This window comes from Myripristis murdjan, chromosome 10 (genome assembly GCF_902150065.1).
Source record: "Myripristis murdjan chromosome 10, fMyrMur1.1, whole genome shotgun sequence".
NCBI lineage: Eukaryota > Metazoa > Chordata > Actinopteri > Holocentriformes > Holocentridae > Myripristis > Myripristis murdjan.
The window spans coordinates 33,695,057-33,767,145 of NC_043989.1; the positions used below are offsets into that span (position 1 = coordinate 33,695,057).

A 72,089-nucleotide genomic window follows, 5' to 3' on the forward strand; every position below is an offset into this window, starting at 1 on the left:
AGATGACATCATAATTGCAAGTACAAAAGTCCATAAACTTACTTGGTATTAAGTTTCAGGAGAGCTGCAGCAAAGCTTACTTTGTTGTACCTCACAGGTTAGATAAAGTGATGTGACTAACCTGCAAGCAGGTGAATCCAGTGCACAAAGAGATTAACATAAACACATAAAGCAATTATGATAACAATCACAAAATGTACAAGTTCAAGGACAAGGAGCACACAACTTGAAGAGGCTCCACTGCCCAACAGTCAGTTTCCACTAATCTGTTTTAGCCTCATTAACTGCAAATAGTGTTTATCTGACATTATTTGCTGCAAACCATTTCCAAAGCAGAAACTGTAGACCCACATCTCTGTCATGAAAACATCTACAAATGGACAAATAGGATTTTTTTTCTCCTCCAGAAAACACAACATACATTTCTCACATGATTTACAACCGACATGATTTTTAGTCTAAAATAGGATATTATAGTCAAGATTTGTTTTTGAATTATTTTTTGTTGCATTTTTTTTCTCATAGAGTCGCCCTCAATCCAACGTTTGGTTCCTAAATCAGCCTTACTAAGACACATCATGGTCACACAGGTACGTAAATGCACTTCCAGACTGAAAGCCTGTATGTTTGTTAGTTGTGAGTGTCTAATCTCCTCTACATACCTAAAGTATGTTTTAAGTTGAAGTGTGTTTGAAGGGTGTGCAAGTTCATATGCTTGGCCTGTGTGTGTGTGTGTGTGTGTGTGTGTGTGTGTGTGTGTGTGTGTGTGTGTGTGTGCGTGCGTGCATTTGTGCGACCTTCTCATCTAGCCCATGAGTAAGTCCATAGCTGTATAATTGATTGTTGAAGCAGTCAGCTCGGCCCTGTCTGAGGAAATATTATAGACCCTTACAAAGCTGCCTACAGCTGATTACAAAGCTATTATCCCTATGTGTGTGTATGTGTGTGTATGTTTGTTTGTGTGTGTGTGTGTGTGTGTGTGTGTGTTTGTAGACAAAGGGCGGTCATAGTCTTACAATGAAGATTACACAGTGTTTGCCCTGTAGAAGAAGCACATTTGCACTGCACCAATTCTCCGTCCTCTTTCTTGATTTCTGTATTATTTCCCCACAGAAAAAGTAATTACAGTTTTAGATTGACTGACAATGTTTCTGAAGGTAACAAAACATAGAATGTATAATAAATGCCAGGATGTTTTAGAAAACAGCTGACTTGCTGTCTTCTCTTGTTTCTGTTGTATGAATGTTACAGTAAAGTGTACCAGTGAGTGTGCACGTGCCTGCATGTTTAAGTACTTTTGCTGCCAACAGTTTGTTTTTATAACATCCAAACAGCACTGTCAAATTAATTATGACACCTTAGCATAATTACTATGCAACCAAAAATAAATAAATAAATAAATAAATATTACATAGCAGAGACAACTCGTAGCCTCTATCTCACATCAGTGGTATAGAGCCAGTCTTTCTCCAAATTAAGAACAAATTTCCCATCAGCCCTGTTGCTTCCTGTCCTACCTGAAGTCATTTTGACCTACAAAAGATACTTATGTGAAGAGATGTTTTGTGTTTTGTCTAGTATTAAATGCATGTGAAAGCTGTTTAAGCACAAGCTCAAGCATCACTGATCTGACATTTAAACATATAATGTTAATAATTCTAGACATTGTTTTCTTGTCATTTCATTTTTTCTAATTTTCTGTATTTTTAAAAAGGATTTTATTTTTTATGTATTGCTAATTTACTCTTGGTTTACTTATATTTTTTTTTGTTTGTTTGTTTGTTTGTTTGTTTTTTTTGTGGTTGTTGTTTTTATTTAAAGGTGGTGTAAGTTTTTGCTAATTTGCTTATTGCCTTTTTCCTCATTGTTTTCTGGGGAGCCCTCTGCAGTTTGTAGTTTTTTTTTTTTAAGCTCGGTATTGGACCCCAAACGTTTGATTTTATATATAAATTCTATCTGTGACATGTGAATGATTTAGCGGTTTGTTCTCTTTGCAGATGATACTAATATTTTTTTTTTCTTCTGGGGACTATTAAAAATAATTACTGACACTATAATAAGAGAAACTGTCAAATTTAAGAGGTGGTTCAATGTAAATAAATCATCATTAAATCTGTGCAAAATTAAATTAATGTTTTTTGTAAACTTAAAAAAGAATGATCAAATCATGTCAATAGGTGGAGTTCATATTGAAAGAGCATTTAAAGGGACGTTTTGGATGTTATAATGGCCTCTGAAGAGACACACAGCAACACACACTTCTAGTGGGTCATAACTGATGATTGAGAGGGATTATTTTGTATGAAACTACAGATTGTTTTATAGGAAAATTCTACTACCACTAATAATAATAATAATAAATACATAAATAATCAGTATTATAATATTCTAATAATTATATAATAATTTATACATATGATAATTATATAGTTAAAATATTTTCCAAGAGCAATTACCATAGAATTTACACAATAAAAAAAGTTACAAAAAACAAGAAAATCACAACTCTACACATCAAATATCTTTGTTAGTTTTTAAATCCTCTAGCCCATATATGTCAAACTCAAATCAGATCATGTTTCCTGTAAAGTTCATACTTGTGTATGAATCATTATTTTTACACAGGACATATTCTGATTGTAAGAATAACCACTTTGGATCAAAAGCATAGGCATCCATAATTATAGGCCCTGTTTGGTCTTCCAATTCATTTGGGATTTTTACATTTTTTATAATTGAGCGTGACAGCCCTGCTGTAGCCGCTCTCCCTCTCATTCTCTGTGGAAGAGTAGAGTCAACAGAAACGCTCACATTAACCAGTCTATGAATGATAAGAGCTAATTAAACAGAGAATGGAGGCAGATGAGCGAGATTAAGTCTGTTGATGTGTGTGTATGTGTTTGCCTGCGTGTGCACATGCATTTGTGTGCGCCCATGCATGCATGTGTATTCACATGTTTGTAGCAGTGTATGTGCAGCTGTTTATGTGTGCGCACATTTGTATTGACATAGCACTTAGCCTGAGGGTTGAGGTGTTTGACCTGTGTTTGACCCAGTTAAATCCCCTCCCTCCTCATCCTTGCCTTTCCACACTCCTCTTCTTCCTCCTCCTCTTTCTCTTCCTTCTCTGCCCTCCATCCTTTCTTCCTTTCCTCCTCCCTTCCAGTCATCACAGGTTGCAGCAGGGATGTAGTGTAGACCTAACTTGGAGGCATGGAGGGCCAAGAGGCTGCAGGTTTTAATTCCAACCAAACACTCCACCACGTGATTTCACTGATTAGCTCACCTTCAAACAGAGAGGAGGGACTAATCAGTAAAATCAGCTGGTGCAGTTTTTGGTTGGAATGAAAATGTGCAGCCTCTTGGCCCTCCATGGCACATGGTTTGACACCCTGCTTAAGAAGAGTCCAATTTCGCCTGTTCTCACTGAAAACTGAAAGAGGTGGATTACTCCAGGCAGCTGACAGACAAGCTGAATAACCTTTCACACTGATTAGCCAAAAGGGATTGTGGTGGTGGGTATGGCCTGTCACAAAAAGGTGCAGAACTCCCTAAATCTACCACACCCATAACTATTTAATGTTTGAATTTATTCAACAAAAACACAATTATCTTCATTTAAAAGCTTGAAAATGAAAGCCCCAATATAAGATTTATATTTTTGCAAAACAGCGCCCCTTCAGTACAAGTCCCTCTTCCACCACTGTTGTAAACTCCAGAACATGTGCATTTGTTTTCAAGCTGGAGGACTAGAAACCAACGAAGAAGATGCCAGAAGCCAAATGACATGTATATATATATACCAAGTATAACAGGATTTTACACAAATACGATAATACATATTTTTATTTATTGTTACATCGGAGATGAACACCAACATAAAAAAAACGAATAACACAAAAAAAATGACAGAAAGTCTTAGTTTTGTTGAAATACAGCTTGCGTTTTCAGCCCATATTGTTTCCTAAGACTCTAAATGTGAAATACCGTTGTGTGCAATGGAGTAAAATGTTGGCAACATGAAGTGGATGGTGTAATTTATTACAAGCTAGTTGAGACAGGATTACAAGTTTGCAGTGTTTTAAGGCTTACTTGGCATGAGACTGACAATGACTGACCGACAAATTTTTTTGCCATGAGATGAATTTATCTATATCAGAATCAGCATCAGAATCAGCTTTTTTTGTCAAGTATGTATGCAAATACAAGAGTTTGACATACAAGCATAGTAAACAAACATATTACCGCTATGTACAGAGAACAAAAAGGAAACAAACTAACCACAAAAAAACAAAACCAAATAAAACTACCAACTAAGGGAAAAAGTGAAGTGGCAGACAATAGTGCAATGGAGCAGAGTGCAAAGATGCTGGAATGTATATTGGATATGGATATATACATGGATATATACATGGGGTGGATATAGAGTAAAAAGAAAATACATACCTGCTGGCCTGAGGCAGAAATGAGGTTAGATGGCTCCAAAAACTACAAAAAGCAAGATGACAACAATAAGTTGACAGCTCATGTCACAGTCTTTAATATCTAACATGGGTAGGGATGTCCACTCTGCTCACTACAGGGAAGGCCAGGACAGCGGAGGCAGTTTGCATCCTGTATTAGTTTGTTCTGTCAGAGAGGATGATTCATGCATTGCTGACAGTGTATGAGGTTTGGATTTTCACAACAACGGTTCTTTTAGGGATGAGCGAGCACACCACTATCTGTATCTGTATCAGTATCTGTTCAACCATCTACATTATCTGTATCCATACTCGGTAGTGGGTAGGACTTGGGTGGGTAGGAAGATGGTGGGGTTTGACCAGAAATGGGTGGGGCTTATCCGGTAGGTTATTTTAAGCCTGAAATTGGTACGGGTTGATCAGAAGTTGCTATATTTATTGTTCATTAGAAAACTATTTACAGAACAGCCTCAGAATTGAGCTTCAGATCAATGTTTTTGATCACAATAGTAAAAAAGTTTTTTTATAAACACCGAACATGAATATTCTTAAGTGCATCAATGAATACAACACATGCATTAGGCAATTATGACGTACAAAGTAAAATGCAATGAACAAGAGTATTCATACTGAATATAACTTTCCTTTTAATTTTTTAATTTTCTAATTTTTTATGATGAAACAGTGTGATTTTTCGTTTTATTATTTTTTTACTACCTAATATTCTTGTCAGGGAGAGTTTTGTTTTTTGTTTTTTTTTCCACAGAAAGTTAAAAATAATGTTGATTATGGTGTGTGTGTGTGTGTGTGTGTGAGTGAGTGAGTGAGTGAGAGAGAGAGAGAGAGAGAGAGAGAGAGAGAGAGAGAGAGAGAGAGTGTATATGTGTATATTATATATAAAGCTTAATTTGTAATATTTATACTCCTACTATATTTATTTTTATGAACTACAGTGAGAAAGTGTCAGACTCTCAGTGCTCAAATAAAATCAAAATAATAATGTCCTTTGTGTGTTCAGCTAATGTATGTGTGTAAGTGGTGTGTGTGTGTTAAGACTGTGACTCTGCAGCGCGTCCGGTACGAGCAAAGTTTTCCAACTGACTTTATATCAGAAACCAGCCGGTTGAAAAAAAAAAAAAAAAAAACCCTGAGCAGTGTGTCGGCAGTCAGGGACGTGATGCCAGTCGCATTCAGCCCTAACCCCTGATCCTAACTCTGCTCAAAACAACCTGATCTCACAGAAATCCGTGAAATGAGCACGACCTCTTAACAACGCATTGCGTGCTCCTGGCACATAACCTGTTATAATTACGTGTGGCCACCACAGAAACAGCGTCCACTGAAAGTCAATTAGGATCCGTGTCGTATGGCCACCACGCAAACGCTGTCCACTGAAAGTCAATTTCACGTGGGTGGTAGTTCATAGATCCCGGAAGTGCAAATTTAATCAAAATAAAATAATAAAATAAAAAATAAAAAATCGCCAGTTTTCTAGACTAGGCCTACCATATTGACCCGCATAAAAGACGACCCTGATTTTAAGATGACCCCTCTTTTTCAAGACCATTTTTTGGAAAATAGGCTAGCCTACTTTTTATATGGACAAAATCTTGTTTGGATAAAAAAGCCACCGGCCTGCATCAGGCGGGTCGGCCGCGGCACCGGCTGGTACCGCGCCCACCCGGTCAGGTCTGCGGGATCTGACAGGTGAGCGGTCAGTGCCGCGGTCGGCCCGCCTGGTGCCATGGCCGGTAGGAGTAGTATCTAACATGGAAGGGCGCAAGCCAGTAATTTCGCCTAGGGCGGCACATAGGCAGAACCGCCACTGTATAGTTTATAATGTCATCATTTTCATATTTTTCTAGTCCACAAAAATCACATTTTAAGCCATTTTGAAATCAATGAACGAAATTTTATTTTAATCTGAAAAACACCGGCGTTACCAAGGCAACGCGCTTCATGCTATCTGGTGACTCCCGGCTTCTCGGCTTCAAAGACGTCACGCCGTGGGTGGTGGTTCATAGATCCCGGAAGTGCAAATTTAATCGGTATTCTGAAAAAAAGGTCTGATTATTAGCCATAACGTTGTAACCACCCAAGGCAGACTTACCACGAGCTATGAGGATGTGTAACGATGGCATGTGTCCACAAGTCCCGTATAATATCAACTTTATTTTAAGAAAACGCGTTTTATTTGCGATATCATATCACGGAGAAGCACTACATTACCCATAATCCTAGTGTTTATCAGCGACGTGTCTGAATTGACAGCTTTCATCAATAAAGTCAATAAAATCTAATAAAGTGCATGAAAGTTGATAATGTGCTGATATGTTACGCCATTGAACACAACCCTTTCAGTCAGCGAAACAGAGCGGGTGGACAAACCGTGGAAACACGTCAAAAATAGCACTAATGATTTATATAGTCTATAGGCCTATATATATTTTTTTTTTTTCATAACACATCTTTACTCGTGGTATAAACATAGGCTACATGTTAAGGTTATGCTTTTGCTGTTGAAAAACTACCGTATGTATGGTTTTTAAACCTAAATTCACAATGTTTATCCTAACCCGGAAGAGGGGTACCAGAACTACAATTCGTGCAGAGTTGCAACACACAGAGCTGTACTGCGCCATAGCTTTTGTAGTTCTAACATGTTATGTCTATTATATGAAGTGGTGATCACTAATTTTGCAATCTTAATCAAAGTTTTTGGGTGTGGGAAGAACGCCTGAATGGTCAGATTTTAATTTTTTTTTTCTTAAGATAGTGAAATCATGTTTTTTCCATGTTTTGACACTAGTCGGTGGCGCCCCCTATTGGTTTGCCATCGGACATGATAGTAGAGGTCAAGAGCTTTCCAAAAATGTTGACCCCATGTCTGTGCCATTTTTTGTTGCTGCACTGTAAGCCTTTAAATGCAGGCCGGTGGCTTTTTTATCCAACAAGATTTTGTCCATATAAAAAGTAGGCTAGCCTATTTTCCAAAAAATGGTCTTGAAAAAGAGGGGTCATCTTAAAATCAGGGTCGTCTTTTATGCGGGTCAATATGGTAGGCCTAGTCTAGAAAACTGGCGATTTTTTATTTTTTATTTTATTATTTTATTTTGATTAAATTTGCACTTCCGGGATCTATGAACTACCACCCACATGAAATTGACTTTCAGTGGACAGCGTTTGCGTGGTGGCCATACGACACGGATCCTAATTGACTTTCAGTGGACGCTGTTTCTGTGGTGGCCACACATAATTATAACAGGTTATGTGCCAGGAGCACGCAATGCGTTGTTAAGAGGTCGTGCTCATTTCACGGATTTCTGTGAGATCAGGTTGGCTCAAAAGCAGTGCGTCTGTTACCAGCCAAGTTCAGCAGAAACTCTACTGAACAGACCGAGGGAAGAGCGAGCTGAAAAACACCTGACCGCTACTGAAGAGAGACGCCACGTTGTCATGTCATAGAAGTTATGTTTTGTTTTGTTAAGTTTTATGTCATGTCTTGTCTCGTAACTTCCTGTTTTATTTTGAAATCCCAATCCCCTCTTGTGTCAGGTCACTTGCCCTTCCCCTTGTGTGTTTCCCTATAGTCTGATTGTCTGCCACGCCCTGATTGTTTCCACCTGTTCCCCATTACCTTGTGTGTGTATATATAGTCCATGTTTCCCTTTGTCCTGTGCCAGTTCGTCCTGTTTGTCATGTGTTTTGGACCTCAGTTCTTCCTTGCTCCATGTTCCATGTCAAGTCTCGCCACGTCAGGTTTTGTATTTTCTTTGTTACTTTGCCTTGTTTTGCTATTATCAAGTTTTATGTTTATTTGATACTTTGTCTTGCCTTCGTTTGTAGTTATTCCTTGTTAAGAGTTTTCTGTTGCTACTTTAGTTCTTGGTTTTCATAGTGAATTTAAGTTGTTACTTTTGTTATTAAATTACTTTAATTGAACTCTTGTTGAGTCGTGCATTTGGGTTCAGTCCTCGCAGTACTAGTTTCTGACACACGTGAGCTGTCTCACCTGAGTGAGGCTGTCACTGTGTGTGTGTGTGTGTGTGTGTGTGTGTGTGTGTGTGTGTGTGTGTAGGGGAAGGGGCGCTGTGTGTGACTGGCCTATCACACAACGTGGACACAGTCAGCTACCCAATGAGGAGTTTCATTCATCACGAGCACAGATATTGAGCACGTTTACATGCTCAATATCTGGTCATATTCCGGTTGGAAAATATTCCGAATAAGACCCCTGTCATATGCCTGTTCTAACGGGAATATTGTGCCATGTAAACACCTTAATCAGAAAATGCCCAGTAATGGAATATTCAGTTACGTCTGCACATGCTCAATTCACAAGGAATCCTGGGGTGTCTTTGTTGCTATGGTTACTGCAAGCGAGAGACCTGAATCGGAATATGGTGTGCATGTAAACGTAGTCATTGACTTATTACTCGGATAATACTTGTACTCGTCAAAAGTGCTCTATCCGTACTGGATACTCATTTCAGCCAAGTATCCGGCTCAACCCCAGGTTCTTTCTATGGTTTTCTTGCTTTATAGGGCTCTACTCTCTGCTCACATTCAGCCAAAAACTGATAGGATGGAGCTTCACAGTGCAGATGGACAATGACCCAAAACATACTGTGAAAGTAACCCAAGAGTTACTGAAAGCAAAGAAGTGGAATATTCTTCACTGGCCAAGTCAGTCCCCAGACCTCAACCCAACTGAGCTGCTTTTCACCTGCTGAGACCAAACTGAAGGCAGAAAGACCCACAAACAAGCAGCAACTGAAGGAGCTGCAGTAAAGGCTTGGCAGAGCATCTCAAGGGATTAAAGTCAAAATTTAGTGACATCCATGGGTTCCAGACAAACATGATGACCATGGATCATAGACTGGAAAGGATTTTCCTCCAAATATTGAATATAATCCTTGTAGTTACTTATTATGTGAGTTATATATAGTTTGTCCTATTACTTTTGAGCCTCTGAAAATGGGGTGACAGTGTATAAAACTGGCTGTAATTCCTAAAAGGTTAATGCCATATTTTTGTTCAACCCCTTAAATTAAAGCTGAAAGTCTGTACTTCAGTCACGTCTTGATTACTCCATTTCAAATCCACTGTGGTGGTGTACAAGGGCAAAATTATGAATATTGTGTCACTGTCCTAATACTTCTAGACCTAACTGTACTGTAACTGTTTATTTTTATGTGCAATTTTTTTTAACTAATAAAACCAAACATTTTTACATCTCTTGAATTATTAACCATATTCAAAAATCACAACCAATTTGAGGGGACAACAGGGTTTATGTTTATGCTTATTGGATGTCATTGTTGAGTATATGTCCTGTATAAAAATGATTCATACACAGTAGGAAGTTTACATGAGACACTCCTCCCCAGAAATATCTTTCTATAAAATAAACCAAGGATCTGTCAAACTAAACTGAGTGGAAAATGACAGGAAGAGTCCACTGTCATCACTTTATTTGGTCTTGCATATTGTATCTACAAACCTTCCCTGAATCCTCCCAAATGACAAACAGTTTGATCAGATGGAATCAAAAATAACCTCATAACTGATATTTAGCTGAATAGTAATCTACAGTCATGTTTTTATTCTTTCATGCACATTACTGACACATAAATCCACCTTGACAAGACTTATATTTGCATGTGGAATTTGATGAAAATATGCAGAAGCGTTTCAAACGTCAAACGTCAGAGTATAGGCGGGTTGACTAGTGAATGTGTAAGAGTCTCCTAAGGTTCTGATGTTTGACTGCTGCCCCGTCAGCCTTGGATGTGGCCTTGTGCAGCTCTGGGATGGAGCTGGACTCCTTGGTCTCACTGCAGCTCCTGGACTTGGTGTTGCAGCAGCGTCTCCACCTCGGAGAGGACGTGCACAAAAGGGCCAGTCCGGGGTTTCTAGCTCCAGCCGGACAAAGCAGGACATTTAGTGGAGAGCAGCAACGGGACGCTCAATCTGCAAGCTGGAAAAACGTGGAGGCCCATTTCTGCAGAACTCTGTCTGATGCATGTGGAACCACAAACACTGGAGGCATCACAACAAGGTTTTATCTTGGAAAGTAAAAATATGCTCAGACATTATGTTTTCTGTGTGGCAGTCAAAGTTTCATTAGCATCACACACACAACTCCAAACAGTAACATTAGCATGCTTAGCTTAGCTAACCTGAGCCAGAGACAGCGTGCTGCTAACACCTGCTGGGCCATGCTAGCAGCAGGGCTGCAGCTCGCCGTCTGTCCTGCAGCCTTTGACTTCGAGAAGCTCTCACCAACAGTTAAAAGCCAGTGTTTTCTTGGGCTCTGCTTGGGCTTTCAATTATGTGATATGGAAAGATCTTTAGAACTGCATATAAGATCTTTCCATATCACATAATTGATCAAATTAAACCTTTGTCAGTTCTTAAAGCGACGCGATGTAACATGTTTGCCTTACAATAACAGCCTTTACATCATATTGATGTGAATAAGCACAGTGGTGAAAGCCTGTTCCTGCACTGTGGAAGTGTGGTGGAGCGGGCCGGAGACAGGCCCAGCGCTTTGCGGCCTGACGGCACCACGGCACCAGCAGGAACTGAGTCCAGCTCACCAGCTACTCTCAGGCCCAAGAAACCCAAAGAAAACACTGAAATGTTGGACTGGCTTTTAACTGTTGGTGAGAGCTTCTCCAAGTCAAAGGCTGCAGACACACGGTGGTTGGCAGTGTGATCTCTAGTTAGAGAGGCAGTGCCTCGATCTCCAGCTTTTTGCCAGCAGCACGTCTTCACTTCAGAAAACTACCAAAAAGCTCTTGGTCACACACATGTGAGTTTGCACTGTGAGCTAGCCCCTCTAACTACATCTTTACCTTGATTTACAAAAACTGAGCTCTATGACTTCAATGTGCCTTTCACAAGCATTTAAACAAAAAAGACAAAATTAAAAAAAAAAAAAAATGCAATTGGGACAGTGGGTGTATTAATTAGTAATTGGAACCCAACAATTTGTTAGGATTATTTTCAGGTTCCCACAACTCATGTTTTCTACATTCAATAATGGCAATAAAAATAAGATATTTTAGTTTATCATCCTTTTAAAATGTTCTTGTTGCAGATCTTCTCATATTGAATCATTATCAGTGTTCAAAGCAACCTTACTACTATGATAACTATGATTAAAAATAATCACAGTAACACATGTCCAAGCCAGTCCAACTCAATTGTGATCACACTGATGCTATTTTGAATAACAGCATGATATCAGCCTCTCATATGACTCTAATGCTAGTCCACAGTGACAGAGATGGTGGTGTATCATGGTTGGATGTACATGAGTGAAACGACACATATGCTGATTGTAAATAATAGATCTTTGTTAAATGGAGAAACAGAATGAGACTTTATTGGAGTGGAAGATCGGTCTGTATGAATGAGTAGAGCTGAACTGTAGTTCTGAACAAAGACTTTGTGTGTGCGTGTGTGTGTGTGTGTGCGTGTGTGTGTGTGTGTGTGTGTGTGTGTTTGAGGGTCATCGTTCACATCATCACACACCAGCTCTTCCTTTCTTGCCATTGCAACCAAGTGAAAGGCTTAGGAGGCTCCTCCTCCCCTCTCTGTTCTCTCCTATCTATATGTCTTGGTGAAAGGCCAGTGTTAACACAAAGGCCCAGTGTGGTAGGTAGTTACAGAGCTCTATTGTCAAGCAGCCTCTCTCTATCTGCTCCATCTTAATAAGAGCAGTCATCATTTAGAGTCTAAGTCGCTCTCAGCCCCCTCGCTTTAATTATGACGTATCGATTGTCTCGTTAAGTCTAGTTTGGCTTAATGAAATCTATTGTTGCCTCTAATTCTGTCTTCCATTGTCCCGCCCTGCAGCACTCTGTGATGTGGACCTGGGCTCTCTTTGTGCTGTCTAATCTGAGTCTGTATGTGTGTGTGTGTGTGTGTGTGTGTGTGTGTGTGTGTGTGTTCCATGTCTCTGTTTGCGTCTTGCTTTATCTGTGTTTGTGTCTGCTTCCCCAGGTGTGTGTTTCTGTGTCTCTTTTTCAGTGTCTTTGGTTCAATGCCTTAAACCTGTGTGTGCATTTCTTTGTATGTGTGTGTGTGTGTGTATCAGTGTTTCTTAAGTCTCTGTGTGTGTCTTTGCGTCGATGGGTCCCCGTTCTAAAAGGCACTGCTGTCACCGTTTATCTGCAGCTTCCTGATTCCCTTCCATCGACTCTCAGCCAATCAATTCACTAAATGATGCAATTATATGCCCACCCTCTTTCCCCCCACATTTAAAGTTGAGAGGTTTATTTTGGATCAATCCAGACCACTTTGTGTGCAAATTACACAATTGCATTGCCTTCAGATTCCTTAGGCAGTCCAATTGGATCGAGCCCTGGATGTGAATGCCTAATGAGAGACCCTGTCCTTCAAAAAGGCTCTGTTGAACAGGGGAGAGACAATTAGAGGTGGGGGATGAGGCGTGGAGAGAGCAAAAATAGCCATTCGTGTTTTTGTGGAGGCTACATTCCTACAACATTGGATTGTGTGGAAGTTCCAGTCATATAAAACTATTGTTTTTTATTAACGCTGCAACATCATCTAGGGATCACTCTTGATAGTGCATGGCAGATAGCAAGACTGTGCAGCAGCAAAGACATTTTTGGAAGGCAGACAGGTGTTTGCCTTACTGTGACAGTTTGGGATTTTCATTGTGAACTTGCACCTCAGTGGAGACAGAGGGTCAGTGACAATCAAGAAGTGCAATTTGGGTGTTAAGGATTTGCATGTATGCCTCCCACCTGTTCAGACCAGGAGCACACAGGATGCTGGCCTTTTCACCTCCACCAACACATTTGGAGGAGGGTTATGTTTTCACCCCATGCTGTCTGTTGGTTTGTCTGTTGGTTTGTCAGCAGAATATGTCAAAAGTTATAAATGGATTTGCACAAAACTTTGTGGAAAGGTTAGCCACAAGCCAACAAAGAGCTGATGAACTGTTGATGCTGATTGGTCAATGGGGATGAGGTGGTGGCTGTTGCTGATCACAAAAAGGCATCTAACTTCTGAATGGATTCATGTAACATGGCAAAACTGTGGAGAGCCTGGTTATAAGGCAAGACGTCAGGTTTTGGAAAGCAACACTTGTAAAGTGATGTTAAACCTTCTTTGGTAGATTAAAGTGGTTCTTTTTCAGAATGTTAGCTGGGGGGAAGTCCAGCTCAACAGCAGGAGGCTAACAGTTAGCATCTGGAGCATCCAGCCAGTTTCCAGCACTCAGTAACAAACAAAACGCTCTTTTAAATAGAAATTGGCTTTAGCATTCTGGCTCCATTAGTTAAGTTAAGTTAAGTTAAGATGGATGTTGGATGTTGCTAGATACAATGTTGATTACACTGAGGCTTAAAGCTTTCTGATGAGGTCTTCTCCTGAATCAGATCTCTAAGGGCCAAGTGTAAACCAAAGCTCTGCTCCCCACAAAGTTTCCATCTACTACCATGAGACTGGACTGAATTCTTAATAACTTTTGTCCTTTATTGAATGAAATGGATGACATATGACTGTAGATAACAGTAAAGAATTAGATTTTTTTCATCACAGACTTTTTTTTTTGGCTTGTATGTCAGTATTTATTTGAACACTGCATCAACACTGATCCAAAGTTAAGTTCTGTGCAATAGTACCAGTCGGCTGTGACTCCAGCAGCGTGGATCTTCCCTGCCAGGAATTCTGCTGGCCAGCGTACAGGCACTGGACAGTGAGCTGGTAGAAGCAGTGGTTTCCAGTGGGACTTGGCTGAGTCTTGGAATACCAGCAGGCATCATTTGGCAACCCTGGGCAACAGATTTCCCCACGGTTAGGAGTATATTTAAGATCCCACCCACCCAGATAATGATATCTTTCCCCCTGCTTGATCAGGAAGAAGGCACTGGATACACCAACACTGCTCTATACTTTCTTTCTTTCTCTCTTTTTCTTTTTTCTTTTTTTTTTTTTTGCTCCCAATGTTGACTGTGCAGCACTGCCCTCCAAACTGTGGATAAGGTGAGGGTTAAGAAGTGCTGCCTGTAAGGCAACTTTTGGGGCAAAAAGTACCACAAGCCACCGCTCTCTGTTTCAAAGGAGACATGACTCAAATGGAATGAAGCAGTACAGACAGGGATCAGGCTTAAACCTAACCAAATCCTGTATTGGAGCCACATTTTTAGAGAAAAGAATTAGTCTATGCTTCATGTACAACTGATTTGTCCAATCCGGTTTTATTTAGATTAAAAAAGTCAGGGGGCACTTGCCCACTCAGTTTGAAGGGGCATGACGCCGCTGATGGGCACCTCAGCAGTCGCTGTTTCACTTTCTCCAGCCAGTCCAGGGATTCAAGCCTGGAACCTCTGAGACTGACAGCTTAGCCATGGTGCCTGGGCTTACAAGGAGTCATTCAGCCAAATCCCCATCTGACCCCAGTCCACGATTCTCTCCCACTGTCTCTCTGCTCCTCTCTCTCTCTGTCCTCTCTGCTGGGCTGGTTCACATTCTAATACCAGTCATCTAGAAAACACTGTGATCCTCAGTCATGACTAGTCTTGTATGTGTGTGTGTGTGTGTGTGTGTGTGTGTGTCTGTGTGTGTGTGTGTGTGTGTGAGAGAGAGAGAGAGCGAGAGAGAGAGAGAGAGCGAGAGAGAGAGTCTCCCAATCTATTCCCTAGCCTCCCTGACCAGTCAAACATAGCCTGCAGCGTTGGCTGACTGGAGGCATGATGGATGGAGGTTGGGTTAGATCTGGTTCATGTACAGCACCAGTGTGAAGCTGAAGGCCTGAGATTAGAGCATCACACGTTTGTATCCCCAGAACACCCAGGCAAACCTGACGGTGACCTCTTCATGACAGAACAGCAGTGAGACGCCCTCTGAGGAAGGACCCAGACCCCAGCAGCACAGAGCCTGGAGCCACAGCTCCCACTGGGCAGCAGCATGTCCACACTGTGGCACACCATGACACATCCTTCAGCAGCTGGGGCTCATTTGCATTTGTCTCTATGTGCATTCTGCTGCTCCACGACCAGCTTTGGTTTTGGTGCAGGTTGTGTCCGATTTTGCCAGGAAGTGGTGTTAAAGGGATGGTTCATCCATTAAAAACAAACAAACAAAAAAAGTTGTTTTTTCACACACACACACACACACACACACACACACACACACACACAGTGTTGGACAGTAGTGGTGCTACTGGACTCCCCCCTAGCTTACATTCTTAAAAATAACTAAAATTGTTAAATTAACAAAGTCTGAGTTTGTTGTTAGCTGGGGGGAAGTCCAGCTCAGTGGCAGGAGGCTAAAGGCGTGTTCACACCGGACGCGATGAACACGATTTAATCGCGCGTAACGCCCGAAACGCGTCGCGTGACCATGGAATCATTTATTTCCTCAATCGCGTCTATCGCGCGATGGATGCGTTGATGCGAACCCGCCCTCCTCTCTCCCTCTTTCCTCTCCCTGATGTTGGTGTCCCGCAGACTTTTCCATCTGTGGCGACACACATCCACTGACAAGACGCACACACGTAGCGAGACAGATATGCCGGGTTAACGTTACCGCTAGCATGGTTAATAGTAAATTACATCCAATAGCTGCAGCCCGGTAGCCGGCACAGGGCAGCCCGGTAGCCGGCACAGGGCAGCCCGGTAGCCGGCACACGGCAGCCCGGTAGCCGGCACAGGGCAGCCCGGTAGCCGGCACACGGCAGCCCGGTAGCCGGCACACGGCAGCCCGGTAGCCGGCACACGACAGCCTGGCAACCGGCACACGACAGCCCGGAAGCCCGGCAGCTGGCACACGGCAACAATAATATTGTCCTCCATTTTTCGATTTCCTTTGGCAGCGCTTGACATAGGTGACGTAGGGAGAATATCAACACTGATTGGCTATCGTGTCAAAGCATCACGCAATGTCGCATCAAAAGTTGAAATTTTTCAACTTGCGCGATGAGGCGTTGGACGCGATAAAGCGCCCAACGCGACGCGATAAAGCGCCCAACGCGACGCGATAAAGCGCCCAACGCGACGCAATGACGCTTCACGCCATCGCGCCAAACGCGCCGCCCAGCCCGAAATCACGTGTGATCGCATCTTTGCATTGACTTTTAATGTAAACTTGACGCGCAAATTTGCGTTATCGCGTCCCGTGTGAACACACCTTAACAGTTAGCATTTGGAGCATCCAGCCAGTATCCAGCACTCAGTAACAATGAGAGCAAGATAGAACCACTACTGTGCTACACAACAGAGAGACCGCATATCATTCATTTTAGAGAGCAACATTTAATTAGTGCAGTTTGGAAAAGAAATTTATTATGTCTCACTCATCTGAAGATAAAGTATATGTTATGACACGGTAAATCAATTCTGCCAGTGACACAATTTACACCAGCTGAAGTCATTAAAAGGCATGAATAAGAACCGCCCCCCCCACCCCCCCACCCCCCCCACCGGTTAACATTCTTATAAAATAACCACTTTAATCTATCAGGGATGGTTTAACATCGCTTTACAAGTGTCACTCTCTGAAGCGTAACTTCACATATGATAACTGAGTGCACACAGACAACTGCTTTGCTCAAATTACTGTGTCAAACTGTACTTTTCCAGTTATCAACATGCAGAAAGATCTGGTAACTTCTGCACTGGCTGTATCACTCCGCACCAAAGGAGCCGCCTCAGAGACGGAGGCAGACTCATTGGGTTTGTTATTGGTATTGTTTTGTTCACAAATGATTCATTGAAAAGAACAAACCTTCTGGCTGAACAAACTGAACTCAGTCACTTCCTGAAAAGATTCGTTCATCTCTTAATCAGTTGCATGTGAATGTGCAGCTGCATCTGTACTCATTAGATTTCAGATCAATTTAAAATGAGCCAGGTTACGTTTGACAATTGACTTTATAACAGTGATGGAATTCTGATGTGAATAAAGTTTGAAGTCTCTGAAAGTTCATTTTCATATCGTAGTGGAACGAGTGGAAACCAATGGCTGGATAAAAGGGAGGAAAAATGATGTGAGCTCAAAAATCCGACTGCTGGCTTGGGTGAAAATTAGCAGGAACATAAAGTTTATACATTTTGTAGATATAAAGCTAAACATACAGCATCACTGGAATGGTCTTTCAACCCCCTTTGTAGCCACGCTGCATCTCATGTGGGGAATTTACCAGTGAAGTTCTGGCCTAAAACAGCCAAACCAGCAGCAAACATACAATGGAAGCCACCAATCCCTGCCTTTAAACAAGGTTAATGAATTTTTCCTTTGATGTTTGTCATATAATTAAGGCATGTCTTTTTCAGGAGGTTCAATTTTGGACTCTGTCATTTCAACCCCTCTCTCTGTCTCTATCCTAAGAAATGCAACAAATTCTCTATAAAGCACAAATGCCCTGTTAAAAAAAAAGAATGAAGCAAGGGAGGAAGAGAAGGGGAGTAAAGGAAGGTTACCTCATGGAGAGGAAGAGAGAGGTGACAGGTGGATGAATATGTCAACAAGAAAAGAGAGAGGGAGGGATATAGTGAGCGAGGAGAGAGGATAAAGAGGAGGAGGGGGATAAAAGAGGAGAGAGGGGGTGATACATGCAGAGCAAAAAGCCGGCACTATGTTGAGAGAGGAGGAGGAGGAGGAGGAGGAGGAGGAGGAGGCCCAGTAAATCAGCCAGCCTCTTGTCAACACCTCCCACCAGCTCCCCCCTAGGGGCTTCTGAAGTCAGTGAGCTGAGAATAACAAATGGCCGTCATTGGCCAGGCAAAAAGCTGTGATTATAATTATCACATCCCACACTGACCTTGCATAAACCTTAATCCTTCTCCAATGGAGCATTTAAATAGGCTGCCAACAGCGACAGAGATGAGGAGGGAGGGAGGGAGGTGATATGGGAAGGCAGCAGAAGGAGGAACGAGGGGAAGCGAGGAAAGGGGGCAAGGTAAATGTAAAGAGGAGGAGGAGGGAAGGGACGGGCAAAGGGAGGGAGAAAGCAGAGGTGAGAATGAAGTGAGTCGTGGAAGAAGGAGAGGAACGAAGCGGGAGATGGTAAAAATGAAGGATGAGGAGAAGGCAGAGGGAGGTGATGCAGGGAGTCGCCGGCAAGTGTAGTGACTGCAGTGGTTCAGCAGCTCACCTGGAGGTTCAGTGGTTCAACACAGGGAGCACGAGGAGTAATGTGGAGGTGAGAGGGGAGTCAGTGAGCGGAGAGGGAGGAGGTGCTGTAGGACAAGAACACCTTTTTTCAACCCAAACACGTCTGCTTCTTGAACCAGTCCTGTTCGGATTCTTAGACTCAAGGTGCTAGCTCACAAAGTGGCCCACATGTGCACCAGTTTGACCTGGAACATTTGTGGCGCCGGGTTTCTGGCCACTGGCTCCAGAGGTGCTGTGTCTGACTTCAGTCCCAGTGTGCTGGTTTGCAGCTCTATGACACTGCACACCATCCACGAGTTTGTAACACTCCTCCATGTAACCCCGTCCAACACTAGTTTTTACGATAGGTCCTTTTGGAGTCTCTGTACCCCTTCACTTTTTTAAACTCAGTCTTATTTTCAAGATACACTTTATTTTTCCTAGAACTCCCTTCAAGTTTTTTTCAAAATTAGGCTACTCTATTCTTTGAATCTGCAGTTTTAAACCAAAAAAGAAAAAAAAAAAAAAAACTTTTTTATGTAAGGAGGAAGGATAAAAATTTCCACATCAAAAATGATCAAAATCCACCTTGTCAAACGAAAACAGAAGTACCAAAAAGATCTCAGTGATAGTCTTGGACAATGCTGTCATTTAAACCCCTCTGACAGGGGAATACTGGGAAACTATGGCAAACGCTTGTTTTAGCAGAAAAATGTCATGATGCCTTACAGGTATTGGTATCAAATTACATTAAAAACACAAAGAAATAAATTGCTGCTGGCCAAAGAAAACTCTCCAAGATGACAACTATACCTTTTTTAATTTATTATAACTAGTTTTGTAAAGATTGCATAACTCAAAGGGCTGAAGAATTTTCTGAAGACATAGTAGGACATGTAAATACTCAAATTAAGTTAAAACATGAAAATCACCTAAATTGGAGATACATCATTTTTTGTTGGACAGCGATAAAATGTAATTTCAGGCACACGAGAAGAAATTGCAATAATTATTTTTTTTTTTCCCACTGCAAAGCTTGCTGCATGATTATCATGCAAACAGCCATTTAAAGAAGGTGAGGAGATAAGATGGTGGTCAGGTGAGGAAAAAAGAATGCAGCACCTCTGCATTTATGTTGTTTGTTCCCACTGGGAGTGTACATGGTTTGGCCTCCAGTTCCACTGACAACAGCTTCCACAAATGCTTTAATTAATAACGGGTTGAGGAGGAAATATCCAACATGGCTGTTTTAGGTGAGATTAACGCTTTGAAACCCAAGAAAATTCAATTAAAAAAAAAAAAAAAGTATTATATATTTAAAAATGAATGACAACCAAATTACCATCAACTTACCACAAACTTACCCTGAAATTTGAAACAAAACCAAAAACAAAAAAACTAGCAAGAAAATTACCATGAACTTGCCACAAAATTGCAGAGAAGCATTTTTGAACAAAAGCAGGGGTAGAAGGAGTGGGAAAAGAGGACCAGAATATAAAAATTACCACAAAAAATGAACAAAATGGCAAGAAAATGGCGGGATGAATGCCAGAAAATTAGCCAAAAAAATCAATTACAAGAAAAGGAAATACAAAATTATTATAATTATATATGTAAAATTACATTACAATAAAATTACCAAAAAGTTTCTAAATATAAAGAAATAAGGTTAATTTGTTAAAGAGTTGAATAAGATCTTTCAGGAAAAAAAAGTACTTGTAATAACTGGAGAAAGGAACAAATGTGTACAAATGAAGCCTGACAGAGAGCAAAAGCTGCGGCTCGGTGTCACGGCGGGGGGCTGAAGGTGACTCACGTCACTTCCAGCAAACACACACTTCCTCTCTGGCACAAGGCAGCATTTTGTGTTCGCTTTCAAAACAGGCCCTTTATGGGCCGAAAAGAAAAGAATAAACTGATGAATTAAAGGTGAAAGAGCAATAATGTCTACATTCACACTGTTTTTATTCTGTCTCTCTCTCTCTCTCTCTCTCTCCCCCATCTCTCTCTCTGAGCGGCTGTGTGGCGGCGAGCCTCAGGGGGGTCAAAGGTCAAGTGGTTTGACCCTGAGGTCAATTGAGTGATGATGCCCCTACCTCTACACCATTTTACACACACACACACACACACACACACACACACACACACAAACACACACGCACACACACGTACACATCACCTTAATAGGATATGAAGAGCAGAAAATGTGTTAAAAATACTGCCATGGCATAATTGTTCTCCTGCTTCTCCAAGTTGTGTGTGAGTGAGTGAGTGTGTGTGTGTGTGTGTGTGTGTGTGTGTGTGTGTAAGAGCCCTCTATCAGTCGGCGACAGCTGTTCTCCCTTTTCCCGCTCTCTAAATAATAGTCCTGATATTATTAGTGTTATTAGTGTTGTTATTAGTAGTAATAGTGGTATAGATCTCAATATTCTTAGTCAGGCCTGTTGTAAAAAGATTAGTGGTTTGACCTTCCAATGAATTTCTTCATTTATTGAATTTATTCCATGGTGAGAAATGTAAAATGGATTTATTATTGTGATTCAGTGGAACTGGGGGGTTACAAACACAGTTATATAGTGTAAACACGGCTGGATTAAATAAGCTAACAGCTCAGTGCTCCTCATTACACACACACACACACACACACATCATACATATTGCATACAGTCACGCACATGCATACACTTGCACAGACAGGGACACACACACAGACACACACTCACACACACATACATGCACGCACACACACACACACAACAAATACGCACTAGTGCAGGCTACGAAGCGCTGTGCTCCAAATCCATAAATCATAATGTTTCAACAAAAGCAGAATTTCATTTCCCTGCCAGTGTCTTATCAGGCCAAGGAGGAATATACAGCCTATCATCATGGTCGTTTATTATCTCTGTGAATAGGCTATGGCAGGAAGAGGGCTATAACCTGGAGAGAGCAGGGATGGGGCTGGATTAGACTATTAACTGGAATAGCGTATCAGGCCTTAGTCTATTACCTAAAGCACTAGCGTCATGCCCACTCTCCCCTCCTGATGTACACTATCCACATGCAGCTATCACCATGCTGGGAAGTCCCTTCCATGTGCTCCCTTACTCTTTATTCCCTCAATTGATTTGTTGTTGGGCTGAACTGGAGCCCCTGACCTAAGGCCTTGCCTTGATTGTTGTTATTTGTTTATTTAGAACATGTAACACATCTAATAAAAACAAACAGAACCATAAGAAATACATAATTTAAGGGGGGAAATAATAGAAATTAAATTATATTGGTAAAGAAATTAAAACACGCATTTGATCCTACTTCTTTTTTTTTTTTTTTACTATTCTAAGCAGCCTAAAAGGACCATCTCAGTGATTTTGTATGTTTAGCAAAATATCTACAAAATGTTCTTCCAGTTTGTGTTAATCTTTTCCCAATGCAAGTAGTCATGTTTTAGAACTGCCATATCATTTTTCCTCCCTTGTAGCTAGCCATTGGTTTCCATTCATTCCACTATGATATGAAAATGAACTTTCAGAGACTTCAAACCTTCTTCACACCAGTTTTCCCTCACCATAATAAAGTCCTCCACATTAGGCGTCCTAAAAGCAGCAGCACTGTTGTGTTTTGATCACTTCACTTGGGGGAAGTGAAATGGTCTCTTTGCTGAAGAAATAGTCCCTGAGGTAACATTTGCTTTGCACAGTGTTAGTGTATACTGAAATATGCACAACTGCTCTGTAGGAAGTTTAATGTAAAGTGTAGCTTGTGGTATGTTTCATTCAACATGTTGACCACTGACGGTGACTTGTAATGTTTCAAAAATGGTCCAGTAAAATTGTATTAAATGAAGTGTGCAGACAGAGATCGCAATGGTGAAGAATAATCCACTGTAAATATGAGAAAATCTATTAGGAAAAAAAATGTTTTCTGTAGACTTATGTAAATATGACTACTTCCATCAACAATACCACATTGTGGAAGTTGGAGGTGAATTTAACTATCAATATGTGGAAAAATAATACTGGAAAATATCTCAGATTTCACAGTGATGATAGAGAGAGACATCCAACAGAAAAAATTATTGGAACTATGCGCACAGCTACATTTTCATGAAGAAGCAAACATAAGAATAACGTCTTCACAGCATGTATCACTAACTAATGTCTTTCAAACCCCAATCATTCATACATTTACATAGCTCCAGTTTTATTTTTGAACATGTCCCAGGCATAATTACCGAGGTCTGGACCTCAGTAACCTCATAGCTGGCTAGGTAGGCCGGCCTCTTGGCAGTTTGTCATATAGTCACGAGAATGTAATCTATAGCTTTGTGTCCATGCACAAATTGCCCATTTTTTTCATGACTTCAAAAGTAATGGATTTCAGTTGGAAGTATATTTAGTGCTTGTACCACATGAGGCAGTATAAAGAGCCACAAAGTTCACATTAGGAGGTAGGTGGTGTGGTGGATGGATCAATTAACACAACTTTCACTGAGGAGACCAAGGTTCAAGTTCAAAGAGAGACTAGTGTTTGTTTTCATAGACCGAGACCATGTGCAGTTTCTGGTTTTGGTGCCTAAACTTAACCATTCCCTGACTTTAATCAAGCGGTTTTTAGGCCTAAACCTAACCTTTCCCCACCTGGATATACTTTGTTGTTGTCCATAGCTACCCAAATTTAGTGCCTTCTGCAGGTGGCTTTAGTCACTTGAAGTAAAGGAAAATTTCTCCATGGACATGAATCTGTAGATTAAATTTTCAGACTATTGCATGAAATCCCATGAGACAGGGTTGGACTATGGCTATGATCACAGACTTGCCAAACGTCTTTATTCTGCACCCCAGGATCATTATATAGCATTATATTATGTGGGCCATAAAAGCGAGGCAACTGTTACCTTCAAAGCTACATGCAACATCATTCCAACACCAGTTAATTTTCATCATCTGGCTTGGTGAAGATACAGGATGTGCCCTTTGTTCTACGCCAGCCTCCCTCAAACACATTCTCACAGGGTGTAAAGTACGCCTTACCCAAAGATGTTACACATGGCATCACAACCAAGTGAAGAGCCTTGCCTCCACCCTGGAAAACAAATAAGCTGCAACCAACTCCATACCACCAGTAGCATCCAATCCCCTACAAACAGCAACCTTTGTCCATTAGGGGGACAAGGTGATCAGCCTCTACACCATTAAAGCAAAGCCAGAAGCCACATATCTTCCTTTATTTTTCAGTTCAATGTGTTGACAAGGTCTGTTGTTTCAAAGTACTCTTAGAAATCTGGCGAAAATTATTAATTAATCTGAGGAGAGTAGAACATTAAATGGATAGAGCAAAATTAGGGATCATTGCCTTTAAACTCTTAAAATCTGAAGCTTTAAGGAAAAATAAATCAGCCCTAAACAGCATCACTGATCATAACCAAAACTGACCACCTTCCATCCAAATCTGTGTTATCATCCATCTGCCAAATAAAATTAAACGTTGAGCAGACACAAAAAAACCTGCAAATCAATTCTTTAAACAGTTTGGAGATGTGTAATCCACCACAAACACATTTCTTAACATGATATTATACGCTAAAAATGAAATATAATCAGAACAATTTGTTAATCTTTTCCAGGTTTCACCACCTGCTGAGGTTGACATTAGACACTGGTGTACTGAGATGAAAGTCAGCAGGCAGCTAATGGGACATTTTCACAGAGCAGGCCACAGTCTTAGCTTTTAATATGATCACTGAGGACACCAGATTTAGGTGGGGGGGAAAAATTGGTCACTTTTCAACACATCTATAAATGGAGGGCTGGTCTTGTACCATCCTTCCCAGTGGGAATCGACTTATTTTAGTCCCAGACAATTATTTCAAAATTTTCAATAATCAGTATTTAAATGTTGATTTACATGATGTTCTAACTCTTATGCTACTATTTTTTTCGAAGAGCTGTTCAAAAGACTGGCTCTATTGATACTATATGATATTTTTGATTTGCAAATACTGCATTCCACTTTATCATTGCCTTTATTGCTGAAGAGCACCCAAATGCTGTTGTGTTTTCTGATTGGACGACCCCATCCACCCAGTAATACCCTCTGCCTCTGACTGGCGAGTACTCATTGCCACTCATTGCCTCCTTTGGTTTAGGTTGGTTAGGGTTAGGGTTAGTGTGGGTTTAGGGTTACAGTTAGTCAGTCAGAGGCAGAGTAGGGGGAGTATTTCCAGAATCCAGGTGGGCCCTATGACTGCTCTTAGTCACTTCATGTAAAGGGGACTGGATTAGGACAGGCAGGGGCATGTGGGCGGAGCCATAAAACTGGCTTTTCCTAACAACTAATAGTGTTTTTAACGTGTGTGTATATAGTTTACTCTTGCAATTGTTCCTTAATGTTGTGATTGTTCTGCTGCTAATATTTTGAAATTTCTCATCTTGTCAAGCAATTGTGCTTACTTCTTGAAAAGTGCTATTATTATTATTAGTTGTGATTAGTTATTGGTACAACAATTATCATTATTAGTAGTATTAGTAATAGTAGTAGCAGTATTACAGGAAGAATGGTTCTCAGCTATGACTCGGTTCTCATCGTTTGTACTAAAGAGCTGTTCAAAAGAATCTGATCGTTTGCAATCCAATTCTTGTGGTTTCATTTGGTTTCATAGTAATCTCACTATGAAACCAAATCCAACATTTAATTTAGATTAACAGAAAGCAAAAAAACACTGAGTTGTAGTTTGTTGACCTTATTAATACAGCTTTGTTTTGTTTTTTTATTTTTGTTTTTTTTGTTTGTTTGTTTGTTTGTTTTTGAGTGTTTTCCATAGCCTATCCTCTGTTCTCCAGTTCTGTGTTCCACTTCCTTCCCCAGGTGTGTCTTGTTACCTTATTACTTCCTTGTGTATTTAAGTCCTGTTTTTAGTTCAGTTCTTTGTCTGCTCATTGTCATTTCTGTGTCCATTTCTAGTGTTCCTGGTATTCCTTGTGTTTATTTTCTAGTTTAAGATATTAAAGCTGCTCCACCACACATGACAATATTACCCCATTATAAATATATAAATATATGATATCATAGAGTATACAGTATATGTGTATACCTTGTAAATACCCCACATGCCCATATCCAGCTATTTACATATTAAAAATTGTTATTTACAAATAGAAAAACTATAATCCCTGAAAACACCTGGTGAGTATCAACCCCCCTCCTCTCCCCTGTACCTCATGAATCTCATGTGTTTGTACATCTTTTTAAACTGGGTCATGTTTGAATATTGCTGTAACTCCATCACTAATCTATTCAATAATTTTACACCACATATTGAAACACAAAACCTTGTTCGCACCCTGTAAGTAAGTAAAGTGTATGACACATCTGTGTAAAGAACATTTTTTAATAGATTTAATGTAATTTAATATCGCCTACCACATAGACATTTTTTAATGTGAAAATCCATATTATGCTGTAGGAGATTCAGCTGTAAAAAGATACATCTGCAGCCTTTAACACTAAAAAGGTGTGTGTATTTTGTGTCTTAGAGCAAATGCAGTTAGAACACCCTGCAAGAGACCATTGCAATTATTTTAGGAATATCTAACAACACTGGTTTGTGCAGGAAGTGGGTGGAGAGAAAGTTGTGGGTAGACTTTTTCATCCAAGGTGTGTGTATGTGTGTGTGTGTGTATATATATATATATAAAAAAATCATTCCACAAGTCCTCAGAGTCAGTGTTTCATTTGCTGTCAGTGGAGTGGATTATAGACTGATACTGTGGATCACTCATTTCTAGCTTGCTGACAAGTATTGATTGAACTATGAAAGATCTTAGCAACATGATATTGGAATTTTATGTTGGAATTGATTTTCAGTTTAACGTTTCACTTTTCTTATATCACTGCTTAGAGTTGTCCACGAATCATCTTTGTCTTTTTGGGTTTCATTGCAGCTTATTAATTTCAAAACTCCATGGCTGACAGCGGTTCCTGAACAGCAGCCGTGCTATAAAAACCAGTTTTGTGAAGCTCAATATACTGTGGTTTTAGTAGAAGCTGTGTCCCAGAGCTTCTGGTTAAGTTCTGCGATAATCTTTTTGATCAAGGGCATCAAATGAAAGTGATGGGGACACAAATACAGCACACATACAAAAAAGTTTGGAATTTTCATTGCATTTTCTGCTATTCTACATAATATACCATAACTAAGTGTGAAAAAATATACCCTCAGTGGCCACTTTATTAGGTCTAACATAGTTAAATGCAACAGCTCTGCCATAAATTTTACCTGTTAAGAAAGTTTATAATATTTAGTTTTTGTTGACATTGTGGAGAAATTTAATTGTGTGTGAATTTAATTCTGTTTCAATTATTGAGGTTGTAGTTTGCAGATGTCTTGTCCTCCCTACATTATATTGAGAGGTGTTTTTTGTCCTCCCTATTTATATACATGACAGGGACAGAATAGTAGAAACAGCTCTCAATAAAATGCAGTCCAGTCCAACAGCAGCACTAACTGTGAGCTCAATGCCAAACACAGAAGTGAATGAACACCTCTGTTACTGTGACTACAAGAAAAACTGAGCATTAGGCAGCAGAAAAGTATGCCACTTGGGAAAGGGATTGAGATGTAAATATATTATCAGTGGGTGTGTCAGGAGCTGGGATTGATTTAACCAATCAGTTATGCCCTGCCAGACTGATATGAACACACCCACTACTGCACTTCTCCAACCACCGCACACAGTGTGCCACCAAAACACCAAATACACCCAGCTGAGGGGAAACCATCGCTGTGTCACACCAAAATGGCACTGGACCAGAGACTGGTCACGCTTTGTGCAGTGCACCTATATGGAAATAGCACCCTTAAAGGGATAGTTCACCCATTTAGAAAAATGTGATATTACTACACTTCCCCCTAGCTGTTCTGTAGGACAGTAGTGGGGCTATCTTGTTCTCATTGTTACTGAGTGCTGGATACTGGCTGGATGTTCAAAATGCTAACTGTTAGCCTCCGGCCACTGAGGTGAACATATTGAGCATACTGAAGTTCATTCCCATGTATGCTGTCCAGAGTATAATATCAGTGAGCAGCTCGTGTTACACAGTGTCACAGCCTCTCTCCCGTTTTTTTTTTTTTGTTTGTTTGTTTGTTTGTTTGTTTTGTTTGTTTTGTTTTGTTTTGTTTTTTTTTTTGTTTTTTGTTTGATTTTTTTTTTTTTTTTTTTTTGCCTATGCAAAATCATGAATTTAAGTACCTCAATGCTGAAATCTAGCAAGATAACATAACTAAAGTTTTGGTGATTATATACAGGATTGCTAACACACTGTAATCTCTCTCAAATCAGTCTCTCAAATCTCACACCAAATACGAGACCCTGCTTCAGCAGAACCACTCAGTGCAACTCTGAGCTCAGCATCTTATGAAAAGAGTGTTGCTTCGTAAGGCCAGAGATGTTGAGTGGGCCAATATACCATGATAATACTCATTTTTATCATGAACAAAAATAAGGCCTACTAACAACCCCCCTGTTGGCTGTTTTTGAAAAAAAGTCAACTTTTTAAAGCTATTTCAGACTGCAAAAAATCTGCAATACATAATCAAACTCAAACTTTGTTTATTTAACAGTTTGAGTGGATTAATCTTGTACTTAATAAAGTGAAAAGCAAAGCTTTTTTTTTTTTTGAAAAAGGAAGCAAGATATGGCAATTAGCTACAATTACAAGTACATATCCTGTAAAGTATTTAATATAATCTTCTCTAAATGTGTGTGATTTATTAGAGTGTATTTGCTGAATAAAAGCAGGAAAGATGGGACAGAGAAAAGGGATGATATCTGATTTAAACCCTGATGTTGCTATTACATGGTATCATTGCCTGGGTATGTGATGATGGGAGGAAGATAACACCACTACTGTCTTACATAACAACTAGGGGGAAGTGAAATAAAAAAAAAAAAATGTTTAAAAACAGGTGAACTGCCCCCTTAGTTCACAGTGGATTGTGCAGGTAACCTGTCAGAGTGACACATTATTTAAAATGGTTATGAAAATGTAGAATTGACTGTCGCAACACTGGCAGCTTTCTGAATGTGATGTAACATGCTGATTGAATTCCACATGAGTATTTCAGGTTTCAAGAAAGAGCTTTAGTGTCAGAGGGTCTACAAGTTCTGTCAGAGAGGTCTCCATATTGACGATGCTCCAACTTTGGAAGATGCACAGAATACTTAGGATTTATTGGTATGAAAACAGTTTAGTGAGAAAAATCTTGAATATCAGCAGCAGAAAAGTATCGAGGTGCAGCTTTCAAGCAAAAAATATCATCACTGGCTTTTATATCAAGTATCTTTTCCATAGGCCAATACTGAAGCTGTGACTGTCTGACTGGCTGCTCATCAGACTAAGAGGAGGAGACATCTGTGTCTCTGACAGCTGATTGGCTGTCTGAGGCCCCTCAGAACTCAGCCATGCGTTGGATTGGCTGCCCGCCTCTCAGTCAAACTGACATGCTAATGTCATTGGAGTAGACAGTGATAATGTCATTCTATGTAGATAATGCATTTTGACTAGGCTCAGACAGTGGGGTTATTGCAGTGATAATGAATAAGGACAATGACACTGATGATCAACGCTGACAGGTCACTGCTGAATAACTTTATTATTTTCTACTCTAATTTAACATTTTCCTTTAATTTGTCTCTTTCAATTTAACCTTTATTTAACCAGGCAGGCGATTTAAGAATAAATTCTGATTTATAATGACAGCCAGGCAGTTGAATTACAGTTGCAGAGCTGGCAGATGGAATTATATTGTAATACTATGTAAAAGAGTTTCAGATGGAAATACAGGATGTAGTGTTTCATTCTGTGATTTCAATTACATCTTACTGTGAGCTTTACTATCAGAACAGTACAAAAATATTTCAGTGCAGTAGTTTGTTTGATTTGGGACATACACAAATGTATATCACTGTGGTATGACACTGGCAGAGACAGGAAGATGGTGGATCTTTACTAAAAGTCATACAGACTGTATTTCAGTAAGTCATGTTAGAGGTGGGAGGGTCTGCAGGGGAGCCTGAGGTTTCTTTAACAAGATTGTGTGTTTGTGTGTGTGTGTGTGTGTGAGAGAGAGAGAGAGAAAGAGAGAGAGAGGTAAGGAGAGAGAGAAAGGGAGGGAGAGAGAAAGAGAGAATGCCAGGAAAAGTATATTAATAATTATTGAAATGATACATTTCGAGGTCAGATCAGTGATGCTATGCTAACAAAGCAACTTTTTTTTTTTTTTAAATAATGTTTTCCTGAGTTTCTGGTTGCTTCCTGGTCACTTCCTTTTTTATAGAAACTTTTGTTAATTTTCTATTGCCTCTTTATTAATGGTTTCAGAACAAAATGCAACTGAACGCCATTGGATAGACAACCAACTAATCAGAGCAACAAACCAAGTGACATAGTGCTGTGACCTGTCATTTCACCCTCAAGAAGACACTCAGCAGGCTGCATGGTATGTTCTTTCTGCCTTTTCTTAAATATTTCTTATAAAGTAGTGTCTGAGTAAAGGAAGCATTTAGCAAATGTCAACAGTGTTACTCGAATATCATTATTAATCCTTGTAAAGCCTTAAGGGGTCAAGACAACCTGAGCGTCCTCGAGTCTTTTTTCTGGGGTCCTGTGGTGTGCCCACACCTCGCCCTCGGCTCCGCGGTCGCGGCCTCCAGCGCTCCCCCATGCCCCCGGACCCCCCGGACCACCTGGCTTCAGCCCCAAACGTGCCGCAGGACCCCGGAAAAAAGACTCATGGACACTCGGGTTGTTTTGACCCTTAAGGCTTTACAAGGTTTAAATAATGTTTAATAATATTTTACTTAATTATTTCTGTAATAGTTTAAGAAAATCCTTCTCAAAAATGTCATGTGGTATTTGGTTGGAGGCAGTCATATTGATTTAATGCCTGAAAACAGCAATAATGTCAACTATGTTACCCATCAACTATGTTACCCTAGAAAGGTAACTGAGTTGACTAAGAGTGACATACACTATATTGATTGATTGATAGACTACACTGATGTTGGACAAGAAGGCCTGGCTCACAGTCTCCGCTCTAATTCATCCCAAAGGTGCTCTATCAGGTTGAGGTCAGGACTCTGTGCAGGCCAGTCAAGTTCTTCCACACCAAACTTGCTCATCCATGTCTTTCAATTTCAATTGTATTTTATTTAAAAGGGACAGTATACAGTTCAAACATAAACAGAGCTGAGCAGCTTTTAACAAATTTTTTAGGTTGGATTTGAAGATACTGAGAGAGCTGCTGCTCCTTACAACATCAGGTAAGGTGTTCCACTGATTTGTGGCTCTTACAGAAAAAGCTCATTGCCCAGTTACAGTGTGGCGAAATGGTATGGTACAATCTCGTATGGAGGATATTCTACTGGATCTAAAAGAATTTGACGAGCGAGCGTGGACAAAATCACATAGTGGAGGTGGGGCAAAACCATTTAAAATTTTATAGATCATACACAAATTGGTGAATAACCTAAAATTCTCATAGCTCAATAACTTATGTTTCTCAAGTATCCTACAGTGATGATGACACATTGTCTTTTTGTCCAGTGTTTTTAAAGTTTGTTTGTATAAAGACTCAAGAGGTCTCAAAGTAGAGTCCCCAGCAGGTGATACAATATGACATGTGGGACAGAATCATGGCATGCATAAATGTCTTGGCTGCATCAAGAGAGAGACAGTTTCTAATGTGTTTAAAATTTTCTAAGTTGTATTTTATGGTTTTAACCATTTTTTTGACATGTTTCTTAAAGTTTAAATTTGGATCCAGAATCATGCCAAGATATTTAAATTCAGCAACTATGTCAATTCGTTCACCTTTAATGAGAATCTCAACATCAGGAGGTTGTACCATTGTTTTAGAAAAAAAACATACATTTTGTTTTGTTTACATTTAGACTCAGACATGATTGATCGAGCCAAAGAGTGATTCTATGCAGTGCAGTTGTTAACTTAGCAGCTGCTAAGTCAGCTGTTTTAGCATGTACATGTACAACAGTGTCATCTGCGTATATCTGTAGATCGACATCAGCACACTGTTCAGCAAGATCATTAATATAAAGACTAAATAATAAAGGAACTAATACTGATCCTTGTGGAACCCCCATAGTGCATGTCATGTAACTGGACTGTGCATCACAAACTTTGACGCATTGCCTCCTGTTTGATAAATATGAAGACATCCAAGCCAGAACTCTAGGAGAAAAGTTAAATTTAGAGAGTTTCGATATTAAGACACTGTGGTTAACTGTATCAAATGCTTTCCGCAGGTCTAAAAATACAACACTAACTACTCCTCCTTTGTCGAGCCGTGATTTGATTTGCTCTATTAAATGTAAAGAGGTAGTCTCAGTAGAATGATTGGCTCTAAAACCAAATTGCATACAATGTAGACCAAAATTGCTGGTGTTAAGAAATGAGGTCAGTTGTTCAATGACAATCTTCTCAGCAACTTTTGAAAGTACTGGCAGTATGCTTATAGGTCGATAGTTACTAGCTTCAAGGGGGTCTCCAGATTTATAAACAGGTGTGACACATTTCCAGTCCTCAGGAAAGAGACTAAGTTTAAAAGAAAGATTAATTAAATAAGTGATAGGACAAGATAAAATATCCTTGTGTGACTTTGATTTCTAGATTTGGAGCTTTTCAAAGAGCTGATGATTTTTTGTACTTGTGACACATTTGTTTCTACCAGTTAGAAGATCTGAGCTGTTATATCAACTAATTAACAGTTTCCTTGTTGGAATTTTTTTCCCAAGTTCACATACAGATTCAAGAAAAAAATTATTAAGAGCAGAAGCAACAACACAATTATCTTCAATTAACTCTCCCTGTACTTTTAATATAATATTTAATATAAGATCAATTTATTGTTGCCTTTTGCCTCATTTAAAATATTGACATAAAAACGGGATTTAGCTAATCTTAGCTCTTGGATAACTTTTTAGTTATCTAGTATAGATATCTAGTTTAGTTTTTAGTTTTTTCCTCTAGGATTTATCCTCCCAATTCACATTAAAATCAGTTTGATTATAAAAAGTTGATCATAAAAAGTGTCATCTGCAGAGGGAGGCCTATAGACACCTATGATGTTAAAAGACATTTGTTTAGACTAAATCATTTTTATCCCAACATATTCCAAAGTGTTACCCGCTTTATAAACCACACATTCACATTTAATGTCTTCTCTCACATAAAAAAGCACCCCTCCTCCCCTTCCATCAGGTCTGTCTCGTCTAAAACATTGTAAATACACTTGCGGGAGTATACTGTTTCAACCACATCTCAGTCAGACAGAGAAAGTCCATGTTTGAATCAGACAGAAGATGAATTAGCTGATTGCTTTTTGGAGTAATGCTCCTGATGTTAAATTGTCTACCGAATAGCCCTCTCGGTTTCAGCTTCGGATCCCATAAAACTTTTGCATGATTGACAGTTTGAAAAGTTTTGAATAACCTCTGTCTCTTCACTGTGGGGTTACAACGCACAGTGGTGTCAGCAGCAGAATTAGTGGGACAGACAGTGGACCTATCGAGGTCTCCACAGTCCGAGAATGACAGGTTATTCATTAAGTCACCATGTCCGATGTTAAAAGAGTTTAAATTATAAGGGGAGAAGCCCGGCTCAGGGGGTTCATGATCACTCACCACCGGCGGCACCAAAGGAGTCGCGGACACGGGGACTGCGCCGAAGTTCTGCAGCGCTCCAGTGGTCACTGGCCCAGGATTTAGCTGAACATCTCCAGCCAGCAGGAGCAGCGTGAGGAGGAGACCTGCCATTCTCCGGAGCGGTGTAATAGATGAGCGGTCCGCTGGAACAATGATACGCTCTGGTACTTGGGCTCGCCCGAGCCGCAGGACAGATGAATAGATCGCATAATATCCCAGTAAATTGCAATGCAAACTCACTGGAGCAACGTCGTTTGGCCGCAAGCCGGCGTTTGTTCCAGGTTCAGACGCCGGGAGTGCACGGTGGCACAGGTGGTTTCCATCGGCGTTGATTGCTCTGGCCAGGTAGATATGTACAGGTGATGCGGCAGTGAGTAACAACAATAGTCCAAAAAGCACTCCATAAAACACATCCCAGGTCTTTTTGCTGTTAAAAGACTGCTTTGCCCTCAGTGCAGTTTTTAATTGGCATGTTCTATGGCAGTGTTTCCCAACCGGGGGTACGCGTACCCCTAGGGGTACGCGAGCACATTGCAGGGGGTACGTGGAAACATAGGCGGAAATCCCGGGGGTGTCGGGGGGGACAATACCCCTCCATCCATAAATTTTGAATAATATAGTAATATTCAATGAAAGTGCAATACAAGCGGTGCTAATTATAAATGTAAAATAGTGGGTTTTTAAGTGTTTAAAAGTTATGACCCCCCCCCCCATGCCTCACAGTGGTTTGGTCCGCATCCTGCTGCCGGCAGAGCGGCAGCTCGGTAACTTTCAGTCAGTCCGTCAGCCTGAGAGGCAGCAGCCTGATGAGAACTAGCAAGAAAACCTCCTCAGGTGAAAGCCAGTGAGTCATTTATCACACCACTTGTTCACCAAGCACCAGGTTGTAATATGAAAAGAGATATTTTTCCCCTGCTTGGTCCAAAACCTGCCTCTTTCAGCTCACTGTTTAAGCTAATAGCTAAAGATTGTTTACAGGCTGAAGCGAGTGCAGGACAGTGAGGGAGAGAGAGGACAGACCACAGGAGGAGCAAATACTGAGCTTTTTATTCTTTTAAAAAGTCTGTCAGGATATTAATGTCAGAAATAGTTCATATTTTACTGATATTTTGAGTTTGTCTCTAGATAGATATGTATTTTTTTGCATTTTAAACTGCATTATTTTGTGGCATAGTTTCATTTCATTTTCTTATTTGCTCTAAAAGGGACAGTGTACAGCTCAAACATATAGCCTACTGTATGTCACTATTTGATGCCATATCTTGCTTTGTTTTTTGTTGACACTACAATAAATTTTTTTGAAGAATAGTTTGATGTAGTTGGATTATTCAAGGTATTTCCTGTAGTTTTAGAGCTTATTTTGAGTTTCTAGTTCTTGTAAAGCTACTTTGATGGACTGTAGTGGAAATAGAACAGTGAGTAAAGAAATTAGGATTCTTGCTTTTAATAGCATTATTTAAAACCTATGAACATGCTGAGGGCTCAGCACTTAATGGCAAATTTCAAAGGAGCATAAGAGAGTTCAGAGAGAGATGTACAATCGTGCCAGACAGCAATTACTCTGAAATTTTGCTGTTTACGCCCCCCCAGCCACGTATGAGTGAGGGGGTACTCGTGGTCTGACAAAAAGGCTCAGGGGGTACACAAGACAAAAAAGGTTGGGAAACACTGTTCTATGGTATGGTAAACGGCCTCCTTGATGGAAAAGGACGCGTGGGGTCGTAGGACCTGCCACACTGCAACTCCATGCTGCCGCCATGCTCCTGGCTCCTTTATGGACCTTGCTTTGTGCACTGGTGCGCAGTCATGTTGGAACAGGAAGGGGCCCGCTCCAAACTGTTCCCACAAAGCTGAGAGCATAAAATTGTCCAAAATATCTTGGTATGCTGAAGCATTAAGAGTTCCTTTCACTGGAACTAAGGGGCCGAGCCCAACTCCCGAAAAACAACCCCACACCATAATCCCCCCTGCACCAAACTTTACACTTGGCACAATGCAGTCAGACAAGTACCGTTCTCCTGTCAACTGCCAAACCCAGACTTGTCCATCAGATTGCCAGACGGAGAAGCATGATTTGTCACTCCAGAGAACACGTCTCCACTGCTCTAGAGTCCAGTGGCGGTGTGCTTTACACCACTGCATCCGACACTTTGCATTGCACTTGGTGATTTCGGCCATGGAAACCCATTCCATGAAGCTCTCTACGCACTGTTCTTGAGCTAATCTGAAGATCACATGAAGTTTGGAGGTCTGTTAGCTATCGACTCTGCAGAAAGTTGGCATCCGCTGACCCCGCTCTGTGATTTTACGTGGCCTACCACTTCATGGCTGAGTTGCTGTGATTCCCAATCACTTCCACTTTGTTATAGTACCACTAACAGTTGATTGTGGAATATTTAGTTGTGAGGAAATTTAATGACTGGACTTATTGCACAGGTGGCATCCTATCACGGTACTACACTGGAATTCCCTGAGCTCCTGAGAGTGACTGATTCTTTCACAAATGTTTGTAGAAGTAGTCTGCATGCCTAGGTGCTTCATTTTATACACCTGTGGCCATGGAAGTGATTGGAACACCTGAATTCAATGATTTGGAGAGCTGAGTGAATACTTTTGGCAATATAGTGTAGCTGACACTTGACACCATATGTTTTTGTAGTTTTCAGGAGTTAATTTTAAAAATAAATAATTTATAACATATAATAAGAACTGGTTGGTATGTGTTTTTGATGTCACAATGATTCATTATTCTTTACATTATGACTATGTTTCATCAATTTTTTTTAAATGTCCAGTCAACTCTGTTACTTTAGTCAACTATGAGACCACACTGTCAACTAAGTTACCATTATGTAATACATGATAAAAAAAAAAAAAAAATATTAATTGTTTCCTAAAACCAAAGTAAATAAGTAGTAACTTTGTGGTTGAGAAGTACATTATGCTGTATACTTTTTTCAAGAAAATTACCTTGGATTTCAAAAGTTTTTGAAGAAAATATGTAGACCATTGATTGCATTCTGTGAAATTGGGGATTTAAAAGCTTCCTTTTTTTAATAGGCAATTACAATTCAAAATATTGGTATATGGACACATATTCTACCAGGAATAGTGGTTGTTTTAATATCTGGCATTTATCCAAAGTTACAGTTTAACAGTTTTTGTCCGTAACATAGTTGACGAAATAATCAGTTAATATCTCCTTTTATTTAATAAATATCTGAAATCAGTAATGCTGGAGCTTGCAAATTACTAAAAACATAACATCTAAGCACTTTTTGTCAGGGAAAAATATTTATATTGGAAAACATTAACCTTTTTTTTTTTCTTTTTTTCAAAAATTCTGAAACTCAAAATGTCCCAAAATTATAGAATGATCCACATAATATTATCTACTGTCAGCTAATGTTTCTGAACCTTAACTCTTCAGATTCAGATATTTTTAATGTCATTCAAACATGCTAAAAAAAAAACAAAAAAAACATGGATGAACAAAAAGTGTCTCCCGGGACCAGTGAATAATAGATAGATAATAATAACCTAAAAACCAATAAGTTAAAATATATAATAAATAAATCATAGCAAATCATGTGTAAACTGCAACATGTGGGATAAAGTGCAGTAGTGATGGAGAGGTGCAGAGGACAGTTCATAGCCCAGAGTTCATGAGCCTCACAGCCTCATGGAAGAAGCTGCACCTCAGAGGATGCACAGTCTTCTACCTGAGGGGAGGAGGGTGAACAGTTCATGGGTGGGTGGGATCTGCTGTGATATTCATTGCTCTGGTTCTGCATTTGCTGATGTAAATGTCCTCCAGAGAAGGAAGGCTGCAGTTGGTGATCTTTTGAGCAGATTTCACTACCCTTTGCAATGCCTTCCTATCAGCTGCAGAGCAGTTTCCATACCATACGGTTATGGAGGATGTCCTGACGCTCTCCACCACACACCAGAAGAAGGTCAACACAGGCCAGCCTGCTTCAGTCTCCTCATAACATACAGGCATTGGTGAGCTTTCTTGTTTATGCTAGCGGTGTTCATAGTCCACTTGAGGTCGTTGGAGATGTGCAGGCCCAAGTATTTAACTGTGGCCACCAGCTCCACAGCCTCTCCTCCAATGAAGAGGGGAGGAGGGGAGTGAACTGTCCTAAAATCCACCATCTCTTTTGTTTTCTCCACATTGCACAGGTTGTTTGTCTTGCACCAGTCCACAAGCTTGCTCACCTCCCTCATGTACATAGACTCATTGTTGTTGGAGATCTGACCAACAATGGCTGTGTCATCTGCAAACTTCACAATATGATTGCCCGGGTACCTTGTGGAGCAGTCGTATGTGAGTAACGTGTACAGGAGGGGGCTTAAAACACACCCCTGTAGAGAGTCAGTGTTGAGTACAATGGTGGAGGATGAGACACCATGGATCTTCACAGACTGTGGCCTGCCCGTCAAGAAGTCCAGAACCAGTTGCACATTGATGGTTCCAACTGCAGCAGTTTGTTGGCTAGTGTCTGTAGAATGATGGTATTGAACGCAGAAAAAGCAACCTGATGTATGTGTCCTGACCCTCCAGGTGAGTGAGAGCAGAGTGGATAACAGTTGATACTGCATCAGAGACAGACCGGTTTTTCCTGTATGCATACTGCTGTGGGTCCACAGTGATGTCGACTGAGTTCTCGATGTGGGCCAGAACCAGCTGCTCCAGGTACTTCATAACAATCGATGTGAGAGCGACAGGGCGATAATCATTCATGCATTGTGAAGTGTTAAAAATGTCCGTCAGTACTTCAATGAGTTCTTGAGCACACTCCCTCAGAACCCGACCTGGGGTGTCATCTGGGCCAGCTGCTTTCCGAGGGCTGATTCCCTGTAGCGTCCTCCTGACGTCCACAGTGGACACACTGAAGGGCTGCTTCTCAGGTAGAACTGTGAACCTGGGGCTGTGGGAGGAGTTGGATGACTCGAAATGGGCATAGAAATTATTCAGGGCATCAGGCAATGATGGATCTCTGGAGCAGTCAGCATCCCTGGTTTTACAGTCCGTGATGCTCTTTACCCTTCCACATGCTTCGGGGGACATTGTTGGCAAAATAACCCTGAATTCTTTGGGAGTAGGTCACCTTTGCCCTTTTGACGGCTGCATCCAGATCCCTCCTTGGTGCTCTCAGTGCCACTGCAGGGCCTGAAATTCATTTTTCAAAATGGGAGGGAATTCCCGCCTTACATGCTACACATAGGGGGGATTTATACACTTTGGAGGGGGATATTATTTGCAAACTTAACTGCAGGTTGTACATTGTCCTATTCAAAAAATGGCGGGCAGTACCGGGCGTCGGGTTCTGTCACTTGGTCTCATGGTCTCGCACCAACCCTGAACCTCCGTCGGAGCGTGTTGTTCCCCAGGTTTAGGTTATTTCTGCTGTTTAAACTGTTCATATTTCTATTTTTTATATATTCCTCGTTTATAGTGTATATATTGCTTGCTGCTATTTATCATCTGTTTATACTGTGAATTTGGACATTGCCCACATCTATGCACATTGTATACATCGACGCACACTGTTTTTTTTTTTTGGTTTCTTATCATCTATTTATCATCTGGGTGCTATTTATTTATTTGTCATCTGTTTATACTGTAAATTTGCACATTGCCCTCATCTATGCACATTGTATACATCGATGCACACTGGTTTTATTGGTTTTTTTGGACATTGTTTTATTGCACATTGGGTACTTTAGATCTTTAGATCTCGAGGGTCATCTTTTATTCTTTATTTTTGATTTACTTATTCTTTATTTTTGATTTACTTAATATTGTACTCTGTGGATACTGCTGAAAACTGTGAATTTCCTTCAGGATGAAAAAAGTATCTATCTATCTATCTATCATACCTCAGATTAATACACTGCTTTGATTTGTTGTCTCTTTCTCCTTCTTTAGTGGTCATCTCTGCTGCATCAGCAGCTCCCGGGGCAGGTAAAACGGACAGCATTTCAGCAATAAATATTCCACCGACTCAGAACAATGGCTTCTTACCAGACTGCAGTGTGTGCACCAGCGCTTGTTGATGTAGATGCAGAGTCCTCCTCCACAAGTTTTCCCCGACAGGTGGTTTCTGTCGGCCCGAAAGAGGACAAGCCCCTTAGGCCCTGCTTAAGATATATGACAAAAATTTCTCTACCCTTGACAATAACCATCTCCAAGCCTTAACCAAGTATTTGTAGTGGCTACACTCCTCTGCGGTCCTGTCCAGCTCAGTGGCAGGAGGCTAACAGTTAGCATTTGGAGCATCCAGCCAGTATCCAGCACTCAGTAACAATGAGAGCAAGATAGCACCACTACTGTCCTACACAACAGCTGGGGGGAAGTGAAATAATATCACATTATTCACAGTGGGTGAACTATCCCTTTTAAAAAGTCCTAATTTTCAAATGAGATTGCAGGAATTGCATTTAATTTACATTTACTGCTCTTCAGTAGTACTGACATTTTTGTATGAAATAATTACATAATCGAATTTCGTAATCGTCTTTAATATGCCTGGTAGTTGTGAATGTATCTACTATACATTCTAATTAAGCAGCAGGCTGGCAAAAAGCAGCAATTAAATTAGCAGGCAATCACTATTAGCAGAGTCAATTACTATACATTAGTTAGTCAAGGACACCCACATCCTCACTCACACACACACACACACACACACACACACACACACACACACACACACACAAACAGACACACACATATTGTATGTATATAGACACAGGTGTGTACACTCCCTGTGCTCTCTCCTTCTCTCTATGTCTCACATATGCACATGCACATGTATACACATACACACGTGCGCATGCACGCACACGCACACACACACACACACACACACAAAGATATCGTGGCCTCTATAATTATTTTAATAGGATATTCTCTCTATTCAGCCTGGGCTTGTTGCTTTAATAACACCATTACAACCTGAATATAACCTCAATATATTACAGCCTCATATCGCTTCAGAGCCCGCCGCTGAGCTCTGTGTGTGTGTGTGTGTGTGTGTGTTGAGGTTAATAAGCTGGTGTGTGTTTTAGAAGAGGCACTTGGCCTCAGTGCTCTCTCTCTTTGTCTCTCTGTTGTGTGCTGCGAGAGAGAGAGCGCTGACGAAGGCAGAATAGCCTCTGGAGAATAAAACACACTGGTCATTGTTTTCTATTAGCCAACTCTCTCTCTCTTTGCATCTCTAACCTCATTTCCACATTTTACATTGAAATGAAATTGGCTGGGGAAATGTGAATAAATGTGTGTCTGTCACAGAGAAACACATACCTCCCTTTTATCTGGGCTACATATTAAACCCGCCTCCACTGGTGCACTCCTTTTCTCTAGAAGAATGTTTAATTCCCCTAAACATGAAGAATTAATTAGTGTAGATCTGCATCTCAATAGGAGTAGCTCCATGCTGTGGCCTATCGCCCCAACCTCTCCCAGGCCTGTCACAAACACCAGCCTCGCACCCACAGAATTGAATCGAGTAGAACAGTCTTTCCCGTTCAAATCAACATATCAGGATGGTCGGAGCGGCACTATTTTTACGTGTACCATTGCCAGCGTACTGGACCAGCTTCCTTATAAACAGTTGAGCAAGTCATTGCCGCCAGACTAATGGGCTTTCAGTCCAATGGGACATTTTTCCAACTATTGGGGTGTTCGGAATAATGGGCTGTGGAACCAATGGCATGGCACCTGTTGAACCTAGCTCATGCTATCAGCACACGCTATCAGATATCAGGATATCAGGTGCTTTTGAAAAGTCAATCAAACAGGGGTGGAAGGGATAAAAACTCTTTTCCCCACTCTTGCGTGTTTAAGTAATTTTTTTAATCCCTCCACAGCAAAACCGCTCATTTGTAGCATTGAAAGATTTTTATATTAAGAAAATGATGTTTGATGTCATGCTTATGCCGCATCCATTTTATAAGGGAGGACGGTTAGCGGTGAGAAGGATTCCAATCAATGTGAATTCTAAGTGTTCGCATCAGTTGTAAAGTAAAATAGGTAAATAGAAAGGTAAAGTAAGCTAGCTTTACAATTCTTCAATATCAAACTGTAACACTGTACACCATTAATTTAACATTTTATGAACAGCATAGGTGGTTTGTTGGTTAACAAACAAACCAAAAGCAAAGGTAGCGTTCAGGTTAGATTTATTTACATTTAACAGTCATCATTTTCCAAATAGTTTACATTATTTAGCTCCTAGCTGTATATATCGGTTGTAATTACCAGCTGGATGTTGACATGAGAACCATGACATTGAACTTAATAGCTATTAAATATTTACACATTTACAATATTTCTACGCTTGCATGTCATACTTGGACTAGTGTTTTCTCTACCACTCAGGATAAGGCTAGCGCTACATTACGTCAGTAAACTGTGATACATAAAGTTACCTCTAACAGCAATGGCTCTCTCAGCATTCTCTCAGGTATGTGGCACTGCACTGACATGTGTCTACATTTTTGATGCTTTTCTGTTGGACACAGCAATAGATATTGCTTAGTCACCAGTTTACACATTACTAGTTAGTTAAATTAATTGCCTATTAGTTAAGACATTTGCAGGAGACACACACACATCTAGTGTTAACCATAGGTACAGGACCAAAGCAGCAAGGCAAAACCATGTCTGAGAAATAACTAAGGCTCTTGGTGGTAATAAATACACTTTAGGAGGAATAGACATAGTGTGTGGACCAGGGCTGCTGCTAAGCTTTTGGAGGCCCTAAGCTAAACTGGTCAGGGAGGCCCCCCCGGAGCCGCTGCAGTGCGCTGCTGTAGCTGCAAAGTTTCTTTGCCTTTTGGACTCGTGCGGTGCCGGTGCAGGTGTTGTAATGTTTTTTCTTGGTGGTGCGGGTGCAGGTGAAAGGACTGGAAGGGTTGTGCCACCCAGATTTGTTTCCCTTCTCCCAATGCGTGAGACTCAAGAACCCTGCCTCAGTCACCAAAACATAAGGCTAGCAAGCTATTAAGGCAACAGCACCTGCACCGGAGGCGGAGCAGCAAACTCCGATGGAAAAAAAAGACGTGCAATTGAAGACTGCACCATTTCATAGAAGGGGTGTGTGTGTGGGGGGCCTCTTTTAGGTAAAACATTTATTTTGCTCAAATTGAGTAGGGTGCAAAATTAAAAAAGACAACGGCGGGCCTGTTCAAAACTAATTTATACATTTTTTGTTATGTAATAATGTTATAATTATCATGACATTTTTTTATTATCAACCTTAATTTTTGGGGCCCCCTGCAGGTACTCGGGGCCCTATGCACTGTGCGTAGTCTGCGTATAGGGAGCGGCGGCCCTGGTGTGGACTTTTCTCTCTCTCATCGTGAAGACATTCCCTAGGTAAGAGGTTAAAACACTGGCTTAGTAAGAGATTCCATACAGTATGGTGCAGCCCTGTCCAGGGCACACACATTCAAATGTTCACAATTCTTGTAGTAATTTATGCTTTCAAGTGCAAGCTGTACAGCGCTAAACCATGACAGCAACAAGCTATAACTGCCATTTTGTTCTGCATCTATCAAATGACCATGGCAAATATTACAATGACCATTCTGTTTCATTCAAGATCTGTGTTTACATCGCAACCTCGTAACTGCTTCAGATCTGTAGAAAGCCAGCTGCTTTTACCCACTTTTTGAAATTATCCCTTGGATGTTGACCACTGAGGTCTGGAGCTGAGTCAGCACATAAAAGACTATGTCAACCTCTGGTTCAAGCGAGAAAAAAACATTCCAAGTTGTGAGGTTTCCAGGGGACAGCACTGTAATAGTAGTAGCTATTATGGAGCTAACCTTCAGCTCTGTGGAAATGGCTTCACACTTTAATCTCACACACTGTCCATATCAGCTCTGAGACCGCGATGCGCTTGGATGGGCTGCTGTAAGAGGGGGAGGAGTGAGTGTGTGTGTGTGTGTGTGTGTGTGTGTGTGTGTGTAAGCCCACCATACTACCAAAGCTGTATTAAAAAGCTGTGTAAATGTATCAAAGGCGAAATGAAAATTGAGATGTCTGTCAGTTTCCAAAGCTGCTTTAGCATGAATTTTTACTCTGCTATAGCATTACAGAGTTACAAGTTCTGACTCTGATCATTTCATAAACACAAAAAAACACAACATGATTTTGTTGTGAACTTTGATAGTTGGCGGCCTTTGGAGCTCCACGCTGGTGTTACATTTTGCCACAAGAGGTCATGTATTGCCAGTACAACATAGTAAAACATTGCTGTTGCAACAGCATATTCCCTGAAGAATCGGGGAATCACTTTCTGACTCACTTCATTCTGAAAGCTTAAACCTCAAGATCATCCAAAAGCAGTTCTTGGTCTGTAATTAGGCCTATACTTATGCGCTCTGATAAGTGAATGAAGGTGTTGAACAATTGGGCTCATGGCTAAAAGGATATTATAAAAAGGCCAGAAGTGCTTAGTAATGTGTCATTACTGTTTTGGTACTAGGCGTCCGCCAGGGATGGTTAGTACATAACCATCGCTGGCTAACTTTATGCCAGCCATGTTGAATAGCATAAGAAACATGACTCACCAATACAGTGTGAAGTATAATGAATAATGTTTGGTAAAGCATTTATTGACCATATATGCCTATTTGTGGGCATTAGGGTGGAATTTGAGGATAATGCCTGAGCACAAATTTCAGATTGTGATTGAAGACCTTAAAATTGATCATTTGTGCAGCCTGTACAAATGATGTCCATGATTTTGGGTGGGTTTTTTTTTTTCTGTTAAGGAAAGAATTCACACACGTTACTTAAGACTGAAATCAGCCTACATGGTTGGACCTCAGTATTTTGACACTACAATAAATTCACCTATTTCTGTGCCAAATGTGCCTTTTGTATTGTTGTGTATTGAACACCTCTTGATTACCTGCTAGAAATTAGCATGGGAAGCAATGTATTTCTTTATTTTCTGTGATGTTTAAACAAATGACTAATGATAATTAGAGCTGTACTCTGTACATGCCACTGAAATATACACCAAAATAAATGCAATAAAAACAGTTTTCAGTTTTTGTCACACATCACTTGCAAACATTAGGCATAATAAATGAGAGAGAGAGAGCTATATGTCTGTTAAAACAGTTTTCAATAGCAGGGTAGGTCCCACTGGCTTGTCCAAGACTGAATCATGCAGTAAAAACCTTAAAACTTCAATGAACAGCCAGGGCTTTTGTTTGCCTCACTCATTGTATCCAAACGGCCTATATCTGGGATAGGCACCTAGAAGCCTTTTTTTCCTTTTGGACAAAATTCTTCCCAAGGAAAGATGGGAAATACTATCAAGTTGTTTATTTAAATCAGTACGTATGAATATTATCTGTATAAAAATGACGCTAATTAATGACGTATCAGTTGATTGATTGCAAATTATGATAAAAAAAAAAAAAAAAAAAAAAAAACTGCATCTGTGCTAACAGCAAAAACAATTAACTTAGACTGGCTTCTAAGTGAGAGCGGCCTTTGTTTGTCAACACGTCTTTATTTGTTAGTATGTAGATCTACCCAGTCAGTAAAAGGGACTCATCGTTTAATTGGGGCTCAGCTTGCAAATGAAGTTTTAGGTAAATTCATATTTTTCAAATCTCATCATCACTGAGTATTTCTGTTATGTCATGTCACATTGCCATACCTTGGCTTTTGCTGAAACAACACCCCTGCATGCAGGTGTGTGTATGCACACTTTCATAAATCTGAATTCATTTGTTTTTAGTGTGGAATACACACAGGGTTCAATAAATGAGGCCCCTGGTATTGATTCTACTGGGTGACCTTTGTTTTTGGTTGCATTCACTCTTAGGGCTCTATCTTTCACACTGCGCTACCTGTTGCCACTACCCTCTACCCGTGAATTACGCATTTAGCAGCTTCCACTATCCCTAAACGGTATCTTCCGGCCACACTACCCGCTATACATTATGCCGACTCCGTTATTTGTGCCTGGAGGTGTGCTCGTGGGCGTGTTTACGGACTTTCCCTACAATTGCTATCTTGACCACACACATTAGGGAAAGCGGATAGCGGGTCCTCAAAACCACCCGCTATCCCATTTGGGCTTTTACAAGAGTGCGCCCAGGCGGCGTCAATGCACGTCCACTTGGACACATGTGGACGTGCACATGAGGCTCCACCTCCCGAATTAACTCGCCTATAAAAAGCCACCTTGCTTTAGCCTCAGTTGAACCCCTGAGAAAATGGCAGGGATAGTACTAAATCGTGACCTTCCTCTCTCCATCACGGGTTTCGGTTTGCAGATTTGGGACAGCGCAGCCTGCCCTTAAAGGCAATGGCACCTGGCACACTGATTGGTTTAACTGGCATAACGCCCAAACCACGCCTATGCATAATGTAACAGGTAGCACAAGTGTTTTAGGGATAACGGCAGGTGTGCAAGATAGCAACTTTTGCGGGGGAACGCCTCTTAAACAATGCTAAATCCCCAAATAACAGGTTTAGGGACTCTGGCACAAGATAGGGCCCTTACTGTCATCTCAGTACAAGCAGTCAGGCTCTGTACATACTTTTTCAAAAATTAAAATCTCACCCCCGCAAAAAAAGGCTATGAATAATCTCAGTTTTGGAAACTATTTGCAGAATTTGCTAATCATGTACACAGGGGCAATTCCAGGATTTTTTTTTTTTTAAATAGGGGAGCCCTGGGGGGACTAACAACCAGCCAGGGGTTACTGATGCAAAATTAGAAAATACAATCAGAAAGAAATAGAGTGTTGAAAATGGCCATGTGATGCACTCTACTGAACGAGTGTTTTGCATGGATCAGACACCACATTAACTGTGTTCTAAATAAAAAATATTACAAATGCTTTAATGTTTCATTCAACTGAGACCAGGCATGGAAAGTTCTAAGGTTTATTTTGGCCTGTTTTGTTATCCAGGGAAGCAGAAAAATCTGATTTGAAAATCAATGGATTTTGATTACGCGTTGTGAAATCTTTAGTACCCCTGCATGATATGCAAAATGGTTGGTTGCAATATAAGATGTGGGTAAACTGTAGCAAATGGGCCAAACATTTCAAAATCACTGGTATGCCCTTTAAAAATATAATACTGCACTTGTTTCTTTGAGATTCTATTTCTTAGATCACAAAATACTCCTCTGCACATTTTTTGTGGTGCAGCCAACCTCAGTCTGTTGCTGTCATTGAGATTTCTGTGGAGTTCAGGTTCATATTCATTACCTGCACCAGTTTTGAACCTGCTGTTTGCAGGAAGATAAAATCAGTCCACAAGCTTACACACTGAAAACATTTGATCTCCTCTGTTTTACTCTTTCTGTTCTGGCTGCTGTCTGACTCACTCCTCTGCCTTGATCTGGTCTGCTCTGTGGGAATGAAAAGGGCTTTTTTGTTTTGTTTTGTTTTTGGTGCCTCAGAAGAGTGTCTAGACACTTTCTAATTTACAGGAAATTTGAGAAAATTGTTCCATTCCATTTTCCTGTCCTGGTGACTGGTGGTAACAGTGTGTGTGTGTGTGTGTGTGTGTGTGTGTGTGTGTTTGATCTGGATGTGCAGATGGCATAGCAAGGAGGAAACAAATGTGTGTGTTTTAGCAGAAATACCGTGTATTTGCACACACTTGTGAAGCTTTGAGTGTGTGTGTGTGTGTGTGTGTGTGTGTGTGTGTGTGTGTGTGTGTGTGTGTGTGTGCGTGCGTGTGGTTGTGTGTGTTTGTGTGTGTGTGTGCACGCTGATAGACATCGAGGAGCCAGATAGCTGAAGGCTGAAGGCATTAAGAGAGGAGAGGAGGACATTAATCTAAAGAAAATTAAAATCTGGAACGGTGCGTTTAGGATGGAGAGCGACCGCCACTTCTGATAAGAACTGGTTAAGGAGAGTACAGATTTAGATAAATGGGCACGAGAGAGAGAGAGGGCGGGTGGGGGGAGGGGGGGGGGGGGGGTGTAAGGGAAAAGGGGGTTGGGGGGGGAGGGAAGGAGGGGAGAGGACGAGAAGGTGGGATAGGAGAAAAGACAAGGAAAAAGATGAAGGAATGAAGAGGAGAAGGAGGCATGGACAGAGGGGAGAAAATGGGTGGAAGGATAAAGAGTAAGGGGAAAGGAGGGGAGAAGAAGAAGAAGGAGAGGATGGAGGAAGGTGGGGTGGAAAGAATCATGATGGGAAGAAAGGGAAGGAGAGTTGAAAAGGGGGAAAGAGGCAAAGAGGAAGGGAAGATGTTAGGTTGGCAGGGGAAGGAGGGATGGAGGGGGAAGGATAGGGCAGCAGAGGGAAGAAGAGGAAGAGGAGAAAAGAGGAGGCGTGCACAGCCTCCTCTTTTCTCCTCGCGTGTGCATGTACATATGTGCACACGCGCGTGTGTGTGTGTGTGTGTGTGTTGTGTTGTGTTGTGTTGTGTTGTGTTGCGTTGTGTTGTGCTGTGTTGTGTTATGCAGCACATGTAGATAGTAGTGGCTCTGTGGTCTTGAGCATCAATAACATCAGGTTATCAGGAGTATGGTCTGGTCACACACACACACACACACACACACACACACAGTGAGTGATAGCAGTGCCACAGAGGTGGCTGTCTGAGGTTAGCCGAGCTGTGCTCAACAGAATGTTGTAGATTTAAGACTGGGGCCAGCAGACAAGATGTGAAGCAGATTTTGCTGTGCTGCAGGCCGGCCCTCAGGCACAGCCGCCCTCTGCTTCAACACACAGTGCTAACAGGGACATGCAACGGTCAAGCACAAAGGTATAAATGTACAATATGGCAGCTGAGAGAAAACTATGCAGTATTTATAAAAGCCAAAAGATGTTGTCATTTAGAATTTAATGAATCTGAGTGCTATGGCGTTTTAATCTCCCTCTGGGGGTTAATATCTATCTATCTATCATACCAGTGACTCGGCATGTTTTTGTGTAATATCATATATATATATATATATATATATATATATACATACACACACACACACACACACACACACACATATATATATATATATACATATACATACACACACACACACACACACACACACGTGTAGATAGATAGATAGATAGATAGATATAGATATACATTTTTTTTTTGTTCTGCATTTTTATCATTAAATAATGAATGATTAACTTAGTTAAATTTTGACTTTCTTGGTGCCAACACCTGAACAAGAAAACTGTCAAATGTGTCAAAGCACTGACAGATGCAGTGGTCCACCCCTGCCAGGGTCTGTGCGGGGCTTTCAGGGGAATCTCAGCAAACTGAGGAACACCTTAATTGCTGAAATTGCTGAATGGTAAATTGTTAATGCCACTGGCCTATTATTACTGTTGTTCATACCACATTATTATCATCTTCTCTTTCATTAGAATTTATTCTTATTACCTACAGTGACTGAATAGTATTTTGAATTGCATTTTTTATGCTACCATTTCTCTCTTAAAAAAAACAGTCAAACAAACCAAAACAAAAACAAATCAAAAAAGAAAAGAAATCCTTGTAGAAAAGTACAATGGCCTGCAACAGCAAGGCAGTGCATCCAGTGAAAGTGGAGGGAATCTGTCTGACAGCTATTTAACAACAAAGTAAATGTTTGGACCAGTAAATCCAGTCAGAAAACCTCCCATAATGCATTGTGTGATCACAGCCAGGTGCTTGAGGGGTAACTGTGTGTGTGTGTGTGTGTGTGTGTGTGTGTGTGTGTCAGGTGGTCCAATGGATTGATAACTCTAAACCATGCACCCCCCCCAACATACACACACACACACACACACACACACACCATCAGGCAGTCAGTGGCCAGTCAATCAGTCAGAACAAAGCCTTGCAGCAGCCCAGAGTCACGCCTGGTAGACCACATGAAGGAGTGATTGTGTGTGTGTGTGTGTGTGTGTGTGTGTGTGTGTGTGTGTGTGTGTGTGTGTGTGTCACAGCAGCAGTAGTTGTAACAAAAGAATGATCAGCTGTTCTACTAAGACAGCCAGCCATCTGACCCTAACTCCATTCTATTTTATTCTATATCTATTTTTTTGTTCCTGTCTTTACTGGTCTGGTCTGGTCTGGTCTGGTCTCATCTCGACTGGTATGGTCTGCTCTCATCTGGTCTTGTCTTGTCTGGACCTGTCTCTAATGGTCTGGTCTTGTCTGGTCTTGTCTCATCTCTACTGGCTTGGTCTGGTCTGGTCTGAACTCCTCCTGTCTCTACTTTTCTTGGCTCTACTGCTCTGGTCTTTCTCGACTTATCTTGTCTCTGTTGGTCTGGTCTAGACTTTTCTCTTCTGGTCTGGTGTGATCTAGTCTTTTCTGGTCTGTTCTGGTCTTGTATCTGCTGGTCTGGTGTGATCTTATCTTGTCTCTACTAGTCTGGTCCAGTCTGGTGTGGTCTTGTTTTGTGTCTACTGGTCTGGTCTGGTCTGGTGAGGTCTTGTCTCTACTAGTCTGATTTGGTCTGATCTTGTCTCCTCTGGTCTAGTCTGGTCTGGACAGGTCTAGACTCCTCTTGTCTATACTGGTCTGCTCTGATCTTGTGTTGTCTAGTCTCGTCTCTACTGGTTGTTCTGCTCTGGTCTACTGTGATCTGGTCTGGACTCATCTCTACTTGTTTGGTTTGGTGTGTTTTGGTGTGTTTTGGTTGGTTTGGTCTGGTCTGGTCTTTGCTGGTGTGGTCGTGTCTCTACTGGTCTGGTGTTACCTCTTCTGGTCTGGTCTCATGTGGTCTGGTTACCACAGGCTGTCAAAGAGTGACTTCTATCTTCTATCCTGACGCTGACACTTGCTTGGACCTGCTGTCAAAAGATGCAAAATATGGTGTTAAGGCAAGACAATGGATGAGGAAAGAAAGAAAGAAAGAAAGAAAGAAAGAAAGAAAGAAAGAAAGAGAGAAAGAAAGAAAGAAAGAAAATATAAACTATTCTTCAAGCCTTTAAACTCTCATGCACTCAGACATTTATGCTGATCACCCAGGTGAGATCATTTAAAGTCTGAGGGGGTTCAGTGCTCAGGGCTTATGGGGGATTAGGCCCACAAGTGTCTTCTAAACAGCAGTGAACAGTGGGGCACACTGGGACATCTTGTCACACTCTTTTTATATATATCCTGGGCTCAACACATCATAATGTAATCAAATGAACGAACAAACTCTATGTCATTTAGTTTACATTCATTGCACTTTTATATTTTATTACAGTACAGAGTTATAGGCATTTAAATAGGAAGTGTGCCCAAGCTGCCCAATCAGCAGGTTAGTTGTCACACTATGTGGGGTAAGATGACACACTGGATATTGCAACAATTAAAACACAACCAATGCATTGTTATGTTTTTGGTGTTTTGTTTTGTTTTGTTTTGTTTTGTTTTGTATTTTTCAAATTTAAAACCAAATGCAGCTTCTTACACAAATAGATTGCTTGAAGGAATACTCCAGTGTTTTGGGTAAAATGCCCTTTTTCCAACTTACCCAGACTGAGACAAGATGTTCGATACCATAATCTTGGTACATCCAGTGGTTCAGTTGCAGTGGGTAGCATTTCATGTTAGCTTAGCATAAAGACTTCAAGTCTATTGGAGTTATTATCTTAGTTCTGTTGGATTTGAAATATACATCTTTTTGTAAAAAGAGGGACTTTTAGGAGAAATTAGACGGAAGGAACTATAACCCCTGAATGAGTCCCTCCATCTATCATAGTGATGCGAGCACTGCTGAAGGTACAGTATATGTAGATCCAGCACAAAGTGCACTCACTCACTTGTAAACAAAATTCAGGTGACCAGCTGGGTAGCTCAGAAACATTACTTCTGATTGTGGATGACTGTAGGAAAGGATGCAGATGACTTCCTCTGCACAGACAATGATCCAGAACCTTATCTATTTGAGCTGAATCTACAGATGAGGAGCTTCTGCTTTTGGATGCTGATCGTGGGAAGTGTCTCTAAACATACCACATCCTTTGATGACATTCTCTGATTGAGTGAGCACACTTTGTGCCAGATGTTCCAACACCTTCAGCCATGTGCGGATCAATGCACTAGATGGGAGGATACATGTGTTCAGCGGTTATATTTCCAATCATCTACCTTCACTGTGCAGATCTGGGCTAATGACTCCGATAGACTTCAAGTCTTCATGCTTGGCTAATACGAAATGCCACCCACAGAAACCAAAACACTGGACGTACAGAGGTTAAAAAGGTATCAAACATCTTCTCTCAGTCTGGGTAAACTGGGAACAGGTATTCTGCCCAAAGTGTTGCAGTCTTCCTGTAATTGCTCAAACTTGGTTTAGTTAGTTTTCTCACTTCAGTTGGCTATAAACCCAAACAGATGTCATCTGATTTCATGCAATACTGTTCAAGCTGCAGCTCTGAGTCCAGGCTAAACATCTGACATGGAGTTGTATGGCCAGCAACTGGAGTTAGGCCGGTTGTCTGACTGTCTATGTCACCTGCAGTGGACTTCTCACAGCTAAAATTGATGTCATAATCCTTCACTGTACTCCTGATAGACTTCTTTGCCAAACTTACCATCACATCATGTGGTGGCATGCTGCCATTTGCTGTTTTGTCTTTTAGACTTTCTACCAATCGCTTCACCCTTCCTTCTCTTCTGCCTTCCTCTCTCCCCTCTCCTTCCTTCCTTTAAAAACATGTTCACACATTTTTATGTTAAATAACATTACATAACAGTTAGTCCATATCAGCACTTCCACTTGTGTGACATTCTTAAATTCCATACCATTATCATTAAACCAGTAGTTGTTTAAACAATATTGCAACAATTTACAAGGAGATTCTCTGTGACACAAGTTGCTAAATCTTAAGCCGAGGTTTGTACAGGACATTAACAAAAGTGTAACATGAAACTTCATTCTCTTCACTACTAAGTACAAATATAATTGTGAATATCCTTTAGTGGAAGAAGAAAATTACATAAAATGTGATGTTCCAGGTTTTTACTTCAGGATGTGAAGAACAGTAAACCTGTGCTCACAGTCTGGTCTGATGTCATTTCCTGTCTCCCAGACAGGAAATGACATCAGACCAGGTAGCTGCACAAAAATAGCATCCAACTTTAGAGTAGCGCCCTCTGGTGTTGGAAATATGAATAGTGTGACAACTCACCTGGGTGACAAGTTTCCCCGCTCTGCCCTGCTTCATGCAGAGAAAGCTTGAATCACCGACATTCCATCGTGCTATCATTTGGTTAAAGCATCAAACGCTGCCTTAATAACATCAGCACACAACATTTCTGGTTTATGAAGTTCCAGTTTTTGCTACCAATGTGTACAGATGATTGTTTCAACTTTAAATTACTGCAGTGAGAATACAGAGTGATTAATAAGCTGGATATTTTTGTATTGTATTGTATTGTATTGTATGCCCTCTGGTTTGGTAGTGTTAGTTATCTTTCAAAGTAAATCAACAGAGTGAAAAATACAGAGTTTTGCAGGACAGGCTGATATCTGTATACTAAGGCGGGTCAAACGAGGTGTATTTTGAGGTGAGTCTGTGTTGAAGTGAGTGTATGTTGGTGTGTGTGTGTGTTGAGGTGTGTAATATGATGTGTGCTTAGCTGCGATTTTGTGGTGTGCAGGTGATTTTCAGTGATAGGGTTATGGCTGGCTAGCTTTCCATTAGTGTGGACAGCATTCATTCAGTCACCTTCACTTTCACCCTTCCTCAGGCCATACATTAACATTCATGCTGCTCTCACTGAGTCTGTGTGCGGTTGTGTGTGTGTGTGTGTGTGTGTGTGATTTTATATTTGTCTGTGTGATTTTTGTCTGTCAGTGATTCTTTGTGTGTGTGTGTGAGAGAGAGAGAGAGAGAGAGTGCATGTGTGTGTGCGTTAATCTCCTCAACATTGCCTCCATGAAATTGACATTTGACAGTAATTGTGTAGCGACAGCGATCCAGTCCATCCTGTGCTGTGATTGGACGGGGTACGTTACACACACATATACACTGTGACCGGTCACACATCTTACCGGTTAACGGGAGAAATAACGCCAACAACAAATCACTGCTGCTTTAGCCTGGGTAGAAGCAGGGAGGGACGAAAAAAACAGACGGATTTGAATCCATGGAGTTTTAAATCCTACAGCACTAAATAGTAGACCATGAGAACTTAACTGTTTATTGACAATGACAGAAAGAAAGAAAGAAAGAAAGAAAGAGGAGAAAATGATGAGATTGGAGAGTAGGAATGAGCAGTGCTATCTGTAGACACCTGGGGGGGCCCAGGCAAAAAATCTTAGGGGACCAGTGTGTTTTACCAGGAATAGATCAATGTATGTCCAAAAGAACCTAAAAGATTTTATTTCACTCTCTGAACAAAATTCACTTTAGTTCTTATTTTTCACTTTTTGGGGAAATTATTGGGTGATTTTCTTTTATGTATGTCTGTATTTACTTATTTATATATTTGGGTTATTTTGTGTATTTTTAGTGTAATAAGTCTTGACGATATTTATGATTTTTTTTCTAATTTTCTGGTCATTTTTTTGTTCATAAAAGGTGAAATCAGCACAAAAAAAGACACTTCGCAGAAATGTAGAATTATTGATAATATATATTTTCTAGGCTGATTCAAAGATCAGATCAGTTATGCTGGACGGATGTCAGATTTCCTTGTGTTTAAATGTTTGTGAAGGGCTTCTGAACGCAGCCTCAATTGAGCTTCCAAAAAGAAGTGTGGTTGGTTGTGGTGGCCCTACACTTAGGAAGGCCGGGCCCTAGGCTGGAAAGAGTAGGAATGGAAGAGACAAAATTGTAATGAGAATAGAGGAGAGGAGGAGGTGTACACCTATGCCATCCTTCAGCCTCTTCTGTCTTCACCTTTCTCTTATCTCTCTGTTTTGTTGCAATGAAGCAGCATTTTTTTTTTCCTGTCCTGCTTTTTCTTCAGTACATCTTTCCATCCACCTTTAAGCTCCTTGGGCAGGACCTACAGCCCTTCCTACATTGATTAGACCTAATAATTAGCTCTGTGTGTGTGTGTGTGTGTGTGTGTGTGTGTGTGTGTGCGTGTGTGCGTGTGTGTGTGTGTGTGTGTGTGTGTGTGTGTGTGTGTGTCTGTGTGTGTGTGTGTGATTTTTATCATAGTTTTGAGGACATCCTATTCTTCTCCAATCATCAGCCAGCTCCCTGGGGCAGACGCTAATTAAAATCGATAGTCTCCTCAGACTGACACTGAAGGCTCATACTAAAGCAACGTAGCCAAGAGACAACATGCGCTATCTTTACAATTCCTCAATTGTGTCAGGGTGGAAAAGCCACTGAAACGGCATTTAGACCATCAGGGGACACTCAAATTCTCCACTGAAACTCAGCCTCATGAATTGCTTAAAGACGTGACATGTCTTTAGTGGCATAGTTCCACTCACTTTGAAAAATGTCATATTATTTCACTTCCTCCAGCTGTTGTGTAGGACAGTAGTGGTGCTATCTTCCTCTCATTGTTACTGCTGGATCCTGGCTGGATGCTCCAAATGCTAACTGTTAGCCTCCTGCCATTGAGCTGGATTTCCCCCCAGCTAACACTGTCAACCATCACTGCCTTAATCCAGTTCAAATGTAGCGTATCCCTCATAAAAGCAGGATCCCCAAACCTACACAAGAGCACACAAACAGTCCTGTCCCAGCTGTCCCAACCTCAGAGTTACAACGTCCCGCCTCAGTGCTGAATGTGTTCGATTATAACTGAAATGAATACCCATAAGAAGATAGAAAAACACTGTAAATGAACCTCCAACGAGAGTCAATACAACAAATAACATTAGCTGCTAATATTAAATAGGCTAGCTCTAGTTGGTCATCTTCACTGCTAGTACTAATCTATACCATCATAAAATAAAAAATACAGAGAACACTGCACAAATTGAAGGTTAACGTGTTTTTCAAATAGAAATCCAGTTGATCGCTGATTGTGTGATTTTGTTGTGACATCATATACGAGTATTTTGGCAGACTTCGAATTTTCAGATCTTCTCTGTAATTCTGACTTGGAGTCCTTTGCACTTTTCCATACAGGAAATCAGAGGTGTAAGTTCAATGGAAAGCTCCATTAGTGCAAACTAAATACTGTATACTGCATGCGTACAGTATTTAGAGTTATAAAAGCGATGCTGAATCAGTGTCAAAGCATCAAATCAGGGGACTGTCCCATGAAAATGGGGATGTGTGGCCCATGAGCTGCTCCTCCTCTTTTAATTGGTACAGATTTGCTCCTCTACCCCAGAGTTCCAATATGTTTTGGCTCAGACACAGACGACTGGTGCAGTCACGAGGGAAGGTAAGTGGGGATATTTCTATAATTCCAATGCTGCTCTCAACTGACCCATGGCCATGTAGGTGCTAACTGTTAGAGCACAGTTACAGTTAGAGCTGTTGGCAATCTTGCTGGCCCATATCAGGTAGATTGAAAATTGATGGAAAGATTCCGCTGACATCCAGAGCAAAATTTATCAACAAAGGCACAAAGAAAGGGTTCATGGCAGTGATCAGGTTCCAAATGCAAGCATAGTCAGTGCTCCACAATTATTTAGCCACAGTGCATTCCAAGCTCAGGGAGGCATGTTGTTGGCATAGGACACACAGACTTTGGCCAATCAGGTCATAAGGTCATTGCTGCTTTGACCCATGATCATCCTCCCCACGGAGGTTTCCTATGTTACGTGGATGCATTCAGAAACGATGGCCTTGTTTGTGCTGAGCCCCACCCCCTTTTACGATGACAGCATTGGCCTACTGCTCTTTGTGTGTATTGCTGATGTGCTAATAGTGGGATGGGTGTAGGTGATAGTCAAATCAGACAGCAGTAGCACTGTTTAGTCCCATCCCACATATTAGCAGCTGCTTTCTATCTATCCATCACACACAGCCAGTCTGCCTGAAACACACCACCAAACAGACACATTCATCAAAGCCTCTGAAGATGGCAACACACACACACACACACACACACACACACACGTTCAACTCTCTCTAATAGTGTTGTGGTTGACAGAGTTGTATGTGATGAATTGTATGTCTCTTCCAGCCCTCTCAAAGTTAATTTTCTAAAGACTGCTGCCCATTGGAGAGGAGAAGCGATGATAGGAGATTGGCCAGTGTGTGTGTGTCTGTGTGTGTGTGTGTGTGTGTGTGTGTGTGTGTGTGTGTGTGTGTGATCGTGTGTGTGCGTTTGGGATGAAATGTAGTGTCATTCAGCGGGTTTTCTGTCTGAAGGCTTTTGCCACCACTGATGGCTGCTTAGACAAAATGTTTCGTTTGTCCAGTTGTGTATCAACAGACAAAGTGAACGGTCGGCTGTGCCATCAGATTAAAACACTTCTACATCTACAGGCTAACATCCAAATCCAAATCTTATTTGCAACTGTAAATCACCAAAAGATTAAAAATAGTTCTCGCCATGATGGTGGATATTGGATGAAAGGGAAGGGAGGGACAGGGAGGGGAGGGGTCAGGGTTGGGTTGAGGGGGTTTGGTGGGGAGGGGAGCACTGTGTTGGTCTCTCTTTCTCTCACTTTCTCTCTCTTTTCCTCCACTTCCTGTTTTTGTTCTAAGATAGATAATGTAACTCTAGGACAGACTCCATAACCTCTCATCTTTTTTATTTTTATTTTTTGCTTATTATTATTATTATTATTATTATTTCTTCTTTTTGTCTCTCTCCCTCTCCCCTTCATTCATCCTTTTTCCTCTTATCCTTTTTTTGTTACTTCTAAAGTGGGACTGAATTGAGAAAATGGATAATTAGAAATATTGATATGTTGGATGTTTATTAAACGTATGGACTCAAATGAAATATCCAACAACAAACAGAAAAGAGAAATATTTATAAAAACATACAAAAAAAAAGAAAAGAGAAAAGAAAAAGGAAAGAAAAAAATACATAACAAAGATACAACAAACAAACAGGTGAGCAACCTGGCAGGTGCTGCCATGCAAGGATACAGAAAAAAGGCCGTCTTAAAGCCAGAGCAACGTGCGAGGCATTCAGTCTCCCCAGCATCTTTTCACAGGCAGCAGTTTCCATTATTTGGGTCCTCCACGTATTCAGTGTAGGGACTGAAGGCTCCCTCCAACACCTTAGAATCATTTGTGCCCAGATAATTAATCCAGTTTTTTAATATTATAAACATATATTTATTCAAATAAGGTACTAGAGTTCTGTCCCCAAGAAGACATAGTCTTGGCGATATGGGAAGGTCACATTTTACCCAGCTGCCGATATAGTCTAGAACACTCCTCCACAGGGGGAGAACCTTAGACTATTCCCATAGAGCATGGATATATGTACCACTTTCTGTTCTACACTTCCAACATTTATCATCTTTAATTAAACCCATTCTGTTGAGCCTTGATGGGGTAAAGTAATATCTGTGAATTAGTGTGTACTGAATAAATTTGCCTTTGGCTTCCATAATATATTCTTTGGTGTTGGAAAGAATCCCCTCCCAGGTTTTTTCATCAAATATACAAGAAAAATCTTTTTCCCATATTAGTTTAAGATTATTTGTCCAAGAACACATCTCATACTATTTTGATGCTTTATGAAACATTACCGGTAGCTGTAAGTAGCATTGTATTGGATTTCTATCCTGATATCATATCTGCAAATACTTCCAAAAATGGTCCCAGTCATCTAAACTGAAATTTTCCTTAAGTCAAGTAGAATACATTTGCTATATTCAAACAGATCATCCAATGTTCTGATACCTGTTCTTAACCACTGAGTCCAATAAACAGTCTGTTTATCTATCTTTATTGTGGTTTGTGCCATATAGAAGCATATTTTGAATATTGTGAGATATTTTACATTTTTATGTACGTCTTGCCAAATGGTTTTAGAATGTACTACAATAGGATTCATCACACCATTTTTCACATTTTTCATTGTTTGTGCAAGAGCCTCAATAGGTTTGAAAGTAGAGGTAAGTTCGCTTTTTCCCTCTATTTTTTGGTTGATATGATTTATATGAATTTGAGGTTTCTGTCCATCTCAAAGAAAATGTTTTAGCATTTTATCATATCTTTGTAATAACTGTTGTGGGATGCACACAGACATCATTCAAGTAACTAACCACGACCATCTTTATTATATTCACCTTGACCCACAGTGTCAGATGTAATGTGCTCCAATCATCCAATTTAACCTTACTTTTTCACTTTTTTCCATATTAGTAGTTCCAATTTCATTTATATCTGGGTTTTGTTCTATCCCCAGGTATTTCATGCCTTTTGGTAACCATTTAAAATTAAATGCAGATATCTGATTATGAGAACATGTTTGGGACACCGGCATGGCTTCTGATTTGTTCCAGTTAATATGGTAGCCTGAGGCCCTAGAATGTTCTTCGATAACCTCTAGCAACATTGGTATGGAGCTAGCTGAATCATGACTTGGTACCAAAATATCATCCACGTTAAGAAATATCTTATGCTCCCTGCTGCCACTCATAACTCCTTCATCTCCTGATCAACATAGCTAAAGTTTTAAAGTAGATTGTGAACAGGAGTGGGCTGAGGCTGCATCCCTGTCAGGTAGATCTGGATATGTTAAAGAACTGAGATATTATTACCTTTTGTAAAAACTGCAGGGACATAAATACAGAACTCTTATCCATCTACAGAAACCATCCCTGAATCCAAATTTCGACAGGGCCATGAAAAAAAGGCCCATTCCACCCCGCTGAAGGCTTTTTGGGCATCAAGAGATATGGCTGAGACAGGGTGCAGGTTACTTCTATTTATCCATATTAAATGCAATAGTCTTCTCATATTATCGGTGGAAGATCTGTTTTTCTATAAATCCTACTTTAACTTTGTAAATTATTTTTGCATCTAATCTCAGTGCTAACATTTTGGACAATATTTTACAATCAATATTTATTAAGGTTATGGGTCTATAATTAGCTTTGTCTTTTTTGGTTTTATAATAATGAATATTCTGCCTTTCTATTATATATTTCATACAATTCAAATTTTAGTTTACAAATTCTCTTGATCTTCATTATGTTGTTCAGCTAACTGCTTCTATAATTCACCTATTGCCTTTTCCAGTAATTGTACTTTCTCCTTATGTTCTTTTTCTTCCATGAGCTGTATGTTATGCATTTCCCTCTGATAAATGCTTTAAGTCCATCCCAAACAGTAGCTAGTCTTTCTGTTGTTCCCCTGTTAAGATTCAAGAAGTTTAATGTCCTCACCAAGTCAAATTTTTCGTCTCATAATAAACTAGTGTTCAGCCTCCATCTCCCAACTCTGTTTTTTCTCAACATGTAGATCTATATGTAGTTCAACCAGCATGTTGTTTGTTATTGCTATGATTCCGATTTTGCAATCTGTAACCAAGCTGACAAGGGAACCAGAAACCGGAAAAAAAAAGTCTATTCATGAATACATTCTGTGGGAGTGGGAGAAGAATGTGTATTGTCTTTCCCTTGCACTTGTAAGTCTAAACATCTATTAGACCTAATTCCTCCTGAACACTGTTTATTGCACCTTTACCTCTGGAGACTTTACCTATCCTATTTTTACTCCAATCCAAGTAATCATCTAATGTCATCTAATGTAACTCTCCCCTTGATTTAGTAATATAAAATTAGGCTTTTTATTAACTAGAACAGCAACTCCATAGCTCTTACTAGGTATGGAATCGAGAGACATTCCTGACCCAGTCGCGTTTCATTTTCAAAGCTTCATCTTCTAAAATGTGTTTCCTGAATAAACACAACATCTGTGCGCTTAGACTTAAGGTAGGTGAGTACTTTTTTCTGTTTAACAGAGAGGTATACACAGAGGCGGTCCTGGCTAGTTTTGCGCCCTGGGTGAACCATCCCCCACCCCCCCACCCCCACCACATCAGGCCTATCATTTGTTAACATCCTATTAACTAAGAATAACACACTAGAAATTACTCATAAAGCTATATCACATATAGCTTACAAAATGTCATGTCAGTGTATAGGAAGTTATTTAGGTTACCATAGACCCACGTATAGCAAAAAAAATTAAAAATTCCACAGTCAGGACGTATTGTTTACCAAATCCACAGACTAACAGGCCAATGTGAACTTGCACTTGTTGTGTTGCAAACACAAACTAGCCTATGGGTGAAATTAATTCCATGACACGATGCCTAAAATTCTAATAGTTGCTAGTTCAGCAAAACTAAAAACCAAAAAAAAAAAAAAAAAAAAACAACTTCTGTGGCTAAGTGGCAACATATTAGCAAGAGGCTAATAAATAGGGTATAGGCTACTGTTTCATTACATGTGTTACAATTGGCCGTATAGTTCAATGTTTCTTGCATTATCCAATGTATTAGATAGTTCAGGGCAGCTTGGCTGCTAAGCAGAGGATAGACACAGCAGGAGCCAGATGTACTTTCTCTATCTTGTTATTTAGGTCTGTTGCATTAGATACACGCCCAGTCAACATTCACACACATAGCATCACACATTCCAGAAACAAGGCATGGACAGTGGTTGGCCTGTCCATGTCCGGGTAACTGGCCAATTATTCTCGGTTGCGTTTAAGTCCAACCTATGTACGGGGCAGGCCCAGCCCAAGAACATAAATGTGTATCATTTCCTGATATCGGCGCGCTTTTCTGACTGAGATCCTGTGGGAGCTCTGTCACACTGAGACCAGCGCTGCTTTGCTTATATGTGACCATAATAAATATTGCATCAGAAAATTGAAGACTGACTCCGGTCTGTACTTGGGCTTTCAACAAAAGAATCGGAAGCTAACACATGCACAATTAACGTCACGCATAGAGACTTGCATACCTTTATCTTTTGAACGTTTCTCCTCTTCTTCTCTCCTTCTCTTTCTGAACTGGGCACCTGATGTTTTTTTTGGCCTTTTGTCCATGATACTCCATTGACTTTTTGTTGTTGTTGTTGTTGTTTGGCATTTTCACATAACCCAATAAATTACATGTAGCTATAAGGGGTCTATATTAATTTTATGAATGAAATACAATTTATTTGGAAGCAGCAGTTTGTGTTGTTTGGCCTGGGATCTTTCATATCAGAGGTTAGTCTATCCCCCGCCCCCCTCCCCTTTGCTTTTCCTGAGACTCACAACCTGCGCACAGCCTCTGCAGTCGCAGGTTGATCCCCCGTGCCCCCCTCCCCCTTGCCTTTTCTTCTGACACACACCACCTGTATACATGACTCTCAGCAGCAAGTTGACGTGATAGTAGGGGCGCCTTAGTGCCCACTGCACCAACTTGACATGGAAATGCGCGATATTAGTCTTTGCGGACGCACTTTTCTTTTGTTTTTTTTTTTTGGACGGCGCTTGTGCGCCCCCAAGTAGATTGCGCCCTGGGCGGTTGCCCACATTGCCCATAGCAAAAACCGTCCCTGTGTATACATTTGTCTGCGCTCTCGTCACAGGCTGTCCAGTTACAACAGCATCCAAAGGCTCCTGTCCCCACCATACTTTTCAAAATAAATATCCACTCTCCTTTGTACACCCACTTAGTCAGTCATTCTGTGAGGTTTGTACATTCTTCCAAACAAAATCCTCTTTGGATCGGTAAGGCTCCATCTCTTCCCCTTCCATGTGAACCTTGGCCTGGCTGGGTGTCCTAGCGTGTGCTTCACCTGGTTCTCCCATAAGGTTTTTGTTGTTGGTTAGAACCGTCTATGCAGGTCTTGTCTTCGTAGATAGAGAGAGTACAATCCTCCCAATGTATTCCTCTCTCTTTTTTCGCAGCTGCAATGACTTTCTGCCGGGCTGTGTAACGAAAAAATTTCACCAGCACCAACCGTGGTGTCTTGTTGTCATCTGGCCACCCACCGCCTCTTTGGCTCCTCTCAATCTCATATTCGCCCGCCCGTCCAAGCCCTTCACTCAGTATTTTCTTGATGTAGATGTGTATTGTGCTCCTATCTTCCTTCCCTTCTTTCAATCTGATCAACCTGATATTTTTTTCCTGATCTCCAACTCAGCTCCATAGTCGCTGTGTCAGATGTTTGTGGTCATTAGCCCGGATAACGGTGCTATCCTCAACATTTGCAATGCGATTTTCCAGTGTGGTCTGCAAAGCAGTCACAGTGTTCTTCGGCTCTGATGTGTCCGATTTTATTATTGATACATTGTTTCGCCATTTTGTTCAGAGTAGAGCTCATCTATGCAGTTTCTGCAAACAGGTCATCGACATTGGCTTTCTGGCTTGTTTCATGACTAGCAGGGTTAGCTTCCATGATGGCGGTAGTCTTCGAACAAGTTTGCACACTTCGCTCATAGCGTGTTTTGGTCTCATAGTTCTGATTAACTTGAGGCTGAGTGGAACCGCCAACACTTTATGACAACCACTAAACTTTGTGGAGATTCAATATAGCTTAATAATCAATAATTGTAAGGGTCAAGAGCACATCTAAGGTGCAGCCATCCCTTAGGTCTCCCTCACATGACTTTGCGAAACCCTCTAACTCAATCTTTTGTTTGTTTAATTATTGTCCTGATAGTGCTTATTGACCAGTTGCATAAAACCGACAGTGTCTTAATTAGCCATGGTTATTTTTTTTTTTTAAATTTCATAATATGTGGGGATACAGTTTATTAGGAGGAAGAAGAGGTAAGTGAGTGAGGAGGTGATGTTCACTTTCAATTATCTGTGTGTGTGTGTGTGTGTGTGTGCTTGCGTGCGTGCGTGCGTGCGTGTGTGTGTGTTTGAGAATAAATGTGGGTGTGGGAAGTAATGAGCCATTTTTTTGTACGCCAAGGAAAAATAGGGGTTTATAGCTCTGACAAAGCATGTTCCTGGATAATAGATATGGAGGGATATATATGGGGTTATGGCATTTGATGTGTATAACATGTGTTTATATGTTTGTGTGTGTGTGGTGGTTTTTCTGTGTGGATTTAAAATATAAGGTGATTCCTCATGAGATTGTGTTAGGTTAACTTGTTTTTTACTTGTGTTATTTCTGCAGCTCTGTCTCTAACAAATTGCCAATCTTGAATTTGATGTAAAAATCCTGCACAAAGTCTTTTGGTCACTCTCCAAGTGGCAACCTGGAATGTGAATGGATTACAGCAAAGCACCAAAAAAACATAAAGTCTTATATCATCTGTGGAGCTTGTCCTCTGACATTGTTTTTCTACAGGAGCTTCATTTTAAAACAGGGCGAATAGAATATCTTAGGAGGCAAGGTTAGAGGCCTTTGAAGTGGTGTTTACCTCCAGGAATAGGGGAGTGGGAAAACTATTTAACAAAAAGGTCCCATTTAAGTCGATTTCCCAACATGCAGATACCATGGTAGATTCTTAATAGTTAAATGTGAAATTTTTGGAGAATTGTACACCCTTATATTTTTCTATAGACCTCCCACCAAAATTCAAACTGTGCTGGACAGATCTTCAACAGGAGTGATTATATTCGGAGGAGAACTAAACAATATATTTAGTCCATATGAAAAACAGGAACATTAATCCTCCAAAAAAACGTTTGAAATTTCTTTCAGTCAGTGACTTCCAGGATATATAGAGAACATTACATCCTAATCCAGTTGCTTATACATATTTTTCACATCCTCAAAACAGTTATAGTTTAATAGATTACTTATTTATATCCAAGGCAGGTCTGGACAGAGTACCATTGAGTAAGATTAATGATATTATAATATTGGATTATGCCATTGTTAAATGCACTATGTCCCCAAAAGAAAATGCATTGTCTTGTACATTATGAAGAATGAATAATAAAGCAGACTTAGATAATGAAATAAAGAAAGTGAGGGAACATATAAATACCTTAGATAAAAATAACACCCAAGTCAATAGTGAAACATTAAGTGAGATACAGGAATGGAAATTAAAACTGGATAGCTTATTACCCCAGAAAGCTAATTATTTTAGACATATTTAAAATTAATTATGTCTTTGCTAATAAATCAGGCAAGCACCTAACCTCATTAATGAAAACAGTACAAAAGAGACAACTTATATATCTAAAACATAAAACATTATATTTAGTTTATAAAGACAACCAGATCATTAATGATGAATTGGAATTGTTCCAGGAGAACCTATATAGAAAATAAAACCTATATAGAAAATAAAAGAACAGCAGCCACTTCCCTTTCTCAAAATGCTTAATTTGAAATGCTTATCAGTGAAGCAAAAAGAGGAACATATTAGCAGAAATTAAATCTGCTATTAATAAGTTTTCTTAAAAAAAAAAAAAATCATAATTAAGCGGGATTTATACAAAACAGAGAATTAAAAAGTAGTACTAGAACATGTATATCCTTAAAATAGTATGCAAAGAAGTATGAGACAGACTTAACATTAATGGCGGTGGACACAGAACAGACTTTAAACAAGCTTGAATGGTGCTACCTGTATTAGAAGTTTATGACTTTCCAGTTAAATTTATTAACATGATAAAAACATTACACCAATCACGAAAGGGAACAAGTTTATGTGACTGGAATCCTCTCCAAACCCTTTCCCTTAAGTAGAGGCACAGCTCAAGGATGCCCCTTGTCTCCTTCCTTGTTTGCGTTAGCAATTGAACCTTTGGCTCAAAAAATTAGACAGACAGAAAAAAATAGTGGCATTACAATTGGTAAAAAGCAGTATAGGCTTAGCTTATTTGCCGATGATTTATTACTCTATTTAAGTAATGTAAATAGCTCAATTCCACATGTAGTCAAAATTATAACAGAATTTTCCAAATTGTCAGGCTGTAAAATATATGTAGAAAAAAACTGAATTAATGGTAATAGACGAGAGCATAAATACTTTGGAAACTTTTAAATAATTTAAGGTACAAACAAAGAACATAATATATCTTAGCTACTATATTAGTGCAGATAAGCCACAGTTGTATAAAGACAACTTCATCCCTTTAATCAAAGACTTGAAGCAAGGCATTGAAAGGTGGTCTGTTTTGATCTGATTTAATAGGTAATATAAACCTCTTTAAAATAATATGGTTGCTGAATTTTTTTTTTTTTTTTTTACATTTTTCAGAATATACCCATTACCACACCAAAAGCCCTCTTTAAAGAGGGGAATTCACTACTGTCCTCTTTTATTTGGTCTAAAAAAAAAACTAAAAAAAAAGCCCACAGACTAAAGAGAAAATTACCTTGAGAAGAGGGAGGCCTAAACCTCCCCAACCTGGAGTTTTATCACAGAGCAGCTCAAATCCTCTATGTCAGGGCTATTCAATTACAAATTCAGTTGAGCCAGATTTTTAACCGAGACCTTAAGCTGGGCCAGACATTTTCCAGACATTTAAAACGGCGGTTTTCATCGTCAATTTTTCGTTTTAAGGGTTGAAAAAGACATACTTTTGAGCCGCTAGCATCAGTAACTTTCAAAACAACGCGCTGCAGTGTGAGTTGGTTGTGTGTTGCTAGGCAACGTGGAGTGTTGCATTCACTTTCTGAACTACTGCAGGGATTTCGAGTTCATTCTCGCGAATGTTTTTCTCTGCTTTTTTGGTTGAACCACGAGCTGGGCCACTTGGGAATTGCTTCTGGGCCGCATGTGGCCCGCGGGCCGCCAATTGAATAGGCCTGCTCTATGTTGACGGCATTATTAATTGCACAAATGAGGAACCCTGCATAGACATTGAAAATAACTAATTATTAAGAGTTTACTCCTGGTGCATTTTCTCAAGCAAAAACTTAAACAGTAAATTTTGTAATTAATAGTACTTTAAATGTTTGGGAAAAAATGAGAATATTAGGTCAAGACACCAACCAACACCAATCCCCAAACACATACAAATATGGAATAACCCATAAATAGTGGAATACAGAGATTACCGGAAATCATAAACCAAAATTCAGTACTTTAATTTTAAGAACTAAAACATAAATACAAACTAAAGGACGCTGAAGTTTTTAAGTATCTGCAATTGTAAAACTTGATTACATAATCCTGACCTTGGAGTCAGAGTTCCAACTGAGATAGGGGAAATTTTAAGTAAAAGGGATAGAAAGAAATGATTAATTGTAGCGGCATATGATATTCTTATTAAAGTGGGGGCTACAAAGATTTACTGCAACATATATAACAAATGGGATAAAGATCTCAATATGACAGAGGCAAAAACAAAATGGAAGTAATGTTTACAACTCACATATAAAACTCACATATAAAATAATGAAAACCTATGCCTAATTCAGTATAAGCTGATGACAAAAACTGACTGTAGCAGAGAGAAAATTCAAAAGTTTGACACAAGTTCAGAGAGATGTTTCAAATGTGGTACACAAAGTGACTCTCATACATGCCTTTTGGTGCTGACAGAAGATTAGAAAGACTTGGGAGAAAACTGAAAGTTGGATAGCAAGAATCTGTAAACATAGTGTTGCATTTTCACCAATGATTTGTCTCTTTCAAAATGTTGGGAATATAAGATACCCAACTGGATGGCAAATTCTTTTCTCGTCATTATTCTATAAGAAGCTAATGTTGCAAAACTGCAAGAGTAAAGAGGCAGCTACATTTTACATGTGGAAAACATAAAACATTTGACAACTGAAAAGACAAGGAGGACAGCAACAATAGATCTCACTTTTAATGACAAATGTAACTGGACAGGACAAACACCTCAAAAGGGGCAATGTATTAAATTTGATTTGAATTTGAAGTAATTTGTTGAAATATAAATGTACTGCATTTTGACCTTCACTCACTCAATAAAATAATTTTAAAAAAAACTTGAATGTGGATGTGTTTTTACTCAGAACTAGGAGGACAGAGACGTGATTCCAAAATAAAAGCTTTTATTAAAATAAATTTAAGAAAATACAGGGACTGGAGCTGCTGAGGAAGGAAAAGGAAAAGGCTCATAAGCAAAATAACAAAAAAAAAAAAAAAAAAAAAAAAAAAAAAAACAGTAGAAGGGATAAAATTAATTTATTACAGTTACATTTAAAAAAAAGGGCCTCAATATTAAAACTATGCTTGTCTAAAATGACTAAAACAAGTCAAACCTAAAACAAAAGTAAGAGCTAAGGCCACTCGTGGAGAGACAGACTACGCCGGGGAGTGCCCAGGGGTGCTACCACAAACCCACCTCACAAGTGACATGACAATCCTAACAGCAAATTAATGGTGCAAATTGTTCGTGTCCTGGTGCTCCTACTCGCAAAAACAACAACTACGGGGACCTCACCAAGGGTGCCTAGCCGCCCTATCTGATGGCACTCCGCTCTGAAAGGAAACAACGGAGCCAATACAAAGTACACAAAATAACTAACAACAGAACAAGTAAATAAACATTTAAGAACAAATCGGTAAACCAAGTAATCGCAATTGCTGTAACAGAGGTCAGAGCAGATAACTAAATAAAAAGGCAAAACAAAACCGGAAGCAACACAACTGAGGCAAAACAAGCGCGGAACAACTAAAGCAAACCAGCAGCAGGTGAACCAATAAAAAAAAAACTGAAATTAGTAAGGTTCCCTGCTATATACTCTAAAAAGACTTAAAATGGCCACCCTACTCACCACCTTTGGGGTACTATGATATGGACACTCAACAAGGGGGAGCAGGACAGCTAAAAATAAACAAGTGAATTCATTAGGTAAAAATCCTGCTGGTTGATATAACTGACCACAAGGTTTAGCGAACATGCCTTGAAGGGGTTCACAAAAAACAGACTCAGCACACCAAACAGCAACCACAGGACACGGAGCAGAGACTGAACCCAGCTAATGCCCCTTTTCCACTAGTACCTACTCAGCTCGACTCGGCTCGACTCTACTCGCTTTAAGAGCTTTTCCATTAGGTGGTAGTACCTGCTAGCAGGTCCCATTTTGGGACCTACTCAGCCGGGGTTCCAAGCGAGCTGAGTCGAGCTGAGTCGAGCTGAAAATGTGACGTAAACGCCGTGCAGGCAACTGATTGGACAGGGAGTGACGCGAGCGACTCCTGCACGAAAACAAAACCCAACATTTAAAAAAAAAAAAAAAAAAAAAAAACGGCAACAGCGGCCGTGCGCATTGATCGTCAGTGAAGTTGTCAAAGTCGGAAAATGGCAAGCAAACCGCTACCGCGGTCAAATAAAGACGTGGAGACTTTTCTGAGCTTGGTGGCGGCCCAAAGAATCCAGAGGGAGCTGGACGGTGCGCCGCCTTGCTATGACGACTCCACCCACGGCGAGGTGCTACTCAGTTGTAATGGAAAACCACCTAAACCGTGTCGAGGCGAGTAGAGTCGAGCCGAGTCGAGCTAATGGAAAAGGGCCATAACAGGAGCCTCATATACTGCCCTTCATGAGGGAGCTGGCTGAGGGGAGGAGTCCAGCTTGGAGCTCCATTCCCCAGCACCACTGTTCACCCCTGTGAGAGCATTCCCCACCACACACCCACTCCTGAGATTCAGGAGATGTCCAAATTGAAAGCAGTACTTTTGTTTCTTTAGCAGCCCACTGCACTCTTTAATTTCTCTGACACCTTCATCTTTCCCTGCAGAATAACACAAACCCACTCTTATTGTTGTCACGGTTCCCACTTTAGGTTCTGCTGTTTTTTTCAACACCAATTTATTTTTGATAAAAATGTTCAGAATTGCAAAAAGCTGGAAAAGCCTGGACCTATAGCACTGATGACTCCAGTGCAAGTAGATACATGAGCATGTGTGACCTCACCAACAGAGCCTGTGGTGTATCCAACATGTCTCTCTCTCACTTCACAGGGAAGCACGCCGTCCTGCTTAGTGTTGTCTGCCTGTCATCATCTTCCCTGGGACACACACAGTGCTAGTTAGGAAGCTGACTGCAATGGCGTGCGTATGTGAGTGTATGTGTGTGTGTGTGTGTGTGTGTGTGTGTGTGTGTGTGTGAGTGTGACAAAGTGCTGCCATTATCCCCCTCTGACAAAAACTCTCCAAGGGCAATTTCTAGAAATTATTTCAACAAAGGAGCACGCCAAATGTCAGCATTCACTAATTATGTTTATGCTAATTGTTAATTAGTGTCTTAATGGGATAATCTTAATTAACAAAAGGTTCTGTGACTGCCGCTGGCAACTGAGCTGCCATAAAGGAGTTGTAATTGCCGCACAGTGGTTGATGAACATGGATTTATTGGGCATTTTTACTACGGCGCTTGTCATTTAATTCTATGATGAATAGAAGGGAGGAATGTGTGGAATAAATAGCAGATTTTAGAGAGAGGAGGCTTGGTGTGTGTGTGTGTGTGTGTGTGTGTGTGTGTGTGTGCATGTGTGTGTGTGTGTTTCAGCAGTAAACAGACCAGAAAGAACATATATGTGCATCTCTGTTCTATCCCTACATTCATTGTTCTTGTGAGTGTGTTCATATTTCAGAGTGCTCTCATTTGTGCAGGTGTATTGTTTCTGCAGCATGAGAGTTTCACTTCGCTAGTGTGTGTGTGGTAAGAGTCTGTGTGTGTGTGTGTGTGTGTGTGTGTGTGTGTGTGTTGGGTGGGGCGGGGGGGTCGGAGGGGTGGGGGGGGTCATAAACAGCAGAGTGGATACATTGTGTTGTGGAGATAAAAGATTCCAGTGGACAGATCAATATAGGCCATATCAGCCTGCTGTTAAATTACTGATAACACTATTTGCTTTATTTGCTTTTTTCTGCTGCTGTACACATGCCACATTTCTCTGCCTGGAGCTCTGATGTTATACCTGACAGCTGTGTGTGTGTGTGTGTGTGTGTGTGTGTGTGTGTGTGTGTTGGGGTTAGACTGATACGCAAGATTTATTATTCTTTAGTATATTCGTACAACTGTCCATTTATCATTTTAACATAATTGTATATTGATCAAAGTTGGTGCTGGTTTTCTGCAGGATTCCCTTGAGTTGAATGAATTCTAATGCAACATCTTGATCAGTGTGAAACAACCTTAAAGGCCCATGCTAGTGATTTTAAACGCCTACGTATTATGATACTGCCCAGTTTAACCCTCATATAGTCAAATCCCTCCAATTTTCAAATTTGAATTTTTTGGCTGAAACACCCACTTTATAATGTTCTGCTTCTGCAGCTGACTGCGACTTCTGTGGCTAAGTCAACATTTATAAACCACAAAACTTATAATTGGCTATGTAAAACAAACATTTCCGCAGGGACTATTTTCCAGTGGAGGGATCTCCCAATTTCAAGTCATGATAACACAACAGTGCTGACGGTTTTAGGAAAACGAACACAGATGACTTTTAAAAATTTGAAGTCGCCAAAAGTTTATTTTTATGTCATAGAGGAATGGAAACCAATGGCTGGATGAAAGGGAGGAAAATGATATGGCAGTTCTAAAATATGATTGCTTGCTTAAGATTAGCAAAAAGTTATATGGAGGTATATAGATTTTGTAGATAGTAATATGCAAAATCACTAGTTTGGTCCTTTAAAACGGAGTCAATGTACCTCGAAATGTCGTAATCCATGCACAGCCCCCTTAATTTTTTTTTTTTTTTTCAGCTGTTGAGTTCTAAATACATTTTTCAAAATTCAAATCAAGGTGTATTTTCAGCAAAATATTCAGGCATTGATTTTGATAATTAAGTAAACTGAATCTCCAAAGGCCTTCAGTTTTCCAGGGTCGAGTTTAATTAAGGGATCCTGTTTCCACATGCAAGGTGAATATGTTCTGTTTATTAATATTTTAATTCTTATACTTATTATTATGATGTGTGAGTGTCCAAAGATGGTATCAATTCTATTTCAGAGGTTTTTCCATCCTGAGGTGTGTGTGTGTGTGTGTGTGTGTGGTGGGGGGTCGGGGGGTGGAGGAATTATTTAGTTCCTCATTGCATCTGTAACTCTGCAGATTGTTATCAGCTTAATTTACTGGCCAGAGAAAGAAGTGATCCCTTTGATTTTCCTCCCATCTTAAAGAGAATCACTTTTTATGTGCGCTCTTATTTGGTTTCAGCAGACTTCCACTTTTGCTCACCTCGACAGCAGCCAGCAACAAAACTGACCACTGACATGCTTTGATAGGTAGAAACAGATTGTCTGTTATTCTGTGCACTCATCTACACATTTCCATTAAGTCAGCTTTTAAAAAACAGAGGAAAACTCTAGTTCATTTTCCCATTAGCCCTGTTCATTACCCAAAGTGTCATACCATAAGTTGTCTCACACTTCATTTGTCAGAAATGTGGGTCCCGAATCTCTTGGATTTCATATGCCAATTTTCTTTTCTTTTGATGAAATTTTTGATTCATTTGTCTTTCAAAGGCTGCAGTGACCATACACATTATCAAAGTCCATCACTTTTCTATCAAAGTATACATAACATGATTTGCAGTTTTGCACACCAGAAAATGTCATCTAAAACATCAACAGCAAATGTCACAATATCCACCAATATCCACCAAAAACATGTTGTCCCTCCACCCATGGTGCAGCCCACACACTTAGATCAGTACCATGTGGGGCAGTTGGATGGAAAAAAAAAAAGTCAGTCAAACTAACAGCGCTGGAATAAGGATCCGTATACAATCTGTAACAAATCTGTAATACAATCTGTAATAAAGAGCATGACAAGGGGCCAAATGTATACAAGCTGTGTATACACAGAAACATGAAGACACCATTTTTTACAAAGAAATTGGTGTTTATAAAAAAAAAAAAAAAAAAAAAAAAGACTGTGTGGTTGGAATGTGTTGATCCTCCCGCAGACTTCACACCATGCACACAGACTTTTGGGAGTGGGAGAAAATAACATGGAAGTGGGAATTTATGCGACATTATTATTGGAGCTTTATTGTTTCAATTTACTTTTTTTTGTTCTTAA

The 72,089-nt window shown here is 40.3% G+C and overlaps 1 long non-coding RNA gene across 2 annotated transcripts; it reads right to left on the reverse strand.

Moving 5' to 3' along the window:
- Window positions 1-14,044: 14,044 nt before the first annotated feature.
- LOC115366734 (uncharacterized) lies at window positions 14,045-52,344 on the reverse strand. 2 transcript variants are annotated; one of them, XR_003928858.1, is made up of 4 exons: window positions 52,262-52,344; window positions 51,857-51,968; window positions 50,029-50,119; window positions 14,045-14,275 (listed from the first exon to the last, which is right to left on the reverse strand). It is a non-coding gene; the product is annotated as an uncharacterized LOC115366734 (long non-coding RNA). The 2 variants fall into 2 exon arrangements; XR_003928859.1 differs by having other exon boundaries at window positions 50,029-50,122.
- Between the last annotated feature and the right edge of the window lie 19,745 nt (window positions 52,345-72,089).